This window comes from Kogia breviceps, chromosome X (genome assembly GCF_026419965.1).
Source record: "Kogia breviceps isolate mKogBre1 chromosome X, mKogBre1 haplotype 1, whole genome shotgun sequence".
Lineage (NCBI taxonomy): Eukaryota > Metazoa > Chordata > Mammalia > Artiodactyla > Physeteridae > Kogia > Kogia breviceps.
In genome coordinates, this window is record NC_081330.1 from 92,685,014 (window position 1) to 92,755,132 (window position 70,119).

General features: G+C 47.3%; 2 protein-coding genes and 1 long non-coding RNA gene across 6 annotated transcripts; 1 reads left to right on the forward strand and 2 right to left on the reverse strand.

Moving 5' to 3' along the window:
- Positions 1 to 4,451: 4,451 nt before the first annotated feature.
- Positions 4,452 to 42,121, forward strand: LOC136793429 (uncharacterized). 2 transcript variants are annotated; one of them, XR_010838682.1, is made up of 4 exons: positions 4,452 to 4,663; positions 6,804 to 7,732; positions 9,173 to 9,409; positions 40,767 to 41,622. It is a non-coding gene; the product is annotated as an uncharacterized lncRNA (long non-coding RNA). The 2 variants fall into 2 exon arrangements; XR_010838683.1 differs by lacking the exon at positions 6,804 to 7,732 and having other exon boundaries at positions 40,767 to 42,121.
- On the reverse strand, positions 31,036 to 43,252 carry SUV39H1 (SUV39H1 histone lysine methyltransferase). 2 transcript variants are annotated; one of them, XR_010838681.1, is made up of 6 exons: positions 43,011 to 43,071; positions 40,743 to 40,888; positions 38,804 to 39,453; positions 33,526 to 33,672; positions 33,313 to 33,442; positions 31,036 to 32,577 (listed from the first exon to the last, which is right to left on the reverse strand). XR_010838681.1 is itself a non-coding variant. In XM_059050624.2 (6 exons), exons 1-6 carry the CDS (start codon positions 43,027 to 43,029, stop codon positions 32,444 to 32,446), a joined length of 1,239 nt encoding a protein of 412 aa, XP_058906607.1. In that variant the 5' UTR covers positions 43,030 to 43,252; the 3' UTR covers positions 31,036 to 32,443. The 2 variants fall into 2 exon arrangements, 1 of the variants encoding a protein (XP_058906607.1); XM_059050624.2 differs by having other exon boundaries at positions 38,791 to 39,453; positions 43,011 to 43,252.
- Positions 43,253 to 48,112: 4,860 nt separating this feature from the next.
- On the reverse strand, positions 48,113 to 54,951 carry WAS (WASP actin nucleation promoting factor). 2 transcript variants are annotated; one of them, XM_059050126.2, is made up of 12 exons: positions 54,733 to 54,951; positions 54,232 to 54,372; positions 53,174 to 53,260; positions 52,970 to 53,072; positions 52,816 to 52,857; positions 52,669 to 52,722; positions 51,841 to 52,015; positions 50,791 to 50,833; positions 50,434 to 50,587; positions 49,818 to 50,224; positions 49,462 to 49,576; positions 48,113 to 48,416 (listed from the first exon to the last, which is right to left on the reverse strand). In XM_059050126.2, exons 1-12 carry the CDS (start codon positions 54,862 to 54,864, stop codon positions 48,361 to 48,363), a joined length of 1,509 nt encoding a protein of 502 aa, XP_058906109.1. In that variant the 5' UTR covers positions 54,865 to 54,951; the 3' UTR covers positions 48,113 to 48,360. The 2 variants fall into 2 exon arrangements, with proteins under 2 accessions (XP_058906109.1, XP_066880124.1); XM_067024023.1 differs by having other exon boundaries at positions 48,114 to 48,416; positions 52,684 to 52,722; positions 54,733 to 54,935.
- Positions 54,952 to 70,119: the final 15,168 nt, after the last annotated feature.

Here is a 70,119-nt window from a genome sequence, read left to right on the forward strand (position 1 = left end):
GTCTCAGCCTATGAAATCTCTGAGCTTCTTGGAAATCAGCGTACAAGGCCTTGGAATCGTTTTATGTTCTGTGTCCAAGTGTGTGAGGTCTTTGTGGTCTGGGAGTCTAGTACCACAGAATGATATTGCTGAGGTGTTTGTATTTCTTTTTGTCTCAGTGTAAGTTTTATGAGCTGTTGGGATGTATTTTTCCCCATGCATGTGAGGATTTGGGCTTTGGGGGGATGTGGGTTCAGAGTTTAAGGTTTCTGAACTTTGTGGAAGTCTCTGTCAAGGATATGAGACCTCATAACTCTTATGGATCTAAATCCCATCATGTGAAATCTTTGAGCCATTTGGCAGATGTTTCCACGTGTGAGGTCTTTGATGTTTGTGTGGGTCTCAATTACAAGAATGAGGTCTTGTATTTATTTCTGGTATATTTCCAGAGCCTGGGGTTTCTGAGGTATTTTTGTTGAGTGTGTCATGCCATGGTGTGATGGCTTTAAGGTGTTTCAGGGTCTGTGTCCTGATGTGTGAGGTTTCTGAGCTGTCTGGGGTCTGCGTCCAAGGTGTGAGTCCCCAGAGCTGTTTCAGCCTTTGTGTTGCAGGGTGTGAGGTGTCCAAGGTCTTTGGATTCTGAGCTCGTTTGGGAAGTGAAATTTCTTTTCCTTTCAGAGATGTCAGTCTCGGGGTGTGGTTTCTCTGTCCTATTAGGGATTACTTCCTTTTAAAAAATAATTTATTTTATTAAAGTATAGTTTATTCACAGTGTAAATTTCTGCTGTAAAGCAAAGTGATTCAGTTATATGTATGTATTATATATATATTCTTTTTCATATTCTTTTCCATTATGGTTTATTAAGGGTATTGAATATATTTCCCTGTGCTATACAGTAGGACCTTGTTTATCCATTCTCTATACAATAGTTTGCATCTACTAATCCCAAACTCCCAATCCACCCCTCCCCCACCCCCACCTTGGCAACCACAAATCTCTTATCTGTGTCTGTGAGTCTGTTTCTGTTTCGTAGATAAGTTTTAGATTCTACATATAAGTGGTATCATATGGTATTTGTCTTTCTCTTTCTGACTTACTTCACTTAGTATGATAATCTCTAGGTCCATCTATGTTGCTGCAAATGGCATTATTTCATTCTTTTTTATGGCTGAGTAATATTCCATTGTATATATATACCACATCTTTTTTTTAACATCTTTATTGGAGTATAATTGCTTTACAGTAGTGTATTAGTTTCTGCTTTATAACAAAGTGAATCAGCTATACATATACATATATCCTCATATCTCCTCCCTCTTGCATCTCCCTCCACATCTTCTTTATCCATTCACGTGTCAGTGGACATTTAGGTTGTTTCTATGTCTTGGATATTGTAAATAGTGCTGCTATGAACATAGGGTGTATGTATCTTTTCGAATTTGAGTTTTATCCAGATATATGCCCAGGAATGGGATTGCTGGATCATACGGCAACTCTACTTGTATTTTTTGGAGGAACCTCCATACTGTTTTCCATGGTGGCTGCACCAATTTACATTCCCACCAACAGTGTAGGAGGGTAGGGATTATTTTCTTGATTGTGATGTCCCTGCCCTATTTGGGGTCAGTTTCCAAAATTATTTATGGGGATGTGTCACGCGAGGTAGGGCATCTCTATTCTCTCGGCGGGTCTCTTTCCCAGAGTGTGTGAGCTTGGAAATGTTTTAGAGGCCTCTGTCTAGTGTATAAAGTCTATCAGGTTCTGGGCACCTGTGTCTGGAGATCTGTTAGTGGTTTGGGATTCTTGGTCTTCGTGTGCAAGTTGTCCAAGCTCATGTGCATCCTGAGTTCCATGATGTCGCATTTTTGAGTAATTTGGGTTTTGTTTCCAGGCATGAGGTTTCTGATCTTTTTGGTGGTCTCAGTTGCAGAGAGTGATATGTCTGATCTATTAGGGTCTGTGTCCAGGCAGAGAGGTCACTGAGCTGTATCAGTGTCCCTTTTCCCAGGTGTGAGGTGTCTGTGTTTTTTGAGTGTCTGAGTTCTTAAGTATAAAGTCTCATAGGCTATTTGGGGTTTGTTTCTAGGGTCTGAAATCTTTGATCTATTTATTTATCTAAGTTGTGTGCCAAGTTGTAAGATCTCTGAAATGTTTCCAGGTCTGCGTCCAAGGTATGAGGTCTTCACGTTGTTTGAACTTTGTGTCTCAGGGTTTTGGGGTATCTGAGATGTTTAGGGGCCTTTGTTAGAGGGTATTAAGTCTCTGCACTGTTTTGGAAACTTTCTTCCAGGGTGTGGGGTCTCTGAGTATTTGGATGTCTGTGTTCCTGAGTATAAAGTCTCATTAGCTGTTTAGAGATCTGTTTCCAGAGTCTCAGATCGCTGTACGATTTTTGGTTCTGTGTCTTGTCCCAGGGTGTGAGGTTCCTGAGTTGCTTAGGAACTTATGTGCAGGATGTCACCTTTCTGAGATGTTTGGGGTTAATATCACAGGGAGTGGGATCACTGAAGTGATTATGATTTGGGGCACAAAGTTTGTGTCACAGCTCTCTGAGCTATTTGGGTGTGAGGTCTCAGAACACTTTGCAGGGCCGGTGCACATCTTATGTCTTTGAGCATTTTTTTCCCACTTGCTCGCCCATTAACATTATGTCCTTTAGACAGTCCTTCCTGCAGGTACATGTGTGGCACCCTCATTCTGTTTGTGTCCAGGCCACTGGATTGTTTTGTGGTGTATGTCAAGAGTGTGAGGTCTTTGTCCAGATTTTTTAAAAAATTATTTATTTATTATTTATTTATTTTTGGCTGTGTTGGGTCTTTACTGCTGCACGTGGGCTTTCTCTAGTTGCAGCAAGTGGGGCTACTCTTTGTTGCAGTGCGCAGGCTTCTTATTGCAGTGGCTTCTATTGTTGTGGAGCACAGGCTCTAGGGACGCGGGCTTCAGTAGTTGTGGCACGCGGGCTTCAGTAGTTGTGGCTCGTGGGCTTAGGTGTTCTGTGACATGTGGGATCTTTGCAGACCAGGGGTTGAACCCGTGTCCCCTGCATTGGCAGACGGATTCTTAAACCACTGCGCCACCAGGGAAGTCCTGTCCAGATTTTTAATGTAAATCTCAGGTGGCAAGGTGTCTGAGCTGTTCTGGGGTCTGTGTCCGTGGTATGAGGTATGTGCACTATTTGGGGTTCATGTCCCAGTGTGGAGGGTCCCTGAGGTGTTTTGGTGTCCCAGAGAGTGAAGCCTCTGAGATGTTTGTAGGAATCTGGAGGATAAGATCTGTGAACTAACTGGTTATCTATGCCTCATCATGTGAGTTCTCCAAGCTCTTTTGTGCTCTGTGTTCAATGATGTGACAACCCTGAGTGATTTGGGGTATGTTTCCAGTGTTGGGGTCTTATTCTGTCTCACAGCCAGCCCGTACTCCATGGTATAAGATGAATCACCCTTCCCCGCCAGGTGTGTGCTCCTCCCATTCTTGTGCACACAGACCTGTGCATGTGTATTTCCTTAGAACACATATTTAGAAGTGGAACTTCCCGGTCAAAGGAGTCACTTATTCAACAACCCCGCTTTGAGCACCTACTGTGTACAGGGCACAGTTTTAGGTGCTGCGGAGACACAGGGGAACTAGAAATCCATATACACCCTACTGGTACTGCCATTCTAGTGAGAAGGGGGTGTCATTTTTTTATTTTGATAGATACTGGCCCACAAATTCACACTTCCATCAGTGGCATCAGGGGAACGAATGCCTTCTTACGGGCCACTGTTCTGCAGCAAGGGGTCAGATCCCTTGGCATGGCTCTCAGCAAGATCATCAGATTATGGGGCTGGAACGGTCTATCGAGGGATATGTAAGAGGGAGACAGGGATGGAACATGGGCCGGGGAAGGAAGATATGAAAGGGAGAGAGAGTCTAGTTGTTTTGGCGTGAACCGAAGTTTGAATGACCCTTAGGACGTTGACATGAAACAGCCCTTAGATCGCACACACGAAGAGCGTGAGGAGGGTTGGGAATGAAGAGTTAAGGATGAGACTTTGCAGCTCCAGGACACACTATTGCGTGATGCGAAGATGGAGCAGTCTGCTCTGGGAGGTACCACGGGGGTGAGGGTTCGTGTATTTTGGAAGAAACCACTGTATATTTGGGGACACGAAAGATCCCACGCGTGGATCGGCCCTTACCCCAGACGAGAGAATGGCGATGCCCTCACTGGCCTTGGCCCCGGGGGCCGGAGTGGGGAGAGCCCCACCCTCAGCATAGAGTCCCCACCTATCTGGAGGCCGCCGTCTGGTCCCGCCTGCGTTGGCTCTACCGATTCCAATCAACAGCCGGAGTGTGGAGTGGGTGTAAGGGCGCGGAGCGGTGATTGGCTCCTGGATGAGTAGGGCGGGATCAAATCCTGCTCTGAGGCTCTGACTGGCCGCCGCTAGATTGCTTACCCAAGCTCTTCCAGGGTACCGAGGTTTTCCGGAATCACGTATAGGCTGCGAGCTGGGTCCTCCGGCTCCGGGCTGCCATTGGCTGCTGGTTCGGCGCAGGCGCTATGGTTCCCGGGTTGGAGTTCGGGGTTGCTGAGGCAGGGCTTTGGCTACTGGAGACTATAGGTTCGAATCCTATCTAGGAACTTCAGTTTGCGCACCTGTAAAAGAAGCTGGCATTATTGGCTGGCACAGAATGTGTCGGGTAATCTTTTCTATTCTCTTCTACCTGTTCTTTCTCTTTTTAAAACAATGCTTATTACGTCCCATTATATTGATTAGAGGATCCATTCACCATTCACAGCAGCACTGAGAAAAATTCTTCTCCAGCGTTCCGGACATTGTTGTATCAGGCTGCCTCTGTAGGTCTGAGTCCTGCAGCGAAGGTTCAAGGCGATCTCATGATCCTCCTTCAAGCCATCCCCTCCTCCCCGCGGAGAGGATGACTTGGAGGTTTCCTGCCCCCTCTGGACCAGGCCTGACAGGGGGTGTGTGGTCGTGGTGTGTGTGTAGGAGTAGGGTGAGGGGTTGGGCCATAAATGACTAGAGAGCAATGTGTGACTTCATGCTCTAGGATAGAGGGGTGTGTGGCAATTAAAGGAGAATTTTGAAGGGAGGCAAGTCTTAAGTCAAAGGAGTAAACTTTTTAATGATGGGATTTTAAGCATCAGGCAGGGGAGGTGTTTGGCTGAGTGTGAGTAGGAGAGTGGTTCTCAATTCAGTCAACTCATAAGGTGGTTATTAAATGCTGTGTGCAGTTTGGAGGACCGTGTCCAGAATGTGAAATCTCATTTTTTTGAATCTCAGTTCAGGGCATGACATCTATGAGCAGACTGCGAAATTTCTCTCAGCTGTTTTGAGGGTCTGCGTCACAGGGGCTTAGGTCTTCCAGACGTTTGTGAATCTCTGTCCCAGGGTGTGAAGTCTCTAAGCTCTTTGAGGGTCTTTGTCCTTGAGTATGCCGGGGGTTATTTTTTCCTTAAAGTTGAATTTCATATTTGTTTTTTGGCATTTTTATGACTACTAAAGGGGCTTAATATTGTTTTCTGAGCTTGTGGAACGATGTATTTAAGTTTTATAAATTCCCTTTTATGTTCTTTGATCATTTTTTCCTTTAAAAATTTATTTTAAAATCATTTTAGACTTAGAGAAAAATTGCAAAAATAGTGCAGAGTTCTTGTATACCCTTTGCCCAGCTTCCCCTAATGTAAAGAACTTACATAACCATAATACAATTTTAAAAGCAGGAAATGAATGATACTATTGTTCATGAGGTGTTGTTCACCTATTTGGTGTGTGTCCAAGGTGTGAAATATCTGAGCTCTTTAGACCCAGAGCTCTCTTGGGGTCTGTGTCCCATGCTATGATATCTCTGAGCATTTGGTGTCTGTTTCTAGGTGCTAGGTTTTTCATCTTCTTGGTGATTTCTGCCCCAGAGAATGTGGTCTTTGACTTGTTAGGGGTCTCTTGAGGGCATGTCTTCTCTGAGCTGTTTAGGCTTCTGTATTCAGGGTGTGAGGTCTTTGAGCACTTTGGGGGTCTATGTCCAAAGCTGTGTGTACTCTCAGTTACTTTTTATTGGTCTTTATCAGAGATTCTGAGGTTAGTAAGTACTTTCGGGTTCTGTATCTAAGGCAGGGTTCCTCAACCTCACTATTGACAGTTTTGTTTTTTGTTTTTTTGGATACTGCTGAAATTTATTATGTAAGTGAAAACTCAGACCATGAATGTTTGGATTATGGTATTCTAGATGAATTTTCCCCAAATCAAGAATAAGTGGATATGTATAGCACAGGGAACTCTTCTCAGTATTCTGTAATAACCTATATGGGAAAAGAATCTGAAAAAGAATGGATATATGTATATGTATAACTGAATCACTTTGTTGTACACCTGAAACTAACACAACATTGTAAATCAACAGTACTCCAATATAAAATAAAAATTAAATTAAAAAACTAAATAAAATGTGTGAAAGAATAAGAAAAAAACCTGTGTTTTAAGCCAGTGTGAGTAGATTTCTGTTATTCATAGCAGAATTAAAACAACCGTTAAACTTAAAAAAAAAGACGAATACACTGAAAGAAAAAGAATAAGTGGATAAATAATACATTTTAAAATTGAAGTATAATTGACCTACAACACTATGTTAGTTCCAGGTGTACAGCATAATGATTTGATATTTCTGTACATTACAAAATGATCACCATGCACTACTGACATTTTGGATTGGAAAATTCTTTACAGAGAGCATTGTAGGATGTTGTATTCATTTGCTAGGGCTGCTGTAAAAAACAGTACCGCAAACTAGGTACCTCAAACAACAGAAATTTATTTTCTCACAGTTCTGAAGGCTGGAAGTCCGAGATCAAGGCGTCAGTTGCGTTGGATCCTTCTGAGGGCTGAGAATCTGTTCCATGCCTTTCTCCTAGCTTCTGGTGGTTTGCTGGCAGTCTGATGTTCCTTGGCTTTTGCTGCATCACCCTGATCTCTACCTTAATCTTCACATGGCGTTCTCCCTGTCTGTGTCTCTGTGCCCAAATTTCCCCTTTTATAAAGACACCAGTCATACTGCATTAAGGGCTCACCCCACTCCAGTATGACCTCGTCTTACATCTGCAATGACCCTATTTCCAAATAAGGTCACATTCTGAGGTCCTAGGGATTAGGACTTTGACATGTGAATTTTGAGGGGACACAATTTAACCCATAACAGATGTTTAGCATGAGAAAGAAAGGAAAGGAGGGAGAGAGGGAGGGAGCAGCCTCCAACATTCAGAAGCTATCCTGGCTCTCACAGCTAGGCTAGGTTATTCTCTTATTAGACATAAACAATCTCACAGCATACTAACCTCAGACAAGGTTATTCTGAGACCAGGCTAAAATGAGACAAAGCAAAGCCACTTTATAATGTTATCTAAGCACAGACAAAAACAAGTTCGCTGTGCCACCCACAAGATACCAAATATTCCCCTGTTTTGGTTAAAATGAGTGACTGCTACTCCTCTATCAATTTCAGCTTTATCCTTACTCTAGTCTGCCCTCCCCATAGATTTAAAGGTTTACTGAGATACCCAATCAAAATTTCCCTCACTTTCTGACAGCCTCCAATCTAGAGTGAGCCCCCACTTCCTTAGACCTTCCCTCAAACCACTCAACTGAAGCCCAGATTCTGTGATCTGTTCTTTCGAACACCCTCTTACCAAGATGTCCCATGGTTCCCCACGTTCTTCTTCACTGCGATGAGTAATAAGCCCAACTTGTTTAACTACAGGTATGTTCCTGGGTGTGGGGGTCTTTGGCTAAAGAGCACTGACAAGCATCACCCCTGATCTCCACTCATTAGATGCCAATAGCATCTCTGCCCTCCCAGCCTTGACAACCAAAACTGTCCCTAGATATTGCCACATATTCCCTGGGGGCTAGGGTGTGACGTGTTTGAGCAGGTAGGGGTCTTTTTCTGAGGTTTGTGTTCTCTGAGAGATGTTTGGATCTGTGTCTCAGGATGGGAAGTCTCTGGTCTGTCTCAGGGTCTCTGCCCCAATGTTCGAAAGCTCTGAGCTTTTTGGGGTGCTGTGTCAGGAATGAGTGACCTCATCATGTACCAAAATCCAGACATGAGGTGTTTGTGGTACCCCCACCATCCCTGGCCATTTCAGAAAGGCAGTGATAGGTGGGGGTCACGAGATTGGTTGTTAACTTCTTCACATGGATTCATAGCAAGCCCAGCTTTCTCATCTGGATCATGAAGTATAGGTGATCGGCTTCCTTCAGAACCTGTCTTGCCCTTTGTTCTGGAGGTCACAGGGTCTCCTTTGACACTCTTTGTGGAGATCGTATTATAGGGAGGTATTTGTTGTGTCTCCTGACACTAACCCCAGAGTGGAGACCCCTGTCTCTCAGGATGGACATTGCTCATATGGATGTTGGGGTCCATCTCCCCTCAGGCCTTGTTCACACCTAGTACTACCAGTTCACACCCAGTACACATGGGTTTTGGAGCCTGGTAGACCCTTTTTCAAAGTCTGGAACCCCCAAGTCCTGGTTGGATGGTAGGAGAGTCTAATTTTTTGGATCATCTTTCTAAACCTTAATTTGCTGAGGTTTTACAGGACTTCTCTGAGTCAATAGGACAATGTACAATCCATGCACCTACAATCCCCTGACTTCTGAAAGCAGAATTCAGGGGTCAGGGGAGGGATGCAATCCAGGTAAGTGCCATCTCTGGGCAGGGGGCAGTGTGGGTCTGAGATTGTCTCAGTTGGAATGTAGGAGTAACATGCACATATCATTTACTATAAATGTATGTTGGGTTCAAGAAAGAGTAGACACTCTCCAGAATTGTGTCTCCATCTCTACAAAATCCACAATTTTACTTCAGCTGTTCTCTTGAGAACAGACATAATAGGCTGTATACCATGAGGCAAGGGTACACGGTGAGGAAAAAACATTGTTCCTTTTGTGAAAACTGTAAGACTGGTTATAAGAGAGACAGGTTTGTGCATTTATGCAAGAGGCAGGGTCTGAGGGGGAGGGTACAGAGGCTCAGTGAGTCAAAGAAGCCTGAAGAGAAATTTTAAAAATAGTTTGAATGAAATGAAAATGATAATAAAACTTACCAATTTGTGGATGCAGCAAAGCAGTGTTTACTTAGAGGGAAGTTTAGAAGGCATTTTGGCTTCTGGCTTGCTCTTTCTTGGATCTCTTGCTCTAGTGGAAGCCAGCCACCATGTTGTGAGGACACTCAAGCAGCCCCTTGGGGAGACACCTGTACCACAGAACTGAGGCACCTCAGCCAAAAGCCAGCACTAACTCACCAGCCATGTGTGATCCAACATGGAAGTGGAGCTTCTGGCCCCACTCCAGCCTTCAGATGACTGCAGCCCAAGAGACCAAAGCCAGAGTGATGCAGCTAAGCTGCTCTGAGTTCCTGACTCCCCCAAACCGTGAGGTAATTAATGTTTACCATTGTTTTAAGCTGCTAAATTTGGGGGTAATTTGTGGTGTTTCTGAGCTCTTTGAGAGTCTCTGTTCAGGGTTCCAGTTTCCTGAGTTTTTGTAACCTGTATCCATATCTGCATGTTTTACGCATTCTGTGTTTCACATTTTTAGGTCTATGATCTCTTTGGGTTCTCTCTCTGTGTTTTAGATCTCTGAACTATTTGAGGATCTAGGTCCAAAATTAAGGGAGTTCTGGGCTGTTTTTCTGTTCATGTCTAGAATGTGATCATAACTATTTGGGATTCTTAATCCCAGGGTATGACGTCTCTAAAATACTTTGTACTTGGGTCCAGGATTTGAAGTCTCTGAGCCCTCTAGCAGTCTGTTCTGGATATGAGGGCATTCAGGTGTTTGGGAGTCTGTGTCTCAGGTTTCACAGCCTTGAACTCTTTGAAGGACTATGTACAGGTTTTGTTTCTTCTTTGAGGTATATGGATTTTTATATCCTAGAAAGAGATATCACTAAGGTGACTAGAGTCTGCATTCAGGGCACTGGGTGTCAGAGCTGTTTGGGCCACTGAGTTCCTGGATATGAAGTTTCTGTGGTGTTTGAGTGTCTGTGTCCAGATATTGATATTGCTGATTTTGAGGGCAGGGGGAATCTGTGTCCTAGGGCTTCAGCTCTCTAAATGGTTTATGGGTGTTATACGGTTCCTATGCTCTTTGTGGATGTATGTCCCAAATGTGTGGGATCCCGGACATGACTGTGACTGAATGTTGCAGTAAATGACGTCTCTGTTCATGGGTATATATACCAGGGTGTGAGGTATCTGAGCTCTTTGAGTGTGTGTCTCAGGTTATGATGACTCTCTGATATGTTTGGGTGTTTGTTTCCAAGGATGAGAGATTTCTGATTTGGTTGTGGTGTACATTCCAGGATGTGAGTTCTCTGATCTATTTGGGTGTATATGTCCAGGGCGTGAGGTTTTTGCTCTGTTGTGGGTATATGTCCAATGGTATAAGGTTTCTGATCTGCTTGTGGGTATATATCTCAGGGTATGAGGCCTCTGATCTGTTTGTCATTGTATGTCACAGGATGTGAGATCTCTCTTCTTGGGTGTATGTCAAATGTATAAAGTCTCTGATCTGTTTTGTGGGTTTATGCCCTTGGATGTTAGAGCTCTGATCTCTTTGTGGGTATGTGTGCTTGTGTGTGAGCTCTCTGATCTGTCTGCAGTATATGTCCCAAAATATGAGGTCTCTGAGCTCTTTGTGGATATATTTCCCTGGTTGTTATATTTCTGAGCTTTTTTGGTTGTGGTTTTCTGGGGGTATAAGTACTCTGATCTGTTTGTTAAGTGTGTGTTGCAGGATGTGAGGACTAGTCTATCTGAGGGTGTATGTCCCAGAGTGTGAGGTCTCTGCTGTGTTTGTGGGTGTGGGTGTGAGGTCTCTAAAATGTCTGTGGGTATAGTTTCCCATATGTAAGTTCCTTGAACACTTTATGGGTGTATGTCCCGAAATGTGAAATCTGTCATCTATTTCTGGGTATATGTCCCAGAATGAGGTCTCAGATCTCTCTGTCCCTGTATATGTCTCAGTATGTGAGGTCTCTCTTCATGGGTATATGTCAAGGATATGAGCTCTCTGATACATTTGTGTTCATATGTCCCAGGGAATGAGGTCCCTGACCTGTGTTTTTTGGGGGGTTTGCATAATGTGAGTTCTCAAGTATATTTGTGGCTGTATGACCTATGATGTCTGACCTCTTCGGGCATGTGTATCCCATGGTGAAAAGTCTCTGAGCTCTTTGTTGGTATATATCCCAAGGTGTGAGGTCTCTGGTCTGTTGGGTGGTATATTTCCTAGAATATAAGGTCTCTGATATGTTTTGTTGCTGTACACTAGTATGTAAGTCTGTCTTCCTTGGTGTATGTCAAGGTCTGTTGGTGGGTGTATTTCCCAGAGCATAAGGACTCTGGGTGTATGTCCCACAGTAAGAAGTCCCTGATCTGTTTGTCCATATAAGTCCCTGTATGTAAGGTCTCTGATCTTTTCATAGCCGTATCAAGAGTTTGAGGTCTTTCATCTCTTATGGTTATAATTCCCAGGTGTGATGTCTGTGTTGTGTTTGTGGCTTTATGTCTTGGAATTTTAGGTATCTGGATTGTTTCTGCAATATCCCAGGATGTGAGGTCTCCAATCTCTTTGTGTGTGTAGGTCTCAGTTGTGAGGTCCTGATCTATTTGTGGGTATATTAAGCAGAATGGGAGAGCTCTGATATGTTTGTGGGTGTCTGTCCCAGAATGAGAGGTCACTGATTTGTTTGTGCATATAGGTCCCGGGATCTGAGATCTGTGATCTTCTTGTCACTATAATTGCCAGTATGTGAGGTATCGTTCATGGGTATATGTCAAAAATGTAAGTCCTCTAATATGTTTGTGGGTTGAATGAACCTGGTTTTAAGGTTTCTTTTTGTTTGTGGGTTATGTCTCAGTGTGTGACGCTTATGAGGTCTTTTTGGGTATAGGTCCCATGGTGTGAGGTCTCTGATCAGTTTGGGGGATTATTTACTGGTTTATGACCTTTTGAGGGTTATGACCTTTTTTGTCATTGTATGTTCCAGGATGTGAGGTCTGTGACTGTTTGTCACTGTATGTTCCTATATGTGAGGTCTCTTACATGGGTGTGTGTAAAAAAATGTCATCTTTGACCTATTTGTGGTTGTGAGTCCTTAGGTGTAAGGTTGCTGATTTATGGATTTAATTCCTAGAGTTTGACATCGCCAACTTGTTCGCAAGTATATGTCCCATGATGTGATGTCTTTTATCTTTTCGGGGGTGTATATCCCTTGACGTGAGGTTCTCACCTATTCCTCAATGTATTTCCCCAATGAGAGAGGTAAGGTCTCTCACCTGTGTAAGGGTGTATGTCCTGTGATGTGAGGCCCATAATTTACTTGTAGGTGTATTCCCAGGATATGAGCTCTCTCCTCTCTTTTGAGTGATATATTCCAATTTGAGAGGACTCTTCTTTGTTTCTGAATGTTTTTCCCAGTATGTGGGGTCTCTGATCTGTTTTTGGTGCATACTGCAGGATTTGAGTTCTCTGGTATATTATGTATGTATGTCTCAGGTTGTGAGGTTCCTAATCTATTTGTGGGTGTACATCACGGAATGGGGGTCTCTGATCTGTTTGTGTGTATTTGTCAAGGGCATAAGGCCTGATCTGATTGTGCATTTATGTCCCAGGATGTAAGAACCCCAGCTGTTTGTAGGCATTTGTCCCAGGATGTGAGGTCTCTGATCTGTTTGGGTATGTTTATCCAGGGGTGAGATTTCTAATCTGTTTTAGGGTACATATCCCAGGATGTAAGGTCTCAGATCTCATTGTGGGCCTAATTCCCAGGATTTAAGGTGTCTGATCATTTGTGTGTTTCTCTACTTTTTAATGGGTGTACATCCCATGCTGCGAGTTCTCTGATCTGCTAGGAGGATTATTTCCCAAGATTTGAGATTTCTGATTTGTTTTTGGGTACATACCATAGAATATGAAGTCTTAGATCTCTTAAGGTGTGTATGTCCAGAGAGTGTAAGGTTTGTGACCTCTCTGTGGTTGTGTTCCATGGTATGAAGTCCCTTCTCCATTCATTCTTATGTTTCAGTATGTGATGTCTGCTCACAAATTTTGTTGGGGATGTAGGTGTTCTGATCTGTTTGTTTTATATTCCAGGACTTGAAGTCTCTCATCTGCTTGGTGGTGAATATCCCAGTGTGAGGTGTCTGAGCTCTTTGTGTGTGTATGTCCCAGGGAGGGAGGGTCGTGACGGGTTTGTGGGTATATATTGTGAGGTTTCTGATCTGTTTAGAAGTGAATTCCAGCAAGTGATATATCTGAACTCTTTATGAGTGTATGTACCAGGCTTTGAGGACTCTCACATGTTTGTCAGTATATGTGCTGGTGTGAGAACGCTAATCTATTTCTGGGTGTACTACCCCACACGTGAGGTCTCTGGACTGTTTGTAAGCTTATGTTGCAGGATTTGAGGTCTGTGATTTCTTATTTATTTATTTTTAAATTATTTTTGGCTGCATTGGGTCTTTGTTGCTGCACGTGGGCTTTCTCTAGTTGCGGCGAGCAGGGGCTACTCTTCGTTGTGTTGTGTGGGCTTCTCATTGTGGTGGCTTCTCTTGTTGCAGAGCACGGGCTCTAGCTCATGGGCTTCAGTAGTTGCAGCACGTGGGCTCAGTAGTTGTGGTGCATGGGCTCTAGAGCGCAGGCTCAGTAGTTGCAGCGCACGGGCTTAGTTGTTCCACGGCACGTGGGATCTTCCCAGACCAGGGCTCGAACCCGCGTCCCCTGCATTGGCAGGCGGATTCTTAACCACTGCGCCACCAGGGAAGTCCCTGTAATTTCTTTATGGCTATATTTTCCAGGTTTTTAGGTCCCTGATCTGTTTGTGGGTGTATATTTCAGGTGTGAGCTCCGTGATTAGTTTGTGGATATGTGTATCCCAGGATATGCATCTATGCACGTATGCCTCTGTTCAGCTGAAGACTGGCCCTCAGCGATATCCATGTCTCAACCCCTGGAGCCTGTGACTATGTTAACTTTCTGACAGAAGGGACTTTGCAGATGCAGTTACGTTAATCACCTTAATGCTGGGAGTTTATCCTGGATTATCTAGGTGGGCCCAGTGTAATCACTAAGGTCCTTACGTGTGGGAGGCAGGATGGTGAGAGTCAGAAATAACACTGTGACAATGCAAGCTGTCAAAGAAGGTGATGTCATGATGGAAGCAGAGTCAGAGAAGGAGATATGACACCTGAAGCAGAGAGCAAAGAGATCAGAGAGACATTTGAAGATGAAACACTGCTGGCTTTGAAGATGGAGGAAGGGGCCATGAGCCAAAGACTGCAGACAGCCTCTAAAGCTGGAAAATGCAAGGAAGTGCATTATCTCTTGGAGCCTCCTGGAGGAAGGTAGCTCTGCCAACAACTTGATTTTATCTCTGTAAGACTCAATTTGGGGTCTCTGACCTACGAAATGTAAGATAATAAATTAGTGTTGTTTTACAACACTAAGATTGTAGTAATTTGTTACAGCAGTGATAGGAAGTGAGCACAGTGTCCCAGGTTGTGATGTCTCTATCCGGTTGTAAGTGCACATCCCAGGATGATAACTCCATCATCTGTGAATGTGTGTCTGATGGTGTGAGGGTGTGTGTCCCCAAATTTGTGGTCTCTGAGCTGTTTGTTGGTTTATGTCTCAGAATGTGAGGTCTCCAATCTGTATGTGTCCTAGGATGCTAGGTCTCTGAGCTGATTCAGTGTGTATGTCCAGTATATGAGGTCTTTTTTTGGCCTTGTGGCTTGTGGGATCTTAGTTCCCCAGACCAGGGATTGAACCCAGGTCCATGGCAGTGAAAGCACTGAGACCTAACCACTGGACTGCTGGGGAACTCCCATAGTACATGAGGTCTTTAAGATATCTGTGGTTTGCATTCCAGGTTATTAGGTCTCTGGTGTGTTTTGGACGTATTTCTGCTGATAGTGAACTTTCTGCTTTCCTTGGTAGTACATCTACCAGAATATGAGGTCTCTAATCTGTTTAATTATGAATATCCAGGTTGTGAGGTTTCAAAGAGCTCGCTGTGAGTGTACGTCCCTTGGCCCGAATCCTCTGATCTCTTGTGAATACTTGTCCTTGTCTATGAGTTCTCTGATCTCTTTGCAAGTATATGTCACAAGATATTCGTTCCGTGATCTATTTCTGGCTCTTTTTCATAGCATGTCTGGTCTCTGATGTGCTTGTGTGAGTGTACGTTGCAGGATTTGAGATCTCTGATCTAGTTGTGGGTGTCTGGTTGTATACAGTCTCTGATGTGTTCTGGAGTATATCCCATGACGTCCCCTGTTCTGTTTGTTGGTATATTTCTCAGAGTGTGAGATCTCTGATCTTTTTGAAGGCATAGATTGCAGGGTTTGAGGTCTGTGGTCTCTTTGTGGTTACATGTCCAGGTTGTGAGGTCTCTAATCTGTTTGCTGAGGTGTATCCCAGGATGTGAACTCTCTGATCTTTGTATGTGTGTCAGGAGGTGGCGGGGTGGTATATGTCTAATGGTGTGAAGATTCAGATCTGTTTTCTGGTAAATGAACCAGGTTAGAAGGACTCTGATGTGTTTGAGGATGCTTTCCCAGGATGTGAGTTCTCTGATCTGTTTCTGAATACAGGTCCTAGGACGTGAGGTCTCAGATGCTTTTGGTGTTATTTGCAAGCGTATGAGATTTCTGATTTATATGCTCAAACATATAACAGGATGAGAGGTTTATTATGTGTTAAAGTGTGTATATCCAAGGAATGAGGTTTACAAGCTCTTTTTGGATGTATATCTCAGGGTTGAGGTCTCTGATCTGTTTGCAGATATGTGCCCTAGGATTTGAGCTCTCTCATCTCCTTGTCGGTATATGCCCCAAGATGTCAAGTATCTTTAATTACTTATATGAGCTCATTATTTTATATGAGCTCTCTAACGTGTTGTAGGTTCTTATTGCTGGGTTTGAGGTCTCTGAGCCATTTTTGGTTGTATTTCTCAGATGAGGTCTTTGATCCATTTGTGTGTGTATCACAGTATGCGAAGTTTTTTTTTTTCCTGGTCTCTTTTGCATGTTAGTCAAGGGTGTGAGGTCTGTCTGCTTGTGGGCATGTGTCCTACAATGTACATCTCTCTGCTCTCTTTAGATATATGTCTGAGGGTAGAAGGTCTCTGATTACTTTCTAGATGTGTGACTTTGGATGAGGGATGTGAGCTATTTCTGGTGCATGCCCCAGGATTTTAGCTTTTCGAGCTTTTTGGAGGTGTGTGTTTTGTGATGTGATGTCTCTAATTGTGTGTGTATGTCTCTGCTCTGCCGACTTAAGGCCTCCTAAAGATGTCGTAATCCTTGTCTCATGTTCTCATCCTTGGAAACTGTGAAGATGTGACCTTACACGTTAAAAGGTACTTTGCAGATGTGATTAAATTAAGCATATTGAGATGAGGAGATTTTCTTAGATTTTCTAGGTGGGTCCAATGTAATCCAATGAAATGAGGGGGACAGGATGGTTATGTCAGGAATGCAGAGTAATGACACGGGCCAGGTCAGATACAGTGATCTCATGATGGAGATGTTTGTGGGTATGTGTCCCAGCTTGTGAAGTCCTTGAGCTGTTGATGGGAGTAGATTCTAGGATGGGACATTTCTAATTGTTTGTGCATGTATGTCTGTAGTTGGGCAAATAATAGGTCCCAGCAAAGGGCATGTGACCAGGGAGCCCTAATCAGGGAGGAGATATGATGCTGGAAGCAGAGTCAGAGATCAGTGAGATTTGAAGATGAAGTGACTATGGCTGTAGGAAGGGGCCAGGGACCAAGAATGCAGGCAGCTCTGGAAACTGGAAAAGGCAAGGAGATGGATTCTCCCTAGAGTCTCCAGAAGGACGACAGCTGTGTTTGCACCTTACTTTAGGACTGTAAGACCCATTTTTGAGTTTCTGACCTACACAAATGTAATATAATAAGTAAATTTGTGTTTCTTCATGATACTAAGATTGTGGTGATTTGTTAGAACAGCAATAAGAAACGGATACGGTGTCCCGGGTTGCAGTGTCTCTATCTGGCTGTCCGAGGATGTGAACTCCACAGTGTTTGTGAGTGTGTGTCTGATGGTGGGGGTCTCTGATCTGTGTGTGGCTGTGTGAACCAGGGCGAGAGATCTCTGACCTGTTTGAGAGTGTGTGTCTCCCTAAAATTGTGGGCTCTGAGGTTTTTGTGGGTGTATGTCCCAGGACATGCGGGCTCTGGTCTGTTTGTGAGTGCATGTCCCAGGATATGAGGTCTCTGCACTGATTATTTTTTAACTTTTTCTTTTATATTGGAGTATAGTTGATGAACAGTGTTGTGTTAGTTTCAGATGTACAGCAGAGTGATTCAGTTATACATATATATGTACCTATTCTTTTCCAAATTCTTTTCCCATTTAGATTGTTCCATAATATTGAGCAGAGTTCCCTGTGTTATAGAGTAGGTCTTTGTTGGTTATCCATTTTAAATATAGTAGTGTGTACATGTCAATTCCACACTCACTAACTATCCCAGCCCCCCACCCTTCCCCCCTAGTAACCATAAGTTTGTTCTCTAAGTCTGTCTGCACTGATTTTGTGTGTACATATATGAGGTCTCTGAGATGTCTGTGAGTTATGTCTAGGTTGGTAGGTCTTGGAAGTTTCACAGGGATTTCTGAAATAGGAGATTTCTGATTCATTTGGTGATGTATGTATATACATATATAGATACACATATATACATATATATAAATACATATGTATATGCATATATACATACCAAGATGAGCGATCTCTAACCTCTTTCGGTGTGTATATCCAGGTGTGAGGTTTGAAGCTCATTATGGCTGTATTTCATAGGGCTTGAGGTCTCTGATCTTTCTGTGGGTCTGTGTCCCAAGACATGAACCCTCGGAACTCTTTGTGGGTGTTCTGTGAAGATGTCAGGTATACAGTCAGCCTCGAGGTGTTTTTCCTAGAATGTGAGGTCTCTTCTTTGATTGTGGGTGTGTGTTGCAGGACTTGAGGTCTCTGATCTGTTTGTGGGTGTATATCTTGGGATGCAAGGTCTCTCTTCTGTGTGTGGGTGCATTTCTCAGATGAGGTCTCTGTTCTGTTTTTGCCTTTCTATCTCAGTATTTGTTTCTGATCTCTTTGTGTGTGTTTGTCAAGAATGTGAGATGTCTTCTGTTTGTGGTTATATGTACCAGTTTGTGAGGTCCCTACCCTGTTTGTGGGTAGATGACACAGAACGTGTGCCTCACTCCATTTTTGGATGTATGGCCAAGGTTGGGAGGTGTCTGACCTCCTTGGAATTGTATGGCATGGAATGTGAAGTCTTTGAGCTATTTATGCACATACATCTCAGGACGGGGTGTTTTTAATTGCTTGTGGAAGTATATCTGGGGTTAGTGGAATAAAGGTCCCTGAAAGCTGTCCATGTCCTAATCTCTGGAACAAGTTAAAAAGTCCTTTGTAGATGTGATTAAGTAATCATCTTGAGATGGAGGAGATTATCTTGAATTTTCCAGGTGAGCACAGTGTCATCACAAGGGTGCTTATAGGAGAGAGACAGAGCGGTCAGTCAGAGAAGCAGATGTGATGACAGAAATAGAGATCAGAGAGAGCGATTTGAAGATGAAAATGCTGCTGGCTTTAAAGTTGGAGGAAGGGGCCACGAGCTAAAAAACGCAGGCAGCTTCAGGTACTGGAAAAGGCAAGGAAACAGATCCTCCCCGAGAGCCTCCAGGAGCAATGAAGCTGTGCCCACAACTTGAATTTAGCCCGTTGAAACCCATTTTTGGGCTTCTGACCTGTGGAAACGTAAGGTAATGAATTGGTGTTGTTTTATGACACTAAGATTGTGACTTGTTACAACCGCGATAGGAAAGGAACAGTGTGCTGGGTTGTGATGTCTCTATCTGGTTGTCGGTGCACATGCCAGGATGTGAACTCTATGATCTGTTTGTGAGTGTGTGTCTGATGGTGGGAGGTCTCTGATCTGTGTGTGGGTGTATGAACCATGTTGAATGTTTGAGGGTGTGTGTCCCAGAACTTGTGGTCTTGTAGCTGTTTGTGGGGATATGTCTCAGAATGTGAGGTCTCCACACATTTTTTGTGTGTGCGTGTCCTAGGATGTGAGGTGTCTGAGCTGATTTGGGGAGCACACTCCAGTATGTGAGGTCTCTGATCTGTTTCGGGTGTTTTCTTACCCTGAAAGATCTCTGACTTGATTGTGATTGTGGGTTGCAGGACTTGAGGTCTCTGATCCATTTGTGGGTCTCAGGTACCTATGACCTCAACATTGTAGAATATATCCCAGGATGTGAACTTTCTGATCTGTTTGTTATATATGACCCAGGGCTTGAGGTTTCTGATCTATTTGCGGGTATGCGTTGCAGAGTTTGAAGTCTGTGGTCTTTTTGTGACTTCATGTGCAGGTTGTGAGGTCTCTAACCTGTGTGTGGATGCATATCCCAGGATTTCAGCTCCCTGATCTGTTTGATGGTGTATATCACATGGTGTGAGGCCTCTGAACTATTTGTTTGAGGTCTCTGATCTGTTTGTGGCTACATGTCCGGGTGGTGAAGTCTGTAATCCCTTTGTTGGTCTGTGTCCCAGGATGTGAATGCCCTGATCTGTTTGTGGGTAGCATCTGATGGTGTGAAATGTCTGATGTGTTCACTGGCCAGTGAACCAGAGTGTGAAGTCTCCAACCTGTAGGAGGGTGTTCTCCCAGGATCTGAGTTCTCTAGTCCGTTTGCTTTTTGCTTGTCCTAGGAAGTGTTCGCTCTCTGAACTCTTTATGAATGTTCATCCCAAGGATGTGAGTTCTCTGAGCTCTTGAGGTGTGCACGTTCCAGGTCATCAGATCTCTGAAATTTGGGGAGGATACTTCCAAGCTTATGAGATTTCTGGTTTGTTTGCTGATATATGTGTGAGTCTGTGTCTATATATCTATATCTATGTCTATATCTATATACTTACCTGATCTGAAGGTGTGTATGTCCAGGCTGTGAGGTTACTGAGCTCTCGTTGGGTCATTTCCCTTGTTTTGAAATCTCTGACCTGTTTGGGAGGATGTCCCCAAATACAAGCTCTCTGACCTTTTAATGGGCATATGTTGTAAGATCTCAGGTCTATAATTGGTTTCTGGTTCTTTCTTTCCTAGCATATGAGGTCTCTGACTTGATGGTGGGTATATATTGCAGGATTTGAGATCTCTGATTTGTTTGTGGGTATCTATCTCAGGTTGTGAAGTCTCTGATCTGTTTGTGAGTGTTTATCACAGTATGTGAGTGCCTGATCTCTTTGTGTGGGTTTATCCAAGGTGTGAGGTCTGTTCAGTTTGCTGCTATTTGTGGGTTTATGTCTAAGAATGTGTTCCTCTCTGCAATTTGTGTATGTCCCAGATGGTGAGTTTAAGTCCAAGTGATGGAGGGCTCTGAGCACTTTTGGGGTATGTGTTCCAAAATGTGTGTCTCTCTGTTCTTTTTGGAGGAATATGACAGGGTGGGAGGTGTCTCATCTATTTGGAAGTGTATGACTCAGAGCATGAGGTCTGTGAGCTGTTTGTGCATGTATGTCTTTGGTATCTGAATAACAGGCCCCCGCCAAGAGGTCCACTTCCTAATCTCTGGAAACTATGATTATGTTAATTTACACGGAAAGGGGGACTTTGCAGGTATAATTAACTTAGGCATCCTGAGATGAGGTTATCCCAGGTTACCTGGGTAGGCCCAGTGTAATCACAAATGTCCTTATATGAGGGAAGCATGAAGGCAAGAGTCAGAGAACACAATGTAGTGACAGAAGTGGAGTCAGAAAATGTGACGTGATGACATAAGCAGAGATCAAAGAGAGATGGAGATAGAGATAGATGAATACAAAGAGAGAGGCATTTGAAGATGAAACACTGCTGACTTTGAAGACAGAGGAAGGGGCCATGAGCTCGGGAATGCAGGTGGTCTGTAGGAACTGGATTCTCCCTTAGGAACTCCAGAAGGAGGCCAGCTCTGCTGACACCTTGACTTTTTGTTTGTTTGTTTGTTTTTCAGTTTTAACATCTTTATTGGAGAATAACTGTTTTACAATAGTGTGTTAGTTTCTCCCTTACAACAAAGTGAATCAGTTATACATATACATATGTTCCCATATCTCTTCCCTCTTGTGTCACCCTCCCTCCCACCCTCCCTATCCCACCCCTCTAGGTGGTCACAAAGCACAGACGTGATCTCCCTGTGCTATGCGGCTGCTTCCCACTAGCTATCTAATTTACATTTGGTAGTGCGTATATGTCCCTGCCACTCTCTCACTTCGTCACAGCTTACCCTTCCCCCTCCCCATATCCTCAAGTCCATGCTCTAGTAGGTCTGTGTTTTATTCCCATCCTACCACTAATCTCTTCATGACTTTTTTTTTTTAGATTCCATATATATTTGTTAGCATACGGTATTTGTTTTTATCCTTCTGACTTACTTCACTCTGTATGACAGACTCCAGGTCCATCCACCTCATTACAGATAACTCAGTTTCATTTCTTTTTATGGCTGAGTAATATACCATTGTATATATGTGCCACATCTTCTTTATCCATTCATCTGTTGATGGACACGTAGGTTGCTTCCGTGTCCTGGCTATCGTAAATAGAGCTGCAATAAACATTTTGGTACATGACTCTTTTTGAATTATGGTTTGCTCAGGGTATATGCCCAGTAGTGGGATTGCTGGGTCATATGGTACTTCTATTTGTAGTTTTTTAAGGAACCTCCATACTGTTCTCCATAGTGGCTGTATCAATTTACATTCCCACCAGCAGTGCAAGAGGGTTCCCTTTTCTCCACACCCTCTCCAGCATTTATTGTTTCTAGAGTTTTTGATGATGGCCAATCTGACCGGTGTGAGATGATACCTCATTGTAGTTTTGATTTGCATTTCTCTAATGATTAGTGATGTTGAGCATTCTTTCATGTGTTTGTTGGCAAGTATGTCTTCTTTGGAGAAATGTCTGTTTAGGTCTTCTGCCCATTTTTGGATTGGGTTGTTTGTTTTTTGGATATTGAGCTGCATGAGTTGCTTGTATGTTTTGGAGATTACTCCTTTGTCAGTTGCTTCATTTGCAAATATTTTCTCCCATTCTGAGGGTTATCTTTTGGTCTTGTTTATGGTTTCCTTTGCTGTGCAAAAGCTTTTAAGATTCATTAGGTCCCATTTGTTTATTTTTGTTTTTATTTCCATTTCTCTAGGAGGTGGGTCACAAAGGATCTTGCTGTGATTTATGTCATAGAGTCTTCTGCCTATATTTTCCTCTAAGAGTTTGATAGTGTCTGGCCTTACATTTAGGTCTTTAACCCATTTTGAGTTTATTTTTGTGTGTGGTGTTAGGGAGTGTTCTAATTTCATACTTTTACATGTAGCTGTCCAGTTCTCCCAGCACCACTTACTGAAGAGGCTGTCTTTTCTCCACTGTATATCCTTCTCACCTTTATCAAAGATAAGGTGACACCTTGACTTTTACCTTGTAAGACTCCTTGCCAGATCTGCAGAAATGTAAGAGAACATATTTGTGTTGTTTTATGAGAATAAGATTGTGGTGATTTGTTACAGCACCAAGTCCTGAGGAGATAAAAGGCCTGCACCTTCAAGAAATGGAATAGGGAATTCTCTGGTGTTCCAGTGGTTAGGACTCTGCGCTTTCACTGTCGAGGGCCCGGGCTCAATCCCTGGTCGGGGAACTAAGATCCCACAAGCCTCATAGTGCAGCCAAAAAAAATTAAAGAAAAAGAAATGGGATAGATGTGCCCTTCTTTTCAGAAAGAAGAAAGGAAGGAAGGGAAGGAAGGGAGGGGAGAGAGAGAGAGAAAGGGAAAGAAAGAAAGAGGGAAGGGAGGAAGGGAGGGAGGAAGGGAGGAGACAAACACAATGGCCCAGGTGTGATGTCTCTACCTGGTTGTCAGTGCACATTCCAGGATGTGAACTCCACCATCTGTGGGTTTGTGTTTGCTGGTTGGGAGGTCTCTGATTTGTGTGTGGGTGTTTGAACCAGCGTGTGGGGTCTCTGATCTCTTTGATGTTGTGTGTCCCAGAATTTGTGGGCGCAGCTATTTTGGGGCATATGTCCTAGGAGGTAAGGTCTCTGATCTGAGTTTGTGTACAGGTCCCAGGATGTGAGTCCTCTGAACTGTTGAGGTGTGCATGCTCAGGGTGTAAGGATTCTGAGCTCTTTGTGGGTACATTTCCCTTTGCTTGAAACCCCAGATCTGTTTCTAGGTCTATGTCCCATGATATGAGGCTTCCTGATCTGTTTGTCTCAGTCTCATGGTGTGAGGCCTCTGGTATGTTTGCTGGTGAGTGAAGCCAGGTGTATATGCCATGATGGGAATTCCCTCATCTGTTTGTGGGTCCTTGTCTCTTGTCTGATAGTGTGAAGTATCTGATATATATATATTTTTTGGCTGCGCTGGGTCTTCGTTGCTGTGCACGGGCTTTCGCTCATTGTGGTGAGCGGGGGCTACTCTTTGTTGTGGTATGTGGGCTTCTCATTGTGGTGGTTTCTCTTGTTGCGGAGCATGGGCTCTAGGTGCGCAGGCTTCAGTAGTTGCGGCTCGCAGGCCCTAGAGCACAGGCTCAGTAGTTGTGGCTCAGGGGCTTAGTTGCTCCGTGGCATGTGGGATCTTCCTGGACCAGGGCTCGAACCTGTGTCCCCTGCACTGGCAGGCGGATTCTTAACCACTGAGCCACCAGGGAAGTCCCTGAAGTATCTGATCTTTTCACTGGGGAATGAACAAGGGTATGAGGTCTCTGATGTGTCTGAGGGTGTTTTCTTAGGAGGTGAGTTCTGTGATCTGTTTCTCAATGCATGTCAAAGGATGTGAGGTCTCTGATGTTTTGTGAATGTACATCCCAGAGTGTGAGGTCTCTGAGCTGTTTGTGGGTATTTATTCCAGGTTGTAAGATGTCTTCTGTCTTATGGGGATATTTTAAGCATTTTTTACTTGTTTGTTGGCATATATGCTGTGAAGTGAAATTCTTACCTATTAAAGTCTATGTATATCAGTATTGATATAGATATAGATAGATAGATCAATAGAGATAGAGATAGATATATTCCAGGATGTGAGATTTCTAAGCTTGTTCTGGGTGCGTATTTCAGGATGTGGGCCTCTGATCTGTTTGTGGGTGCATGTCCCATGTTGACAGCTCTCCGATGTGCTTCTGGGTTTATTTGCTTGCACTTGTTTCTGGGAGGATCTCTGTTTGTGGGTGTGTATCCCAGGATCTGGGTTCTCCGATCTCCTTGAGTCTGTGTGCCCCAAGATTTCTGGTGTCTGTATTTATCTGGGTGCATTTACCAGCATGTGAGGTCTGTAATCTGTTTGTCAGTTCATGTTGCAGGATTGGAGGTCTCTGGTGTGGTTTGGGTTGTATTTCTCAGATCGGGTCTTTGATCTGTTTGTGCATGTATGTCACTTGTGAGTGTATCATCTCCTTGGGTGTGTTTGTAAAAGGGTATATGAGGTCTGTTCTATTTGGGGTTATACGTCCCAGTTTGTGAGGTCCCTGATCTGTTTGTGTGTATATGTCAGAGAAGTGGGCTTTTTTTCTGCTCTTTGTGTGTGTATGTCCCAGAGTCAGAGGTCTAGTGTATTTGGGGGTCCTAGAATGTGGATCCTTGATCTCTTTGTGGGTGTATATCCCAGCATGTCGGGTCCCTCTTCTCTTTGGGGGTGTGTGTCCCAGAGAGTGCATTCTCTTATGCCTCTATGAGTTTAATTCTCAGGGTGTGAGGACTCTAAGCATTATTTGGTGAACGTTCCAGAATGTGCGGCTCTCTCATCTTTTGCATGTATGTCCCTGGGTGGAAGGTCTCTGATTTCTTTGGAGGTGAGTGGCTCCAGATGTGAATTTTTTGAGCACTTCATGGATGTATGTCGCAGGATGTGAGGTTTCTTTTTGTTTGTGCATGTATATTCTGTTTGCTCAAATAATGGATCATCAAATATGTCCTCACCCCATTCCTGGAACTTGTTAATGTGTTGTCTTACCTGGAAAAGGGGACTTGGCAGATATGTATTAGTAAGCATCCTGAGATTGGGGCAGTTATCCTGGATTACTTAGGAGGGTCCAGTATGGTCACAGTATAATCTTTATATGAGAGAGGCAGAACCTTCAGGATCAGAGAAGACCAAGTGACTGTGTATGTCGAGACAGGGAGGGCTATGTGGTGACATAAGTAAAGTCACAAAAGGTGATACGATGGCAGATGATGTGAGGTCAGAGAGAGAGGTTTGAAGTTACAATGCTTGGATCCTCTGACCTGTTTGTGGGCTATGCCACAAGATGTCCCATCTGCCATCCGGTGTATTTTCTGGGTGTATTTTTCAGCTCATGGAGTATCTAACTTGATTGTGGATGGATGTTGCAGGCTTTGAAGTCTTTGTCTGTTTGTTTGTTTGTTTTGTATCCAGGCTGTGAGGTCTCTAATCTTTTTGTCAATGTACATCCCAGAACTTGAGCCCTCTGATCTATTTGTGGGTGTATTCCCCTATATATGAGGACTGATTTCCATGTGCGATTTGTAGGTTTTGATGTGTCTGATCTGTTGGTGAATGTCCAAGGATGTGAAGTCTCTGGGGTGTTTGTGTGTGTATTTCCCAATATGTGATTTTTTGGGGAGCTGTTTGTGGATGAGTATTCCAGAATGTGTGTCTCTCTCCACTTTGCGTGTTTATTTTGCTGATGCGAGGTCTCTGATCTGTTTGCCACTGTCTTCCCAGAACCTCAGGTCACTGATGTGCTTCTGGATGTCTGTCTGAGGATGTGTTATCTGTATTCTCTTTGGGTGTAGTCGCTGGATGTGAGGTCTCTGATTTGTTGTATGTTCCAGGATGCAAGGTTTGTAAATAGTTTGTGGGTGTTTTGCAGGATTTCATGTCTGTGATCTATTTGAGGGTATGTGTCCTAGGACGCGAGGTTTCTGATCTGTTTCTTTCTTTCCTTCTTTGTTTTATTTTTATTTTTATTTTTTTGGCCACGCTTCGCAGCTGGTGGGATCTTAGTTCCCCAACCGGGGATCGAACCTGGGCCCCAGCAGTGAAGGTGCCGAGTCCTAACCACTGGCCCGCCAGGGGATTCCCTCTGATCTGTTTCTGTGTGTATTTCCCAGCATGTGAGGTCTGTGAACATTTTGTCGCTATATGTCCCAGTATGTGATAGCCCTGATATCTTCATGTGTATTGTCAAGCTTTTGAGGTCTCTGATTTGTTTCTTGCTGTTTGTTCCAGGATGTGAAATCCCACACTGTTTGTTGGTATGTTTCCCAAGTTGTGTGGCCTCTGATCTGCTTGTGGGCGAATGTCCCGGTGTTTGAGGTCTCTAATCTCTTTGTGGGTGAGTATTCCAGAATGTGTGTCTCTCTCCACTTTGCGTGTACATTTTGCTGTTTCCCAGGATTTTAAAGTATATTTCCTGGAATGTGCCTCTCTCTGGTCTTTTTTTTTTAACATCTTTATTGGTGTATAACTGTTTTACAATAGTGTGTCTCTGGTCTTTTCTGATGTATGTCCCAGGGTGGGCAGTATCTGATTCCTTTGTGGGTGTACATTCCGTGGTGTATGCTCTCTGTCTGATGTTTTGTGTCTTAGGGTCTGAGGTCTCTGTTGTGATTATGGGCATATGTCCCAAGATGTAAGTTCTCTGACCTCTTTTAGGGTCTATGTCCCAGGATGAGAGGTCTTTCATCTAGTTCTGTGTATATTTCCAGCTTGCAAGGTCTATTACCTGTCTGTGGGTGTATGTCCAAGGGTGTGATGTCTCTGATCCATGTGGGGGTCCCTGTCCCCAGCTGTCACATTTGTTTGTGGGTGTACTTCAAGATGTGAGATACCTGATCCCTAGTGGTGGTGTGTCTCAGGATGTGAGGGTCTGTTTTTGTATGTCCGTCAACAGTATGTGGTGTCTCATCTGTTTGGGACTCTTGTGTCCCAGGTCACACGGTTTTGACCTGTCTTTCTTTGTCCCAGCATGTGAGGTCTCAGAGGTGTTTTGGGTTTGTGTCCCAGGATTTGAGTCTCTGGTCTCTTTGTGGGTGAGAGTACCCGGTCCGTCCATTCTTTGGTGTATTTCCCAGGATATGAATGCTCTGATCTGTTTGTTGGCATGTATCCCAGCATGCGACATGTCTGTATTTTTATGTGCAAATGTTGCAGGGATTGAGATCTGTGATCTGTTTGTGGGTATATGTCCCTGGATGCTGTTTCTCTGAAATGTTTGTGGGTGTATATCTCAGCCTGTGTGGTTTTTGATCTTTTTGTGAGTATGTCACAGGATGTGAGGTCTGTTCTTTCGGGGTATGATTTCCTAGAATTTGAATTCTCTGAGCTGTTTGTGTGTATGTGTGTGTGCGTGTGTGTGTGTGTGTGTGTGTGTGTGTGTGTGTGTGTCCCCCAGGGCGTGAGTTTCCTGATCTGTTTGGGTGTGTATGTCTCATGATTTGAGGTCTCTTGAGTTATTCAGTGTTCTGCATCCAGCATATTTTCTTTGAATTATACTTTAGGGTCTATAACCTAAGTCTCAGAAGGATTTCTGAATCCTGGATTTGGGGGTTCTGAGCTTCTTCTGGTCTACATTCCAGGGGTGAGTTCACTGAGCTGTTTGGATGACTGTCCTAGAGTCTGTGGTCCCTGAGCTCTTTTGGTTGGAGAGTTCCTTGACCTGTTTGGGACATATTTTCAGGTGTGAAGTTTTCTTTTCAGGAGGCCTCAGTGCCAGGGTGTGAGCTATCCAACTCATTAGAGGTTTGTTCCAGGGTCAAGTTCTCTGAGCTTTTAATGGGGGGATGGGGGTGGGTGGGTGCCAGTTAGTGAGTTTTCTGAGCTATTTGGAGGTCTTTATTCGGTGTGTGAAATCTCTCAACTCTGTGGTGGTCTCTGTGCAGAGTAGGATGTCTCTGAACTACTTAGAAGTCTCTCTTTCCAGGGGTGAGGTGGCTGAGCTGTTTGGGTGTCACCCCTCGGATCCGTTTTGAGCCCATGTCCCAGGGAGTGAGCTCTCTCTGATGCTGGGGGTTTTGTCTTTGGGTGTGATTTTTCGGGGCAGTTTCAGGATCTGCTTCCAGAGTTTGAGGTCTTTCTGCTGAGGTCTTTCTACTGGTTCAGACCTCTGTGTCCCAGAGTGTGAGATCTCTGACTTTTATATCCCTTAATATTGAGGTCCCTAACCGTTGGGGTATGTTTCCAAGGGTGAGGTAGCTCCTGTTGGGGGAGTCTCTGTCCCAGGATGTTAGGCCTCTGACTTAACTAGGGGTTCTGTTTCCAGGGTTTGAGGTCTCTGAGCAGTTTGGGGTTCTGTCACCAGTTTATGATGTCTCTTGGGTGTTTGGGGGTCCGTGTCCAGGTTGTTATATTTCTGAGCTGTGTAGGGGTCTGTTTCCTAGGGTGTAAGGTTTTTAAACTCTAAGCATTTTGGTGTTGTACGTCTCGACATGTGAGGTCTCTGGCCTGTTTGTGGGTCTAGTTTCCAGGTTGTGAGGTTAATGAACTCTTTGGGGGTTTCTGTCCCGGAATGTGAGGTGCTTGTGTGTGGGCACAACTAGCCAGGATGTGCTGTGTCTGAGCCGTTTTTGTGCCTCCATGATGCGAGGTCCCCAAGCTGTTGTGGTTCTGTGTCCAAGTTATGAGGTCTCTCTGCCATTTGTGGCAGACTTTGCCCAGGTTTGTGAGGTTTCTGGGCTGTTTGGTGATCTGTGTCCATAAAGGTCAGGTATCTGAAATATTTCTGGATATGAGTACAAAGTGCAAGTTCCCTGAGTGATTTTGAGGTCTGAGTCCAAGGTGTGCTATTTCTCAGTCATTTGCAGGTCTGTGTTTTTTGCTGGGGATGTTAGCCTAGGATGTGAGGTTTCTAAGCTGCTTGGGGTCTGTGTCCAGGACGTGTGACCTCAGAGTTATCTGGGGTCTGTATCACAGGACCTGAAGTCTAGAAGCTGTGTAAAGGATCCATGTCCAGATCTTCAGATCTCTGAGCTCTTCTGTGAACTAGAATATGAGGCCTTTGAGCTGTTTGGGGGGTCTGTCTCAGTGTTTGAAGGCTCTGAACTATTTGGGGGACATCTGTCCTCAGTATGTGACATCTCTGAACAGGAATCTGTCGAGAGTGCGACGTTGCTGAGCTGGGTTAGGTCCCGTGTCCCAGTGGATGTGATTTTGGTGCTGCCTAGCATCATGTTCGTGCTGTGAGGTCTCTCAGCTGTCTGGTGGTCTGAGAAGAGGGTTTGAGATCTCTGAACCATTTCTCCACCTTGACCTAAGTTTGTAAGTTCTCCAAGAAGTTGGTGGGTCTTTATCCCCAGCTGTGAAGTCTCTGAGCTTTTTATTTTTATTTTTATTTTGCGGTACCTGGGCCTCTCACTGTTGTGGCCCCTCCCGCTGCTCAGCACAGGCTCTGGACGTGCAGGCTCAGCGGCCATGGCTCACGGGCCCAGCCACTCCGCAGTATGTGGGATCTTCCCGGACCGGGGCACGAACCCGCGTCCCCTGCATGCGGACTCCCAACCACTGCACCACCAAGGAAGCCCAGTCTCTGAGCTTTGTGGGGGCCTGTAGTCAGATTTTCAGGTCTCTGAACTCTTTGGGTATGTATGTGGGTTGCAAAGCGTGAGGTCTCTGAAATGCTTGGTAGTCTTTCCTAGGATGTCCTGACTCTGAACTGTTTAGGGGTCTGTGTCAGGTGTGAGGTCTCTGAACCATGTATACATCTGTTTCCCAGGGTCGGAATTCTCTGAACTGCGTCTGTTTCTGGGCTCTGAGATCTCTAAGCTATTTGGGGTCTGTGTCCAAGGCTTGAGTCTGAGTTTTTTGCAGCACTGTGTTCTAGGGAGCAAGGCCTCTGGGGTATTTAGTGTTCTGTGTTCCAGGGTGTCTCAGCAACTTGGGGGTCCATGTCTAAGGTATGAGGTTTTGGAATAACTTAGGGATCTGTCTTCAGAGTATGAAGTCTCTCGGGTGTTTGGGCGGTCCATGTCTGGGGTGTCACATCTCAGCTGTTTTGGGGGGGGGTTATCTGAGGCTGTGAGGCCTCGGGGCAGTTTGGAACTCGATGATCAGGGTGTGAAGGCTCCAAATAGCTTGGGGAGCAGTATTCCAGATTGTGAGGTATTTGAGATATTTGTGCATCTCTATCCCACGAATCCAATGCAGTGTATGAGGCAGCACCTGAGGTCTCAGAGTTCTTTGGAAGTCTGTGTCCCCTGGCTTCAGTGCAGCCTCAGTGATGTGGGGTTTGTGTCCAGGTATGAGATCGCTGAGCTCTAGGGAGATGTATGTCCCAGGGTGTGAGGTCCCTGAGGTTTGGGGTCAATATCCAGTGTATAAGGTATATGAGCTGTTTGGAGGACCATGCCCTAGGTGCCATAAGGTCTCTGAGCTGTTGAGGATTCTGTCACCTGTGTATGAGGTCTTTGAAATATTTGGGTATCTGCGTCACAGCATGTGCGGCCTCTGAGCAAAACCAAAGGGCACTGGCTCACATTCAGGTTGAGGGGTGATAAAAACAGGTACATATACTTGAAACACCATCTTGTTATCTACTTTATACCCTGGCACATATAGGTGCTCAATAAATATTTGCAGAAAAACCTTCCCCCAGCACACACAAACTTTTCTCTTTGAACGTAGTAGACAGACTTTGGGCTCAAAACTTTGAAGAGCAGGGAGGATCCAGCTAGAATTGTGTCATATTTCTGTATCTATCTCCACTGTATTTATTTCTCTGGTTTTTGTTTACGGCCAGTGATAATGGTTTGTCCATTTAAACAGCAATGGATTTAGTTTGCTTTTTCAGTGCATTATAAAATTTATATAAAGCAAGCTTATTTTAGGTCAGATGTTATGTAGACGACGGTGCAAGTGGTGCACTGTGGGGAGTGTTAGTCAAACGGCTGAGGTTGGAGGACTGCGTTCCTGGGCGCCCCTGGCTCCCAGCCTCTCATCTCCCCAACCCCCACCTACACAAGGTCCTCAATTCCCCACACCTTGGTTTGTTCAGTCAATAATTTGTTTTATTGATGCCCATCCCAGGCTGGGTAGGGCTGAGGGATATACAAGAGGAGAATCAGATTCAGTCCATGCCTGAAGGTCAGTCTGGGGTGGGGAGCACGGACACACAGACGGACATACAAACGGACACACAGATGTGGCATCTGGTGGCAGGGCACACAGTCTCACGTTGGGACACTATGCACAGGTAGTCAGGTAAGGCTTCCTAGAGAAGACCTCACAGGGGAAGCAAGGGGCGAGGCAGCCATCAGAGCCTTCGCCTTTTGTACATTTGTGGGCAGGTAACTTTTGAGACCAGTGGACCCAAGGTGAGCGCAAAGGGCCAGGGCTGGGAGGCGGCAGAGACTCCCCTCGCCTCACCACACCCTCGTGGGTAAGCCATCCCCACCCCCGTTCTTGGCCTGTGCTTTGCCTTCTGCCACATGGGCCCATTCCTGGGATCCACCTCCATAGTTTCCAAGGCTTCCCTGAGACAATCCACGTGGACCAGGTGCTCTTGCCCAGTGCCTGGCACCTCATCAATGCACATCTTGTCCTAAGTGCTATCTACAGCCTAGCCAGGTCTCAGTTCCAGCTCTGGGTACTCCCAGCAGTCATCGCACCCCAGGTTTAGAGCTCCCAGGACCCTTTGAGCTCCTGAGAGCCCTGGGCACCTTCTATGTACTCCCAAAGGCAGAGCTCAGTCCCAGCCCACCTTAAGGGCTGGGAAAGTCTGGACTGCCTTTCACTGGTCAATGGGCCATGGGCATCCACTGTCCTTCCAGTGGCATGTGGGTGTCCACGTCTCAGATGCACAGCCCTGAAAAGAGACCCTATGGCTCTTAGGCCGACACTAGGAGCATGCAAGCATGAACAGGAACCAGCCTCAGACCCCAGCCTTGGAGACCCCTTTTCTTTCACTAGCACGTTTCTGTGGTAGGGGACATGAGTGGGCTGGGAACCCTGAGCTCTGGTATCAGCCTGTCCTGGGGCTGCTTCCCCACACCCTTGGGGCAGTGGGGAGAGGGCCTGAAACAGACCCCTCAAGCTCCAGGCAGAAGCAGGTGCAAAAACAAACGTCTTTCTATTTTGGGTCTGGGCTGGAGCTCAGCCCTTGGACCTCCTTGCTAGGCGATGAATCCCAACTGCAGAAAGTCCTGGTGCTGAAAAATCACTTCCGAAGGTGGGCAGGGGTAAGTGCAACCCACAGATGGGGCTGGGACAGGGAGAGGGGACTCCTGGAGTCTGTCCTCCCTATGGCCCCGCAGTGCCGAGCATGGGGCAGGTGGGGGCAGGCGGAGGCAGGCAGGAGGCCCTGGCAGTCGTTCCTCGACAGGAGGGCAGCAGTGGGTGGGTGGGGTAGGCATATTTAGGCCCCCATGGTCAGTCTGGCCTCAGACTTCAAAGGGCTAGAAGAGGTATTTGCGGCAGGATTCAGTCCCACACTTGCATTCAATACGGACCCGCTTCTTGGGGGAGCCGGGGAGCCCGGCCAGGCCAAAGTTGGAGTCCATGCGGGTGCTCTCCATGTCCACGGGGTCCACTGTGGAGTCACAGCCGGGGGTGGGGGACTTGTTAGATAGAGGCCTAGCTGAAGCTGTCCCACTGCCCTTTTACCATGGGACCCAGGGATCTTAGGGGCTGGGGGCAGTTCTGAAATCTGGGTCAGGAAGGGGTCATGGGGTTGGTGGGCTTCAGGCAAGGGCCAGGGCTTAGCACTAAAGAGGTGTTCAGGTATTAGGAAGATGGCCAGGGATTGGAGGTTCTTGGGGGGTGGGGTCAGGGAGCTGTCAGGGGCAACCAAGAGGGTTGTGTCAGGCAGGGGTCAGGAATGGAGGGTCACCTGGGCATCCAGAGGGGCATCTGAACTCTCCTGCCAAAGATCCCCCCTCGAGTGTCTCAGAGGTGGCTAGTTGGTCAAGAAGGGGACTGGTTGGAGGCCACAAGGGTGTCCAGAGGCTTAGAATGAGGAAGGCCAAAGGGGGTTAAGAGCAGGGAGGGTTGGGGGACTGGGGAAATTCAGACAAGATTGGAATCAGGAGGAGTGTCATAACTCTTGAGCCAAACATCCTCCCCCGGGAGCCCTGGGAGAAGGTGGTATGAGTGTCTCAGAATTGGGGTCCAGTGGCTAGGAATAAAGGGACCCCCAAAGGGTAGGCAGGAGTCCAGGAGTCCAGATATGAGACTGGGAGTAAGAGCATCTTAAAGCTCCTTGGGAAGGAGTCCTTGTGCCCCAGGTCATCGTGTGTCCCTGCCCGCGGTTCCCTGCCACCCCCACCTTGCATGTTGTAATCGAAGGTAAGCTCCTCGCCTGCCCGGATGGTTCTTGTAGCAAAGAAAGCGATGCGGGGCAGCCGCTCATCAAGGTTGTCTATGAAGACGTTGTACACCTGGAGGTTGGGGTCACACTGGGCAAGAAAGAATAGTGGGAGGGTGAGGAGGGGCCCCAGCCTGCTCCTCCCGACCCCCCGCCCGCCTGCGGGGTACCCACACTGTGGTTGACAAAATGGGAGATGTTGCCATAATAGGCGGCGTCCACGGTGTACACATCCTCCACGTAGTCCAGGTCGAAGAGGTAGGTGGCACCCTGGCGGTCGTAGATCTGGCCCCGCCGTTCTGCCTCCTCTGAGGTAATGATCTGAGGAGAAGGCCACGGAGGAGGGGAGGTTGGCCAAGAAGGTTTAGGAAAGCCAGCACAGCTCCCGATCCCCTAGCGTGGCCCCCCTGGAGGAGAACAAGGGAGCAAGGAGGCACCCGCACCCTGTGGCTGGCTCAGCGGGGCTGGGCGGCGTGCACACATGCGAGGCAGTGACACACAGGGTGTTTCAGCCCTTCTCAGGCCTCTGGAGGGCGCAGGGAGTCTCAACGGTAGGCGGAGGGTGGCCACAAGGTCCAGGAGTGACAGACAGAGTTCCCCATAGTGAGAGACCCACAGTAGGACACAGTGAGGGGACCAAGATCAAGGGCAAGGAAGAAAAAGACCCAGTGCTCAACAGAGAGGGGTGGGGAGAGTGGGGGTGAGAGAGGCTGACTGATCCAGGGCGAGAGAGCCTGAGGCACTGCAGGACCCAGCACTAGAGAACCGAGCCAGTGCAGGGCCGTGCAGACAGCAAAAAGAACACGGAGAGTAAGCTGAAGAGAGAGGCCTTGGAAAAGGGAGACTGAATGAATGAGAAAGGGACTCAGAAGAGAGAGCTAGAGGCAGAGAGTTAGAAACACAGACAGAATCTTAATGCAAAAGATCCAGGTCCAGATAAAAGGCCCAAGACCCCAAGGAGTCTGAGATCACAAAAAAGAGACCAAGGCCAAAAACTCAGAGACAGAAGAGGGAAGAAAAGGGACCAGAGCACAGAGCAGAACACCTCACTCAGCCCTGACCACCGCACACTGCTAACAACTGGTATTTAAGACAGCAGTAGGCATTTCCTCCTCCCCAGATGGGTCCCCATCTGTCCTAGTAACTGGACCATTATCCTAGTCCAGCCTGTCCTTGCCTCCCAAGTGCTGGTGACGGATTCCTCACCCCAGCCCCTGCCACACCCCATCCCTCCTCTCCATCCCTCATGTCCCCTCTTCTGGGCCCATGCCTCTGGGTGAGGTCCCACGGTAGCCAAGATTGCCCCCTCCTCAGCCTGGGTGCCCCTAGACCAGGACCAGCCTCGTTCTCCACTCTCGGGTTTCTGCCCGACCCTCAGACACAAGTGCCAGCACAGTACACAGCAGACAGGCAGCAGATGCCTGTTATTTGTATCCTGCTTTCTAGCTTGGAGACCTGACCTCTGTCCAGCAGTGGTCCTATAGGCAACTCAGGCACTCTCTTCTCGCCACACCCCTTATTCCTTCCTTCTCCCTTCATCAGAGACCCACTGCCCAACACCACCCTCCTGCCACACTGGCCGTAAGCCCGAGACCCACCCGGGCCTCCTTCCTTGCTCATCCTCACGCCAGCCAGTGACCTTGCTCTTCCTACTTCTGGTCTTGACCAGCCTCCATTTTCTCTAGCCTCCTCCCTGCCTCCTCTACCAACACCTCCAGCCTCTGGTCCGTGCTGAATGCCGGTCAACAACCCCCTTAGAAGACCGAGGCCTATCCCTCAGGCCGCACTGCTCACTGCCCCATACTCCAGCTCCGTTCCTTGAGGAACCTGGCTCCCCCATACCCCCAATTTTTGTTTGTTTGTTCACTCATTCATTCAGTGGATTTTCATGAGGTCTACCCTGTGCCTGGTCCCAGTACTCAGGGGTTACAGTTGGGTCGGGGAGACACAGGAACCAGGCTTGGTCCTGGCCCTCAGGGGTCAATTCGGTGGGGAAGTCACAGGGACCAGGCCCAGTCTGGCCCTCGTGGGTCACAATCTGGTAACACAGATGGACTCAGACACCCACAGTGCTTAGAGTTTGAGGGGCAGTGGAAAAGAGATACACCATCTAAAGCAAACTGCAGATCACACAAGGGCTTTGACCAGATTGAAAAGTGGAGACTCTCCTGAGGGACAAAACAGGAGCCACAGAAGCATTTTGAGGAAGAGTACATCAAGGTCAGTCTCTCTCCACCTCCCAAAGGACACATACTCTTCCTTGTGACATCAGCTCCCAAAGATGTCACTTCTCTGTGCAGCCTTCCTGAAGCTCCCAATCCCCACCCACTGCTGCCTTCAGAAGCCTGGGATCAAAGGACAGCCTCTCCTGGGCTCATGAGCATACTGGGTGGTGTCTGGGCCAGCTTTTCCCTTTGGGCCCCTCCCCAACCAGAGGGAATGCCCACCTCCTCCCCAGTCTCCACCTTCCTGCCTGTTCTGCCCCTACCTGCTCCCCCAGTCTCCCCAGGAGTGAGTCACACTGCAAACCCTGCAGGGCACAAACGGTTCCTTCTCTCTGTCTTCTTTTCAATCCCACTCTGTAAGGGGTGGTCCACCCTGAAAACTTGAGAACAAATCAGTCCATTTCCCTGCTCCCCAGCAATTCTCCGGAGTGACTGGGGAAGACAGATGGGCTAGAAGCTGGCAGCTGGGAAAGGGTTTTGATGGGAGTGGGAACCAGAAGACTCGGAGTCCAGTTGCTGCTCTGCCCCGTCCCGGATATGGGATCCTGAATGTTCTCTCCTTGCCCCTGTTTCCTCAGCCAAACCCCCTCCCAAATCCAAAAAACAACACTCCACCAGGTTTGGAAGCACACCAATTTTAGACATTTGGGCCTTTTTTTACCCACTTTACTAGCCTGGTGACTCTGAGCACTTTACTATACCTCTCTGGGCCTCAGTTTTCTCATCTGTCGAATGGAGATGACAATGACAATCATCCCAACCTGATAGGGGCTGTTGTCAAAATCCAACAAGATCAGAGATGTGAGAGGGGTTTCTGTTTGTTTTTGTGTTAGGAGTGGTTATGAGTACCGTAGCTTGTCAAAATCTAACAGGCTGCCTGATTTTGTGCGCCCTTTCCCAAGAAAGGAAAAACTGCTGCTAACTAAATAATGATATGCCATCATTTAATTAAACTAAAGTGAGACTCACTTTCATTTCAGAGTTGTTAAAATATGAAGAAAGTGCATGTTTCAGAATTGATAAAACAGGCTATGTTCTCTGCTGGGTGAGGGTGGGGATGTTCTGACAGAATGTGGAAGGGCAGCTCACATGGAGGGACTGTCAGTGCAGAGGTGGAGAGTGAATGGGGGTCCAGATTGGAGGAGGGCAGTCTGGTGAACGGGTCGGGGATATGCCCTTGATTACATAATACCCGGTAGGACAGCACCGCAGGGTCCCCAGAAACCGCCATGCTTACAGTGTGGAGGAGTAAGGACACTAAGGAAGAATGGTGGGAAAAGTGTTGGGCCCAGGGGACCTTGGGGTGCCAGTGAGCTGAAGACTCTTCCTCCTCCTCGCCTGTCAGGATTCTCCTGTGCTGTTGACAGCTCCTCCAAAGACTGTCAGTACAGTGAAGCTAGGGATACCCCCTGCTCTGGACTTCCTCTAGGACTGTTGACTCCTGTGGGTGTGGACACCTCATCCCCTGCACTGCTAGCATAGCTCTGGGGCGTGACATCTCTTCCACACTGTCACTGTCCCTCTGAGGTCTGGACATCTCCACCAGAGTGTCAGGGCGCTGAGGGTGTGGACACTTCCTCCAGGCTGTCAAGAGTCTCTTAGGTGTAGACCTGAGCTCCTTCAGACTGTCACTATCCTTCTGGAGTGAGGACACTTCATTTTCCTGAGTGTCAGGGCAGTGTGGGTGTGGACACTTCCTAAGTCAGACCGCCAGGGTCCTCTGGAGAGCCTGCTGTCTTCCTCAGGTCGCTCTGGGATGTGGACACCTCTTCCTACAGATTGTCAGGATCCCCCTTCTCTAGACTGTCAGGAACCCTCTGGGCTGTGGTCACCTCCTCCTTCCTCTAGACTGTCAGGTCCTTCAACATGTGGACATTTCCTCCACCCGACCACCGGGATTATCTGGGTTGTGGACATCCCCTGGTCCAGACTGTCAGGGTCCTCTGCAGTGTGGACTGCTCTGCTTCTAGATGGTCTCTGCCCCACCCCCAGCCCCGGGGGCTATGACCCTCTCTACTTTATAGTTCCTCAGAGCAGGAGCCTCTCCTCTTCATCAGTGTTATCACTACAGTGTAGACATCCTCAGGTGTGCGTCCCTTAGGCCAATTCTGTCACTTCCCAGCCATGTCATACCCCTAAGAGGCCCACAGAAATACGGAGGTGTTTGGGGTTGTCATCATGACAAGGCACACTCATGGATTTAAATGGTCAAGGTCCAGGGATGTTAAATGTTCCCCAATGCATGAGATGGTCCTATGTAACAAAGAACTGCCCCACTCCAAATGCCCACCACGTCCCACCTTAGAAGATGACACTTGCTGTTGCAGATACTTGCTAGTTATTCACCCAAATTCCTTTTTGTTTTCCACTTGGGCATATGGCTGAATCACACTTCACATCTGCTTTGCACTGAGGTAAGGCCAGTGACTCGGTTCCAGCCAGCAGGTTGTGGGCAGACATGATGTGCACCACATCCAGGCCTGGCCCCTTAGAAATCTCCCCTTCTGCACCCCCCAGCCCACTTGCCAGGCAATGCTGAGGATCAGAGGCGACTCTAAGGCATGGCAAAGGCACAAGAGGGAAAGAACCTAGGTGGCTATGCCATCGTGTGGAAGGATACGACCCAAATGCCCACACTGGAAGAGCAAACAGACTTACAGCATGCAAAGCCATTAAGATGTGGGGCTTGTCTGGTCCAGCGGCTAGCCTGCTGGACACAGCCCGCCTTTCCCCAGCGTCCTGCGCGGCTAAAGGAGGAGGTAGCCAAGTTCCCCAAGGCATGTCTACGTCCTACTCCAGACTGTGTTCCTTTTATGCAGATTAGTAAAAGGTGCTCCTTCCAGGTAGACACTGCTTTGTGATAGGCTGGACCCTCGTGAAATGAGAAGAGGAAGTGCCTTTTCAGGTGATGCAATCCTGTGCAGACCACACGGCCTGTTAAAAGGAACGCTGCCTGGATTTCAGTTCCCACTTTCCTCTTTGCTAGGTACCCTTATGAAGTCAACCTAGTCTGGAGGTATTTCAGCGTGCCTTTACCAGCTTGGAATACTCGCCCCTGCCAAGATGTCCCTCTCACATTCAGGTTAACTCCCTCAACACCTTTCCCACAGGGAAAGCAGGGAAGCTGCAGGCACACAGTGGGAAGAGCTGGGCGTGCACGGTGGGAACACACGTGGGGAGAGTTGCGCACACCCGCCCAGCCCCGTCTCCCTACCTCTCCCACGTACTCCATGACGAAGCTGTTCTTGCGGATCTTCTCCAGCGTGCGGACACCCCAGCCGCGTCCATCATCCGTGCGGAAGATGCAGAGGTCATAGCGGATGCCCTTCTGTACCACGCGGTTGGGGCAGTCATAGCCACAGCGGCAGCGGGAGTTGCACTCGTAGATGGGCAGCCCGGCTCGCAGGCGCACCTGGCCCTGGTCATTGTAGGCAAACTTGTGCAGTGACGCCCCAGGGCAACAGCCTCCAGCAGGTGCCCACAAACAGTCTTGGCACTCGCAGCCCACAGCCACCTGGTTGAGAGTGATGCCCTCACCAACACGGTACTCGTTGATGTACACGAAGGCCCGCGGGGGGCCATCCAGGTCCACCTCGTTCTCCACGGTGATGCGTCCCAGGTGGCTGCGCTTGGCATTGAGCTCCTGCTCCCAGCGCCGGAGCGCCCGCCTCTGCTTGGCCTTCTGCACCAGGTAGTTGGCCAGGCTTGGGTCCAGGTGCCGGGGTGGCTTTGACCGGTGGTGCCGCCGGAGCAGCTCCCTTTCCAAGTCCTTGTGAAACTGCTTGAGAATGCGCACACACTTGAGATTCTGCCGTGGCTCCCAGGTGCTCTCTGAGTCTGGGTACCCACGCCACTTTACCAGGTAATACTCCTGTTCCTGGGGGGTGGGGTGGGGAGGGTTGGGGTCACTGTAAGTGACAGACGAGACCCTTGGGCCAGCCCTCGTGGGACTTCCATCCCAACGCCTGTGGACAACACCCAAACTGTTCCCCCCGTTTCCTGGAATGACTCTGTGCAGTGGTTAAAGGGCATGGGCTCTAGAGTGTGGCTCACTGGGTTCAAATCCCTCGCTCCCACTTACTATCTGTCTAAATCCCAACTTTTAATTTAATCTCCCAAACATATTCCCTCCTGCTAGCTGTTCATCCCAGCTCTCGAAGTCATCCTTGACTCCTTTTTCTCACACTCCCCACATCACTCTTAGGAAATCCTGTCAGCCCCGCCTTCAAGCTACATCCAGAATCCTACACTTCAAACCTCTGTCACCGTCACCACCGTCATTGCTCGCCTGGAGTGCAGCAGCAGCCTCCTCACCTGTCCCCCTGCTTCCACCCTTGCCCCTACAGTCTGTTCTCCACACAGCAGCCAGAGGGATCTTTTCTTGCTGAGCGGCAGCTATAGGATAGAGTTTAACTACACAGATTCTACAACTAGACAAATCCTGAATCTGCTGCTCCCTAGCAGTGTAAACTTAGGCAGTTATTTAACCTCGCTGGGCCTGTTTCTTCATCTGTAAATAAGAAAAAAAAGCTGACATTGTTCTAGCATTCATTATGTAGCAGGTACTGTTCTAAGCAACTTACATGTCTTATTAACTAATCTAACCCTCACAACTCTATATGAGGTAGATACTACTAATTATACCCATTTTATAGATGAGGAGAATTAAGTACAGAGAATATGGGTAAGTATCCCGGGGTTACAGAGCCAGGATATGAACCCAAGCATGCTGGCTCCAGGCTTCTCTTAACTATCCTGCCATTATTTCCTCTGGCAACAATAACAGTTCCCATTTTACAATGTTGTTGGCGGGATTAAATGAGTTTCTGAAAGGAAGTGCCTGGCACACAAAATGCTCAAAACCATTAGCTGTCATTATCTCCACTCCTGGGCTCAACATCTCAATCTTTGCAATTGGTTTGTATTCCTAGGGAGGTGGGAGGAGAGATTTATTTGGGGATTCGTCTGGCTCCTGCCCCTCTCAGAAAGCCACTTAGTTTTCCCACCTGTAAAATGGAGATGATAAGAGGGCCTCCTAATCCTATTTTTTTAAGATCAGAGGAGAAAATTACTTTTGGAAACAGATGTGGGTAATTGGGGGTAAGGGGGCAGGAAGCCAGCTTCCTTGAGTCACCCCTGCCCCGGCCATGGTCACCCCAGACTCACGCGGATCTTTTTGTAATCGCACAGGTACTCGACTTCAAAGTCATAGAGATTCCTCTTGGAGATGCCAAGGGCAGGGCAGGAGAGTTTGGCCAGGCGGCACAGGTCCTGTAGCTGATTCCAAGAAGACTTGCAACACACACTGCAGCCTAGAACAAAGGGGGGCAGAAGGAACTATTTCTGGGCATCCTGGCAAGGCCAGGGGTCAAAGAGGACCCCCAATCCTCCCTGGGACTTCCAAAGGACTACCTCAGAGTCAGTGAAATTTAATCCACAGGCCTTCCCAATGCTAAGACCCTTCTACAACAAAAATGTGCCACTCCCATCTACCCCAATGCTCACTGTCCAAGCCTTTCCCTGGAGCAGCAGACTTCCAAGTGGGATCTGCTGCATGGATTGTCCTAAAGGAATCTATTCCCAGAGCTTCCAGATCCCTCTATACCATTCCTTAAACTGCCTGCAAACCTGCCTGGAGTTCAGGACCTAATCATCCTTCTCCCCACTTTGCAAAAGAAAGAGAACAACCCCCTCCATCTCAGTAGGGTGCATTTCCCCAAGGGGTGTGGGTAGGGATGGGATTAAAATCTCCAGGGCACCAAACAAAGGCGTAACTAGAAAGACTGGTCCACAATCCTTTATCTGAAGCTCCTGGGGCCAGATGTTTTGGAATCCAAATTTCTTCTTTGGATTTTACAAGTGCAGTTCTAGGTATATCCTATACATTCCCTAACACACCCCTAGTGTGGTCAGGGGCATCAAGCCATAATCAAATACATTAATAGTTCTGTAGCAAAAGTCTGAATTTTCACAAAAATAGGAGAAATAAAGCTACAAGATAGTGGCACTGAACAGTCCCTCCATATAGCCTAGTTTTACCACTGAATGATACCAAATTTAAGTTTTCAGGGCTTTTTGGATTTCAGAATTATGAATAAGAGATTGTGGAGTGGTATTAGATTACAGGAAGCTTCCCCAAATGATTAGTGTAGGTGTCTCAAACCCACAAGGTATATTTTTTCACGCTGCATTTTGATTTTCTCTGTCTCATCCACATTTCTGTGAAGGGTAAAGCTGGCCCAAAGGGGTGTGCTCTGAATTCAAGAACAGACAGAACAATATAGGTTAGTGACAGCAATTATTTTAAATATACCTGGAATGTTTTGGGGCGATACCAAAAGTTTTCAGGACACTCAGATTTTTTTTTATTTAAAAAGGCTTCTTTCAGTTCAAGGCATATTCTTAATTACTGTGCTTCAGAAGCCATTTTACCAAATCATTTCACAAAACCCTTATTCCAAATACAGTCAGTCCTCATCCTATTTCATCTTTTAAAAATGTTTAACATTTTCTACCTTCCATTACAAAAACCAAACATTTAAACTCATGATGAAATACTCTAGAGGTCAACCTACAAATGTACAAGAGCTTTGCAAAATTATTACGTGCGCATTTCCCCCCCTCCACTTAGGCAGGCCTAGTGGAGACTCGGCCTGTACTCACGCCTTCCTTTCCCTGTGATGCCTCTCCCTTTCAAACCCTTAACTTGTTTTTGAAGCCCCGCTAACGTGGTCCCAACTCACATCAGCTGCTGTCTCCGCACTGATCACAGATGGACTCTTCCTACCATCAGAGCTTCCCCTCACACCTGTAGAACCCATCCTCCCTGCAGCTTCCCTCACCCAGAGGGGCCCACCTCCCCCAACACACTGAGTCACCCCTCCTTCCCCGCACATGGGGGAGTCCAGCTCTCCCATTAGGGAAGCCCCCTTCCCCTCTTCCTGGGCGAGCCCTCTCTGCCGCAAACCCCTCCCCCACCACGCTGCGAGGAAATACCCTCCCCCAAAAGAGTCCCCTGTCCCTGAACTCTGAAAAGGAGGTCCGTCCCCTTCCCTCCCCTCCCCTTCCGGCGTCTCGCGTGGACACCAAGAGGGTAACGGTCACCGGCGGCCAATTTTCCCGCGCGCGGGCGCGGCCTCGCAGAGAAACCCCGCGCGTGCGCGCGCCGTCTGATCGCGACCTGCGGCGCGCTCGCCCCTCCCTTGTCCCCACTTAGCCCCGTACCCGCCGCGTTCCGAGGCACGCGCCCCCTCCCCTCAGCCCCGCCCAGCCCCGCGCGCCAGGCCCGCGCGCCCCAAGCTCCAGCCTTTCGGCGCCGAGCTTCCGGCTCCCGACCCCGTGGCCTCGGACGCCGGGGCCCCGAGCCAGCGACGCCACCCCTCCAGCCCACCCGGCCCGGCTAGCGGGCCCGCCTCGCTGCCGCCACTGCTTCACCTTTTAAATTTTCCGCCATCTTTCCCCACGGCTAACGACATTCGGGCCTAACCGGCCTCGCGAGAAGAGAGCTCGCGCGGGCGTGGCCGAGAATGCGCAGCCTATTGGCCGCGCCGCGCCGCGAGCAGCGCCCGCGCGGACCAACCGGCGAGCCGTGACTGGACCCCTCCCCGCCGCCCGGCTCGGTCCAGAAGGCGGGTGCTCGCCGGCGCTTTCCCAGAGTGCGTCTGGGCGGCGGCGGCAGCAGCGGCCGCTGAGGTTGCCGGAGGCCCTGCCCGTAAGCCGGTCTGTCTGTCATGCTGTCAGCCAATCACGTTGTCAGCCAGCTGCACTGGGGGATTCTCCGTCCTGTCAGACCCCCAATTACCGCCGTCAGTCCGTCACCACATTTTAACCCCAAGCAGGCCGTGACTCCCCAAGTGGATTACCTCCACATACAGCTTGCTCAGGCAGTCACCCGACTCAAATCAGACAATCACCACGACCACTGTCTCATCAGACCTCCGCCCCCCATTCACGCTGTCAGTCTGTCAGTAGCAGCATCCATTCGTGCTGTCGGGCCAGCTGCGAGGCCCTCAAGGCAGACACACAGCGTTGACAACAGCTATGCTGCTCGCTGCTGTCAGCCAGCCTGTCATTCCCTTAGACTGTCCCTTCATCGCACTGACAGTCGGTCCAGCAGCCGGGCTCTCTATCTACCCTGACTCTGGGAGTAGCTCGGAATACCCTGGGGAGAATCATCTCACCACCGCCCAGGAAGCCACAGCAACCAGCCGGGCCCTCGGGTTGGCTGTGATTATGTCAGGACAGGCTGTCATTGTCAGCATCTAATGTAGCCCTGGCAGTCACGCTCTCCACTGTCAGTTGGTCACTCTGTAATTCCCTCAGGTTCCTCCTCATTCACACCATGATCAGGCACTTTATTCCCTCAGAGCACGTAGTCACAGCAGCTAAAGCCTCCAGGCCACCTGTCAGTCGTCAGCAATCTGTCATTTCTCAGGCAAGGCATGCCCCCCCATTGGTCGGTCAGTCAGCAGCCTTTGACCCCGGGGCCCTCTTGGGACGGCTGTGATTCTATCCATGGACAGCCATGGGGTCAGGCAGCTATACTGATCTTTCAGTGGGTCAGCTTGTCTGTGACTCGTTCAGTCTGCCTCTCATATCAGTCAGCCAGGTGACCATTCTCAGCATCCGACTGACCACACGGTCTGTCAAGCATGCTGTGATTTGGTCAGGATAGACAGTCAGTCACCAGATACAGTTGCCTATCAGGCGGCCACAGATCTGTCCATCAGTCAGCCTGAAATTCCCTCAGGGTAGATCTCCTTTACATATCGCCAGACAGTGTAACATCCAGACAGCCCCTTGGGCTGGGTGTGATTCCTAGCAAGTCAGCCATTTGCAACATCCCGCCACCGAGGCAGGCAGCAACAGCGTGGATCATCAGTCAGCCAGCCTGTAAGTCCCTCAGGAGGCTGCCCGTCTTTTGCACCATCAGGTCACCAGCCCCAGCCTGTCCCAGGCGGGCTGTAATTCAGTTCGATTTTCAGTAGCTCACAGTGTCAGGAAACTGCACTGTCATTTCCTCAAATTGCCCCTCTCCCTGTCAGTCCATGAGTTATGTCGTCAACAAAACGGTTATACAGTTAACCAAACGGTTATTCTGTGCCTGCCAATCCAGCTGTGCGCCCGTTGGAGAGATGGCTGGTCAGGCTGAGGTTCCATTAGTTCCTGCTTGCCATGAGTGGAACAGTTAACAGTGAAGTCCCACCATAGTTTCCCCTTCCCTCCCTTATTCCTTCTAGAACAGAGTCCAATGCTGGTCCTCACATGCTCCCAGTCTGTCCCGGCAGGCAGGACCCTCCCAATCCCAGGAGTCCAGGAGGCTTGTCCAACCCACGAAAGTGGTTTAAGTCATGACCTCTTTCTGCCTGAATCTGGGGGAAAATGTAGAGGTTTATGGGTGTTGGGAAGCCACCCTTGCTCTTCCCCAAACAGTACAGTGTAGTGGGTAAAGGCTTGGATTCTATAGCCCAAGTACCTGGGTTCAATCCCAGCTCCACCATTTACTAAAGTGTGTGACCTTAGGCAGTTTCTGCGTCTGTAAAACCTCGGATGAATGACCTTGGGTGGGCATCTCCTGCTCATCTAGAAAATGAGTCTTTCTGGGGCTTCCCTGGTGGCGCAGTGGTTAAGAATCCGCCTGCCAATGCAGAGAACACAGGTTCGAGCCCTGGTCCAGGAAGATCGCACATGCCGCGGAGCAACTAAGCCCGTGCTCCACAACTACTGAGCCTGCACTCTGGAGCCCACGAGCCACAACTACGGAGCCACATGCCACAACTACTGAAGCCCGCGTGCCTAGAGCCTGTGCTCCGCAACAAGAGAAGCCACTGCAATGAGAAGCCTGCGCACCGCAACGAAGAGTAGCCCCTGCTCGCCGCAACTAGAGAAAGCCCGCACACAGCAACGAAGACCCAACGCAGCCAAAAATAAAATAAATACAATAAACAAATTTATATAAAAAAAGAAAATGAATCTTTCTGGACTAGCACCTTTTCAAGAGACCTCAAAGTAAGAGGCTACCCTGTTATTACTGTGTCCTACTCCCAGCCACTCGTCTGTTCATTCAGAATTAATTTAGTGCCTAACTGTGTATACTGCATCTCCCAGTGTGAGACCAATACAATGTTTTATCCATTCCAAGCTGCACAAATTTGACCTGCTTTTAATGTAAACCTCATATGGACTGTACCACACATACAGAAAAGCACATAGACCATGGGTGACCCATGTCATAAGTTTCACTAGCGAACATACATGTGGAGCCAGGATGCAGGTTAAGGAACAACATCGCCAGCCAGGGCTCCAGAAGCATTTAATTTTTTAACATCTCTGAAATCAGGCTGTGTCTCACAAGTGCTGATGGGTCATAATTTAATTGGCAGTACTTTTCTGTCTTTCTAAGCGATACATAGAATAACGATGCATTTTGTAATCAATGGTGACTCAGGACCAGGGACACCCAGTAATAGCAATAGTAACAACAGCAGTTGCAGTATCTGATGCTTATAGATGCCTACAAGGAGCCAGGAACTTTGCAGACACCATCTACTTTAATTTTTTATCTTCATTTTTATCTTCAAAGACTGAGGAAACTGAGGCTCAGGGAGGTCAAGCAACTCACCCACAGTCAACTCTTTTACCACAGGTCTGTGCTTGCTCTAGCCTGTGCTCCTGGGGATTCAGAGGTTGTGTGATGTACGGTCTTTTCCAGGACAAAGCCTGCCCAAGGGGTTACAGGACTCTGGGTTTGGCGGGGAAAGGTGGGGGAGAAGTGGTATGATAGGCCCTTCCTAGACTCAGTACTCGCCACGGGAACCGACCAGGGTTGGGTGGGGAGTGGAGTAGGGGATGAAGAATAATGAAAGAATTAAAGGGAACCTGAGACTCCCCCCTTCTCCAGCTTCCACGGCTGCGGGAGAATTCTTAAGGGGCAAAGCCAGCTCCCACTCCCCACACCTCCGCCCTCCCCTAACCTCTCAAGCTGCCCTTGGAAGGTTCAGAAATTCTTCCACTGGTCTTGCAGATGGAAGAAGTCTGCCCTCTTTGAATTCCCCCTCACCTTTATCTTCCTCCCCCCTTTCTTCTTCCTCTAAAGGTAGGAAACCTGAGATCTTGAATCCACCAGGTTTCAGAAATGGTAAGGAGTAGGCACCTCTATTCTAGGCTTTGATGTACAAGAATTTCTAATTACTCCTTTGGAAACAGCTTTAAACACCACACACAGTTTTGAGTTGTGCCTTTTTTTTTTCCTGGAGAGAAAGTTCTAGAGGAGGAGGGTGACCCAGTGGGATCCCAGTTGGAAAAGGTTACATATTGTTGCCCCCATTGTATAGATGAGGAAACTGAGGCTCAGAGGTGAGGCATCTTGCCCGGGTTCTAGAGCAGATCTATCGGATTATTAAGTCTTTGCTTCTTCCATTGCCATTGGCTGGGACTTGGTTTGCACTGGGAACTGGGCAGAACCAAATTTTAAAATTGAGAGAGAGATCCTGCCCATCAGGATCGTAGTGTGTGAGTTGTGTGCATGGAGAGTGGGGAAGTCTGACCATCGAGTACTCTCTTGATCTAATATTGTGTTGATTGAACTTTTTAAAAAAAAATAAATAAGTGAATGAGCAAATAACTCTCTCATTCATTCACCACACTCAGCCTCACACCAAGCTTTTGCCCACCTCAGGGCCTTTGCACTGGCTGTTCCCTCTGCCTGGAATGCCCTTCTCCCCAAATATTCACATGGTTGATTCCTCTCTCTTTAGATCCAGAATAACGGTCACCTCCTCCAAGTGGCTTTCCCTGAACATTCCATCTTAATGTCATTTCCCCTCAGCACATTATAGCACTTATCATGATCTAGAACTATCTTTTTAAAATAATTTATTTATTTTACTTTTTGGCTATGTTGGGTCTTTGTTGCTGCACGCAGGCTTTTCCCTTGTTGCGGCGAGTGGGGGCTACTCTTCATTGCCGTGCGCAGACTTCTCATTGCGGTGGCTTCTCTTGTTGAGGAGCATGGGCTCTAGGTGCGCGGGCTTCAGTAGTTGTGGCACGCGGACTCAGTAGTTGTGGCTCACAGGCTCTAGAGTGCAGGCCCAGTAGTTGTGGTGCACGGGCTAAGTTGCTCCGCGGCATGTGGGATCTTCCCGGACCAGGGCTCGAACCCATGTCCCCTGCATTGGCAGGCGGATTCTTAACCACTGTGCCACCAGGGAAGTCCTATAACTATCTTTTGTTTCGATTTAATTCCTTGTTTCTTGTGTGTCTTCTGCCCTAGAATGTTGACCTCACAAGACCAAGAATTTTTGTTGTTTGTTTCCCACTGCCTTATCCCTAGCCCCTAAAATAGTGCCTGGCAATAAATATCTGTGGAAAGAAACAAGGGCAGAAGGAAATAAAGAAGTGCAGGCTAAATGACCGAGGGAACAAATGAATGAATGAATGTAGACCTATAAGGTTAAATAAATGAAATGGGAATAAAAGGGACTTTGGGGAAAAAGGACCCCAAATTCCCACATTTGGAATATAGAGGAACTACGATTTAAAGAAACAAAAAGACAGTTATTTTATTTTTGTTTTAAAATCCTTGAGTGAGGAGAACTGAGAAATTTTATATAAAAAGGTCCCCTGCTATTGCTAGGGTGAGTGTCGGTGGGGGGCAGTCAGAGATAACAGCATGGAAGGGGGTCGGTGGGGAAGAAACGGGGCTTAGGGGCTGGAAGCTGAGAGTGGAGGGTGGCGAGCAGGGCTGCCAGGGGAGTGAGCACAGAACAGTGGGGGTGGGGGTGACTCAGTCATCCCATTCATCATCCTCATCGTCATCACCAGCCTGGTCCTCCCCTTCGTCTAGAGGGAGAGAGAAAGAGTGGAACTCAGGATGGGCAGGAGGGTTCAAAAGCCATGGAGAGGGGGGTTACTAGGGCCTGGGAGGTTGGGACTCAGGGCCCTGGGGGACTGAGATCTCATGCTTGGAAATTAGATCTGGGGCCTGTGTGTTGGATGAAGAAGGGGCCCCCTCAGAGGAGGGAGATTTAGGGCCAAGGTAGGGACTATAGCTGGGGTCTGGGTTCTAGTTGGAGTCGAGGTTAATATTACTGTCAAAAATGTGTGGTTAGTTGGGATATTATTGTCACACAAGGGGTTAATTTTAACAGACTTATCACTTAATGGGGTGGATTTAAATATTAGCAAAGGTGGAGGAAATTACAATAACATTGTTTCATAATGGGTTAAGGTTAACATTGTTGACACGGAATGGGGTTAATGATGATGTCATGGTCAAAAGATGAGGTTCATTATGATATTGTCATGTAATGGATTCATGTTAATCTTGTGAACAGACTCTGGGGTTGATGTTAATATTATTGTCAAAGTTGTAGTTAATTATATTATTGTCACATAATAGGTTGAGGTTAATATTATCATCATATAATTGTCATATGATGACAATATTGTTGACACATTAAGGGATTAATGTCAACGTTATTGTAAAAGATTGGGTTAGTTATAATATTATCACATAATGTGTTAAGGTTAATCTGTTGACACATGGCGTTAGAGTCAATATGATGGTCAAAGATGGGGTTCCTTGTAATATTATCATCACAAAGCGGGCTAGTGTTAATACTATTGAACATATGGGATTAATGTTATTATTGTCAAAGATAGATAGAGTTAATCATATTACTGTTACATAATGACAGTTAACGTTGTAGAAAAAGAGACTGATAAAAGATTCATGTTCATGCTTTCATCAACAGATGGGGCTAATGTTACTATTGATGGTGGCTGTTAGGGGTGTTTTTAGGCTGACACTAGCTGGGAACCAGGGTCGGGGTCCCAACAGGATGGGCTCCGAATGTCAGGCTCGCAGGGGACGGGGGGCTCTCACCCGATGAATGGATGGCTCTGCTTCTCTTCTGCATCACGTGCATCAGGGCCCCCACCAGCCCCTCGGAGCTCTGAGGTGGCGGTTGCAGCGCTGAGCTCTCTGGGGCCCCAGGGGTCTGCAGCAAGCAGGGTCCAGCACACAGGGCTCAGGGCCTGTGAGAGGAGCGCTTCTCCCCACCCCTCATCAACCTTTCTCCTCCTACACACTCCAGTCTCCCCATCAACCTCCCAACCCTATCACTCAACCCCCAAATCCTGGGACCCCCATCAGTCTCAGCCCTGGCCCCCTAATATCCTGACTTGTGCAGCACACCCCAGAGTCCCAGTCCCCCAATCCTCCATCACGCCGGCCCTCACCTTGTTCAGCTGAATTCCCTGCCGGATTTGATCCAAAAGTGCCCCCCGACCCCCACCAGGGGCCAGGCCCCCCACAAGCCCCAGAGAAGGAGGGGGTGGGGGAGCGATTGGTCCGTCCCCAGAGCTGGGTGGTGGCGGTGGTGGTGGTGGTGGCGGAGGCATGGGCGGCCCCCCAGCTCCAGCGGGGGGAGGGGGCGGTGGTACAGAGCGTCCAGTGGCTGGAGGGGGTGGTGGCGGAGGGCCCCCTCGGCCCGGGGGTGGGGGTGCCCGGGGAGTTGGCGGGGGAGGAGCACCTCCCGAAGGTACAGGGGGTAGTGGGCCAGAGCGACCCTTGTTACTCCCCACAGCTGGGGGCCGGGGGGGCTGGTTCCCTCCTCGGGATGGCGGTGGGGGCGGTGGAAGCGGCTCTGAGGGGGAAAGATAACACAGAACTATTATTATAGTTTTCTTCAGAGCCTCATTTTTGCTCATTTGTAAAATGGGTACCCTAACTGACCAACTCCCAATTCGAGCGGTATAGGGGTTTCCATGAGGACTGAGTGCCTGCAGTGTATCTCTTAGAGATCAGCTACCAGGGTTGGAGAAGAAGGAGGTGTCCAGAAAGAGGGGGGCTCACCCTGGCGCCTCATCTCCTTCCGCACAGCCTCCAGCCCGCCCTGGTTCTCAATGAAGTCATAGATAAATTTGGAGGTCTCCGCATCAGTGAGCTGGGCCTCACTGATTCCCGCCCTGGAGAACAGGCTCCGCAGATCTGGGTCCAGGTTGTTCACCTGCCCAGGAGGAAAAAGGCCGGGGCAGGGGTGTGGGAATAATGTGGGGAGGGAAGGGGCACAAATTTTCATGGGGTCCACCCCAGAGAGGGATCTAAGAGGGGTGTGGGAAGGGTGGGGTCTGGGGGGTAGGTCTGGAGCAGTGGACTATGGAAAGGTAGGTGGGAGTTGAGTGGGGTCCAGGGGACTTTGGAGTTACTCACGTCAAATCCATTCTGGGGGTCCCACCCCACGTGGCTGACATGTCTGAGGGAGGTGAGGAGACCCCAGTGAAGCCCCACGGCTCCTCCTTCCCTCTCTTCCTAGTGAAGCCCTCTTGCCCTCTCCTGCCCAGAGGGACTCTGAGGGGCCAGAATTAATGAATGAGTCTTAAGTGAATGAAGGAATGAGAGCAGTAGTTATGGAACTAGAAGGGGTCCATAGTTTGTGGTACCCATCTGTCCGCCCAGCCCTCTTTCCACCATCCATCCACCCACCTATTTGCCCACATAGCCATTCACATTCACTTGTCAGACCATTGATCTATATACATTTGTCTCCCCAGTCATCTGTCCACACACATCTATTTACCCATTTGTCCACCAATCTGTCCTAACCCACACTTGTCCATCCACCCATCCATCTACCCATGTGCCCATCTTTCCATCCATTCACTCACTTGACTACCCATTCAACCACACACTTCTGTCCATTTACCCATTGAACTGTCCATTCATCCACATATCTGGCCACCTATCCATCCCCATCCACCTTGTCTGTGAACAAATCAGCTTATATACCCATCAGACCACATACTCATCCACTCACCCATCCATCTACCTACCCACTTCCCATTTACCCATCCATTCCTTCTCCAACCCACCCATTCACTCATTCATCCAACTATCCATCTACCCACCCATCCACTCACCCACCAGCCCACCCAGGGTGGGATTAGGGTGGGACTAGCTTGAGGTGAGTGAGGTGCCTAGGGAGTAAAATTTCAGGAGGCACTCAGTCTCTGAGTCATGAATTGTGGTTACATGACCCGGAGAGTGACTGCCTCTGTAAAAGTTGGCAACCTTGGTGCCTTTGGTGCCTCTCCCTAGTCTCCGGCTTTGAACCCACCCACCTACCCATCCACTCATCTACCTACTCCCCCACCCACCCATCCATTTTCCCATCCTTCCATCCACTCAACTCTCCTCCTATCCACCTGCTCATCTGCTCCCCCACCCCCAGGATCCGTGGGCCCACTGGGGAGAGGTTCTCACTTGAATCCACTGGGTGCACCAATATCAGCCTTGCTGATCTTTTTCTTCCCTGAGCGTTTCTTATCACCTGGACCAGGTCCAGGTACAGGGAGCCCACGGTATCGTGAATTCGTGATGTCTGGGTTCTGGATGTCCACTGTCACCAGCCCCAGGGACAGTGAGCCAGCTGCTGGGCCTGTGGGGTAAAATGGGTGACTGGGCCACTGACCCACTTACCTACCAACCAGAGCATAGAAGCAAGAGACAGGAAGATGGTTGAGGGAATCTGTGTGTTTGATGGTCATGGAGGGAGCGGGTGAGGGGTCCAGATAGGGTTTATGGAGAAGTGGGTGGGTGGGTGTCATAAACCATCCATACATTCACTAATTCATTTATTTATTTATTTACTCATGCTTAAGTACTGACTCATTTATTCACTGGCTCATCGACTAATTTGTTAAATTATTCGTTCACTCATTCAATAGTTACTTTCTTCACCGACTGAAATGTTATGTCACTTATTCATTTATTCACTGCCGAATTCATTCAATCACTCATTCATTGATTAATTTACTCAATCATCCATCCATCTATTCATCCATTTATCCACATACCCACTCACCTATACATCTCTACACCCACTTATACATCTATCTATATTTTCATCCTTCCATCAATTCATGCCCCTGTTCAACCATCTTTCCACCACCAATCCATCCACCCACACATTCACCCACTTGTCGCTGCACCCACCCACCTACTCATCCATCCACCCACTCCCCACCTGTGTATCCATTCACCCCCCCACCCACCTGCCCATATAGAGACACAGGGAAGAACAGCACTCACCCCCTTGGTCTCCACCTGGGTGTGGGGGCAGGGGTGGGAGCCCTCCTCTTCTCTCTGGGAAGATGGAATGGGTAGAGAGCTATCGCAACCCTGCCACAGGTGCCGGGGCTGGCCCCTTCTTACTCCTCCTTGCAGTAGAGGGCTCACCTTCATTGGCTGGCACTGGTGGAGGCGGAAGCTGGCGCCTGTCTGTGGAGAGACAGGTGGACTTGGAACCAGAACCATGAGAGGGGCTTTTCCAGCTCCCCACTCTTGCACTCACTTCTCCTCAACCTCTTTTTCTCCCCCAAGGCCTCCTCACCTCCACTTTGCCTCTGATTTCGTTTTTGTATCTTCTCCTGCACCAGGGTCTGAAAGGCCTGGGCCTCACCCTCGTCTGCGAAGTTCAGCCCCGCTTGGCAGTCCTGCACGTGCGTGGGGGGGTCAGTGGCCTTCCAGGCCCCCCCACCTTTCCCATCTCCTCCCTTCACCCCAACTGAGGCCCAGGGGTTAGGTGGTCACTTACATCTCCAGCGAAGGTGTGGAAAAAGGGGGTGGGAGTGGAGTAGACCAGCTGTGAGTACAGTTCCTGTTCCCAGAGCAGCCGGCCAGCCTGGAGAAGTGGGGAACACACTGGCACTGAGGCGTGCCCTGGGTGGCAAGCCTCTGTTTTCTGGACAGGGAACATGGTATACAAACTCGGGGCCCTGGGATCTGATTTGGAGATTTCCAGCTCTGCATCAGAGATTTGGGGGTCTAGGTGTCAGATGTGGAGGGTTGGGGTACAGTATGGGAATCAGACACTTCAGTGAGAGATTTGGATTTGGGGTCCAGGGCCCTAGATGTGGAACTTGGGGACTTGAATTTGAGGATTTTGGACTCTAGTCCTAGAAAACTGAGCCCATTCGTAGAATCATCCCAAATCCCCCCTTTTATGGGGGCCTTCATTTGGGCAGGTAGGGCTCCAGTATTAGGAGTTGGGGTTGAGATTTGAGGTTCAGACATATAGACTTGGGAGGATTTTTTGGAGGCGGGTTCAGCCAACGTATGTGCAATTTGAGGTTTGTAGAGCAGAGTTATGGCTTAGGGGTTTGGTCAATATTTTATGGTCCTGGGATCTTGATGTGGTCCTACTGGATCTACCTTTATGGTTTAGAAGGTTGAATTTGGGGTTTATGCTTAGAGAGTTTAGTTGAGGATTTGTGGAACAGATTTATGACTTAGGAGCTAGGCAAAATTCTGGAGTTCAGGAGTTTTGATGGGCGATTTCTGAGACCCAAAATGTTGAGTTTCGAACAGATTGGAGGTTCAGGTAAAAATACAGTACCCATTTTTTTTGGAGTTTGTGGAACAGATTAGACTTAGGAGGTATACTAATATTGGGGGGTATAGATCTTGACATGAAGACTCTGGGGTCAGTCATCGAGGACTTAGAAAGACAAACCAGAGGTTGACATTTGGATGAAGTCTTTGGTTCTGGGGCTCAGGGGTTCATTGATCTGCCTGAGGGCTCAGGGCTATGGACACAGCTCTGGGTCTGTGGGTTGAAAAATGGGTTGTCTGTCCAGTGGGGGGACACTTCACCTGAAGGCCGTAAAGGCGGATGAAGTAAGACTTCTGGGGGTTATCCTTCACGAAGCACACAGCCCCACAATGTTCCTTGGTCCAGTGCTCAGCTCCACGGGGCAGCGCCAGGTACAGCTGAACAACCGCGGTGGCCAGCGTCTGGGAGGGGAGAACAGGACTCAGTGGAATCTGGTCAGGGGCAGCCAGAGGGTCTGGGAACCAGACCTGGTCCTTCCTTTTCCATGACTGTCATGGCTCTGAAGGAAGAGCCGCAGCCAGAGGGAAACTGAATGGACATCGACATCTTCCTGGGATTGGTGAATGGGGGTAAGTGGATTCTAGGAGAGATGATGGAGAGGAAGAGGAGGAGGGCAAGAAAGAGAAAGAGAGGAGGATGGGGAAGATGAGGAGAGAGGAAGGAGGAGAGGGGGAGGATGGGGAAGATGAAGAGATGGAAGAGGAGGAGGAGACGAAGAAGAGGAAAGGGACACAGGGAGGGCCAGGAGATCCCCAGCTCACCCAGCATTTCCGTCCAAGCATCTCAAAGAGTCGCTGGTTCTCATGGTTCTGGAGGAGGGCGGAGGGTATGTTCTGCTGAACCCCTGGTCCTCCACGGCCCCCAGGCCTGCCTCCCGAAGGTCCTCCACTCATGGTGCCTCCTGCCCTTGTCCTCTCCAGCTAGCTCTGAGTGCAGGGTAAGAAGAGGAACTTTCGCAGTGAGCAGGGGAACAGGAAGTGCAAAAAACCACAAGGGAAACAAGTCCTCCAGGGGCCCCTCGGTGGGCCTGGCCTCCTCCTCCTCCTCCCTTAGACTGGGGCCCTCCTCCATTTGACTGGTGAGACCCATGTTTTGGACCAGCTCATGTCCTCCTCCTTTTTTCTTACTCTCTGGGGCCCATCTCCCTCTAACTAGCTCGGGCCCTCCTCCCCCTGGTTGGCTGGCAGCAAGAGCAGGGCACTGCAGCATTTCTGCAGTGTGGCAGGGAGCAGTCATGGGCTGGGCGGCCTCCTTCCTCCCCAAAGCATCTATAGTTAGTCTGGGCCCGAGGTCCAAGGCCCCTAGCGCTGAAGGGTTGCTGCGCTAAAGCTTTTCCTTCAATTCCACAGCGAGCGCCTGGGATCCCACCCCTCTCCTGAGACCCCAACAACTTGCTCGCACCCAGCTCAACTTCCCCATCCCTACCCCTGCCTCCCTGCAGCTCCCAAATTCCTTGCTGCTTATCATCCCATTTTGGTAAGAAACGGATTTTATAGCATATATAACTGCCTAAGCAACATTTTGTTTAGTTGCTGTTGCCTTTGAACTTTTGAAAGTATGTGATATTTGGAGACTTGTCTTTCCCCCCACTCAACATTCTATTTTTATCTAACAAACATTCATGTAGCACTGAACGTGTGCGCCAGGCACTGTTCTGAAATATTGACTCATTTAAATATTGACTCATTGAAATCCTCACATCAGCCCGGGGGACACACACAATTTTTACTGTGCCCATTTGATGGAGGGAAACTGAGGCACAGAGTGGTTAAATGATTTCCCCAGTAGCTCCTAGCTAGCAAGTGGTAGAGCCCAGATTGCATGCCAGGCAGGCTGGGTACAGAGTGTGCACTTTTCATCAGGATGCTCTACACCTGCTCTGTTACTAAGATTCGTATTTGCCTGTTACTGCTATATAGTATTCTATTGTGTTACTGTACAATTTGTTCATATTCTCCTGTTAACAGACATCTGAGCTGTTTCTGGCTTTTGTGGTTGGCAACAAGGCTGCTGTGTTCCCTCCTGTACGCATCTCCTGGTCCACGTAGTCATGCACACTCTCAGGAGGGGAATTGGGGCGTTGTAGGGTTTGCATAGCTCTAACTTTGACAGACTGTTTCCCCAAGTGAATGCCAGCTCGGTCCCCACTCCTTCCTGGGCCTGTTGCCTGTTTGGAGACGTGAAGTTCTTAGGTACACATACAGCAGCTTGGGGGAGCTGAGCACGTCTGGGGTGTGCCTGGCATTCCCAGGTACCTGAAGGGAAACAGCACATCTCAAGGCAGGACCCACAGTCCTACCTGGAAACCTGTATGACTCCCACACGTGCAGGTGCCAAGCTTCTCTCCTAAGCCTAGGCTCAAGGCCCCTTCTGGTGTGGCAATTCCAACCTCCCTCCCTCCTTTCTCTGCTCACAACCCAGCGAATGGTGCTCCCAACTTACCGGGTGATTTCATACCTCCCGGCCTGGAGCCCCTTCCAGCCTGTTCATTAGGGCAAGGTCTTGCTTTTTTCTTAGGAAACCACTGCATTCATTCATATTGACACTGTTCATTGAGCTCTCACTGTGTGCCAGGCATCTCTCCAGTATCTGGCACAAACTAGACATTCAATAAATGTTTCTTGAAGGAATGAATGAGGGATTAATGTCTAATTTGATTTAGTATTTTCTGATCCTTTTCTAAGTGCCTCACACTTATGTACTCATTTCATGGGCACAGATGACCCCCTGAGGTAAGCACTCCAGCTATCTACATTTTACTGATAGGGAAGCTGAGGCCCAGAGAAGCTTAGCTAACTTGCCCGAGGTCACACAGCTTATGACTGGTGGAGCTGAGGCCAATTATGTGAGAAATGGTTCCTAAACTGTTAAATGCCACATGGGGCCCGAAATAAAATTCTTCTACTCCTTCTCTGTCTTTTGTTCTCCTTCTTTCTCCGCTCCTAGATCTGTCCCCTTTAAGTCTACATCAGGGGGCTTTAAACCTCTGTTACATTTGCTGGTTATTTTGTAAATTAACATTTAAAAGTTGTATATTTCCTGTTCTTTTTTTAAAATAAATTTATTTATCCTTTGTGTTGGGTCTTCGTTTCTGTGCAAGGGCTTTCTCCAGCTGCGGTGAGCAGGGCCCACCCTTCATCGCGGTGCGCAGGCCTCTCACTGTCGTGGCCTCTCCCGTTGCGGAGCACAGGCTCCCGATGCGCAGGCTCAGCAGTTGTGGCCCATGGGCTTAGTTGCTCCGCGGCACGTGGGATCTTCCCAGACCAGGGCTCCAACCCGTGTCCCCTACATTGGCAGGCAGATTCTTAACCACTTCGCCACCAGGGAAGCCCTATATTTCCTGTTCTTACTTCTAAGGAGCAGACAGGTTTAAAACTTACATTTTTCTCCAAATGAAAAACCGAAAGTAGATTTTTATTATTTTAGTGCCTAATAGAATGAGTTTCCCCACCCTGGAAAACAGTGATTTATTCATCATTTTACAATCAGTTTTCATTTTATTCAGATTATTGAATTGCTCTGGTGACCTGCACTAATAATTTGGAGCTGGTTTATTTTACTTTTATTTGTTCCCATCAACTCTTGCTTTTCTGTATTGGATTACAGTATTTGGTGAGGTGATGACCTCAAAGGTAATTTGCTCTCCTGGGCCTTCAAATAGATTAAAAAAGAACAAAAACCCTAATCTAGCTTTTCCGGTTGTTCTCAGCAGGAGAGTGGATTGAATACTTACAAGTCAGCCCACCACAGAGGGGAGCAGTTTTAACGTACTTCTTAGTAATCCAGTGAATACCCAGGAACCCCCAAGAACCGGGATATGCCTAATAACTTACACCCACCTGATGCTCCCCCATCACCTCTCTCTGCCAACCCCCAGGGATCACCAGACACAGAGTCATTTCCTGTTTATATCTTGTGCTTATTTTGCTTTATTTTGAGGGGATATTGCTTGCAAGATTCTGACTGCCATGCCTCAAGTCCTGAGTAGGTAATAAGACATTGTCGGTTATAAGACATGGGAGTGTCAAGCACACCCCAGTCACTGCCACGCGATTGAACCCACGGAGGTGATATAGGAATGGGCAGGGTCCTGCTGAAATCACGCACAACTGAGATTGGGACTTGAACCCACAGGCTGGGACTTGAACCCAGCCAAAACCCAGATTGGGACTTGAACCCACTGTCTTTTAATTGAGATCACACACCTGGTCTCAGAACTTAATGAAGCTCAGGTTCTTGATGTCTCCTTACAGAAAGAATTCAGTGAGAGACAAAGTGATAGGTAAGAAGTGGATTTATTTAGAGAGAAACACACTCCACAGACAGAATGTGGTCCATCTCAAAAGGCAGGAATGGCCTTAGGAGAAGCATTCCACAGAGTGTGGGCCATCTCAGAAGGCGAGAGGCCCTGAAATACAGCGTGGTTAGTTTTTATGGGCTGGGTAATTTCATAGGCTAATGAGTAGGAGGATTATTCCAACTGTTTGGGGGAAGGGGCGGGGATTTCCAGGAATTGGGCCACCACCCATTTTTGACCTTTTATGGTCCGCTTTGGAACTGTCATGGCACTGATGGGTGTGTCATTTAGTGTATGCTAATGTATTACAATGAGCGTATAATGAGGCTCAAGGTCTACTGGAAGTTGAATCTTCCACCATCTTGGACCTAGTCGGTTCTAGTCAGTTTTTGTCATGTCCTATGGCTATGCCATTCTTTTAAAAGTTGTGTCCTGCCCCTTTCCCTCCCGTTTCACTACTGCTGTCCTCAAAGGCCAAACTGAGGCCAAGGTGGCAAAATTTCCTTTGCCATGCCATCCTTCTCCTCCCCTTTCCTTCCTGCCCCTCGTGGTCCTCCCTACCCCTGACTGAGGGGTGCTTCCTGGGGACAGGCCTAAGGAAACAGCAGTTCCCAGCCCTTGGACCCAATGCTCCCTTTTCATAAGAAACATTTTGGGAGGCCTCTTTTTACCATTCAGGAATGACAATCATGGATGTTATGAGTCTTGGTGGTGTGGAGCTGTCCCCCAGCATCTCAGGCCCCTGCCTATTCAATGCCAAAGCACCTCCATCATTGTGATAACAAAAGTCTGCCTACCAGGAATTCCCCAAACACACTCCCAGGGTAGGCAGGAACTGGACCCTCATCTGCCTTGTTCATTGCCATATCCCCACCACCTAGCATAAGACCCTGAATGCAAAAGCTCAATCAATATTTATTGAATAATCATTGTATGGTCTAGATATCTATGCTGTGATTTACTGCCCTCTTCCCACTGAGCTCCCTTGTCCTCTCTTCACCTCCCTGCATGGGGAAAGAGGGAAGAAAAACAGCTCGGAGTGTGCAGGGGCCAGCCCCTCCCACAGAGATGTCTATACTGTTCACTGATGCTACGGGCAAATGGGTGCTTTAGGGGCCCTCAGGAGCGGGGGTGATTTCTAGTCCTGTTCAGGATAGAGTGAGGACAGGGTGTGCACAGAAAAGCAGAGACGACTGTAGAGATAAGAATTGCTCAGTGGATAGAACCAGATTCGGAGCCCTACAGCCTGGCTCTGGCTCTGGCACTTACCAGTTGTTTAAAGTCTGGTAACCCCTCAGTGCCTCAGTTCTCTCACCCATAAAGTGGAGATAATAATAGTATTGACTACTGGGAAGATTAAATGAGATAATTCATGTGATGAGGGCAGAGCTTAACATGTTTTAATTTTGCATTGTTGTTTGTTTTCATGGAATAGCTGAGTAACTTGGATGAATTAACTTTTTCCTTGCTGCAAAGTCCATCTCAGAGATCCATTGTGTGGGCCCAGCTAGACTCTTCCAGGGCCGTGACATGTTCCTGGAGACCTCCCGGCCAACCTCGGAGGTCCCACCCACCACGTTTCCTGCCCTACTCCTCCCACCTGCACGGAAAAACACTGTGCCAGCCAGCTCTCCCCTTCTAGGTTTGTGCTGCTAACCTCGGACCAGCCGGGGAGCTAAAGGTCCCCTCCTGGTCCCTACACTGCCCACAACCTCAAAGTCACCACCAACTTTCCCTAAATGGGTACTCCCTACCCCCTACCCCGATCTGTGACACCAGAAGGACACACACCCGAGTGTGCGTGACGCTAAGAGTTTCAACTTTCCGGTCAGTGGGTCCCAAGGGCCGCCCACTGTGAGCCCAAGAGTGTTAACGGGGCAGTCTGGAATGGACCACTGTGGGCGTGGGGAGGAACGCAAAATGGAGCTGTCGCCCAGGATCATACCACTGTGGAGGGGGTAGCCATCTTGCAACATACCATTTTGTTTGTGGGGGAGGGATACGACGGCTGCCTCATTCCCTAATGGAGAGAGGAGTGTCACAATTCTGCTTGTCCCAAGATCCCCCTCCTGTCCTCCTGATTCCCACCCGCTTAGGATGAGCCTCACTCTCTGGTCTCACCCTCAACCTTCTCACATCTGCCATCTTAACCACTTTCACCACCTCCTCGATTCCTTAATTTCGAAGCAGCTCGCGACGTACCGGAGCCGGCAATTGGCTCACAGGTGAGGAGAGCAGGAGACCGCCATGGCCTCTGATTGGTCGATGACCGAGTTCTCGTCCTTGTTGTTCTTTGAAGCTACGCGAGTTCGGAGAATAAGATAGTCCCGCCTCTGCTCCTTTGCTCCGGGCTCCCATTGGTCATGGGCTCGAGGCATGCGCAGTAGATGCCAGACCAGTGTGCCGGGCCACTTAAGCCGGGCTTTGGGGATTTGGGTTGGTGGCTTTGAATACCGCCTCAGAAGTTCAGATTGTTCAAGTGTAGGAGGGGCAGAAGGTGGAGTTTACTGCTGGGGTTTACTTAGATCATACATCAGGGCGTGGCGCCTGGTGCACTGGGCATTACAATCGTAAACAATGTAATTCACCCACTAGGGTTTTCATGCCTGTGCCCAGTGGTTCTTCGTTCATTTATAATATAGTTTACTCAAAATAAAAAGCGTTCTTTGAGTTAGGATTTTAGGAAAACTCTCAAAAGTTACTTTATTTTTTTAATTAAAAATATTATTTTTTTAATTTTTAATAAGTTTATTTTATTTATTTGTTTTTGGCTGCATTGGGTCTTTGTTGCCGCGTGCAGCCTTTCTCTAGTTGCAGTGAGCTACTCTTCGTTGCAGTGCACGGACTTCTCATTGCGGTGGCTTCTCTTATTGCGGTGCACAGGCTCAGTAGTTGTGGCGCACGGACTTAGTTGCTCCGTCGTCGTATGTGGGGGAATCTTCCCGGACCAGGGCTCAAACCCGTATCCCCTGCATTGGCAGGCGGATTCTTAACGACTGTGCCACCAGGGAAGCCCCTCAGAAGTTACTTTAATAAAATTAGATCCTGCCACAGTAGGACGGGCACGGTGGGGTGTCTGGCTGTCCCAAGACCGTAAATCGCAGAGTGAACATCTTGTGGTCTTCGAATACGATGTACTAAAATTATTAATTTTACTGACAAAACAGATACAAAGCTTACAGCAGTTAAAAGCCCTAACTGGCGAGGCCTTTGACAAAACGTGTTTAAGAGAATAAACACTTTACCCAGTATTCAATGTGCAAAGTGATGGTTTTGGAGCATTAGGCCTGCTCAGATGGGAAAGGATTGCTATTATTGACGTGTGTTATTTAATATACATCATAGGCAATATAGCCAGTTACCCATTTTAAAGTCTGCAACTTTTACATTATATATGTAAATTAAAATACAAATATAGATTACATGCATTATAAAAAATATAAATATGAATAAATACATGATTCATAGGGATATAGATGGAGCAGTGGGGCCCCTGTTCACTGCCCTGAGTCGGTCACATGCTGAAAGGCAGGGGACTGTTTTTTTGGGTTTTAAAATTTTTTTTGTTTTGCCGTGCCGCAGCACTTGTGGGATCTTAGTGCCCGACCAGGGATTGAACCCGGGCCATCAGCAGTGAAAGTGTGGAGTCCTAACCATTGGACTGCCGGGGAATTCCCTGGAGGAGACTGCTGATAATTTAACACAGTGCCCCCAATTTTAGGAAGGCTGATCCCTGAGTCCCCTGCTTTCACCAGATAGGACAAGTTTCCCTTAATTCTCTTGGAAATTCCAAGTCTATGCCCAGCACTGCTTCCACTGCTGAAAACACAAGCTGGCCTTTGTATCAGCTCTGATCCTGGGAAGATTGTTATTTTAAGTGTGTATATGGGCACTTGGGGTGCTGGGTAGGAAAAAATCAAAGGGTTGGTTAAAGTGTGGGCCCTTGGTCATTACTGAATGTTTCCTTCTGATGGTGGCTGGATTTGTAACATACATACTTCAATTTAGTATCTCCACTCAGGGGCCATAGATAGAGAGGGGTGAATTGTTTTTGTTTGGGATCTTGCCCTAATGGTTGTAGTATGGTATAACCCAAAATGCAATAAGCTATATAATCTCTATTACAGAAATATACCCTGAAGTGATATAATTAAAGAAGACAGAGGGAAACAGATCTTTAGCTTATGAATAAAAGGATGAGTCTATTTGAATAAAATAAAATGTTTTTTTTTAAAAAAAAAACCTCCAAAAATATAGCTTGCACTGTATGTCTGGAGCCCTTTAAATTATACAGATTTCATCATCATCAACTTATTTATAACTTGATTGCAGGCAACTTGAAGAGAAAATGAGTTTTTTTTAATCTGCTAAGTTTAGCAACTATGGGAGAATCCACTGTGTGTGTTTATAATCTTATAATCACTAGAGCTTTCAGAAAATTGGGTGATAAAGATGTACATATGCATAGTGTTAGCATAGCTTGTGTGAGTGCTACAAGTTGGACAGGAAGCTTCAAAAACTTCTTTGAGGGACTTCCCTGGTGGTCCAGTGGTAAAGCATCGACCTTACAACGCAGGAGACGCGGGTTCCATCCCTGGTCAGGGAACTAAGATCCCACATGCCGCGGGGCAACTAAGCCCGTGCACCACAACTACTGAGCTCGAGTGCCTGGACTACAGCCCGCGTGCTGCAAACTACAGAGCCCACGTGCCCTAGAGCCTGTGCGCCACAACTAGAGAAGAGAAAATCCTCGTGCCACAACTAGAAAGAAGCCCATGCACCACCATGAAGAGCCCGCATGCCACAACTAAGACCTGATGCAGCCAAAAATAAATCTTAAGAAAAAAATATATATATATAAATTAAAAACTTCTTTGTTGCCAACAATGGTCTTTTGAAATCAAAGTAAAATCTTTTTTTTTTTTTTTGGCTGCTGTGCACGTCATTCGGGATGTTAGTTCCCCGACCAGGGATCGAACCTGTACCACCCTGCAGTGGAAGCACAGTCTTAACTACTGGACTGCCAGGGAAGTTCCCACAAAATCTTTTAAAGAAATGAAACTTTTTGATTTTCTTTGATTTATGACTGAAAGGTATTTTGTCATTGTTTAAGAGTATTTAGGCAGCTGGGTGGGGAGGGGCAAGCTACACAATGGAATGGGGCAGCAAGATGCAGGCCCAGGACATTCTGGGGAGCAGGGATTTAAAAAAGAGAAAAATATTCATCCTGTCAAAGCTTTTTTTCCGATAATTAGTAACAGTCTTATCAAAGACAGATGGGGGCTTCCCTGGTGGCGCAGTGGTTGGGAGTCCGCCTGCCGATGCAGGGGACACGGGTTCGTGCCCTGGTCCGGGAAGATCCCACGTGCCGCGGAGCAGCTGGGCCCATGAGCCATGGCCGCTGAGCCTGCGCGTCCGGAGCCTGTGCTCCGCAACGGGAGAGGCCACAGCAGTGAGAGGCCTGCGTACCGCAAAAAAAAAAAAGAAAGACAGATGGACTCCTTATGTAAAATTTTGATTATAAAATAATTATAGCAGTGCCAGGTATTCAGCAATGAGTGAGGCCAGTTACCAAACAGAATCTCTTCTCCCTCCCCAAAGCTCTGAATACCTGCTTGTGATACTCCTGAAGGTCCTAGTGGTTTGGATTTCACAAAGGGTAAAAGTAGATGCCAGGCTACAGTGCAGTTAGTGGCTAGACAGCTTCTGAGCCTCATCCCAAAGATTTATTCTCCCAAAAGAAATAAACCTTGTACTGAAATCAAAACAAGTAAATGGAGTAAAATATCTTGTAATTGGTTTATAACTAAATGCATTGTGGAGATTGTTTGCAGAGATGATGTTATGGACCCAATTGTGTCCCTCCAAAATTCATATATTGAAGTCCTAACCCCTAGTGTGACTGTATTTGGAGATGGGGGGCTTTAAAGAGGTAATTAAGGTTAAATGAGGTCATAAGGATGGACCCTAATCCAATATAACAGGTGTTTTTATAAGAAGAAGAAGAGACACATGTGCACAGAGAAAAGTCCACATGAGGACACAGTGAGGAGGCAGCCATCTTTCAACCAAGGAGAGAGGCCTCAGGAACCAAACCTGCCAACATCTTAATCTTGGACTTCCAACCTCAACTGAAAAAATACATTTCCGTTGTTTAAGCCCAATAGTCCGTGGTACTCCATTAGGATAGCCCGAGCAGATTAATACAAATGGCCGCAAACATTCCTCCCCTGTCTGTAGCCGAGTCCCCTGGCAATGTGACTTTGCAGCTCCCCATCCAGAGGTGGAGTCTATTTCCTCACCCCTTGAACCTGGGCTGGCCTTGTGACTTGCTTTGGCCAACAGAATGCAACAGAACTCCCATTATGTGAAATCTAGAGCCTAGGCCTCAAGAGACCTTGCAGCTTCTGCCTGGGCCCTAGTACAGTGCTGCCCTGAGCCCTCCATGCAAGGAAGCTGGTCTGGAGGATGAGAGGGAGTGTGAAAGAGAACCAAAGCACCCCTGCTGACAGTGGTACCAACTGCCAGACATGTGAGCAAGGCCATTGGAACTTCCAGCCCAGACCATCCTTCAGTTGACTGTAGCCACATGATTGAGCAGAGAGAAATCCAAGAGTGGAACCACCAGCTGATCCCAGCTCAAATTGCCTACCTACAGGACTGTGAGCATATACACTGTTGTAATTCAAAGTCCCTAAGTTTTGCAGTCCTTTGCTTTGCAACAGTAACTAAGCTGACACAGCATTCTTCTCTCCCTGCCTAGCGCTGAGTGAACGTGAACATATTCCTAAAGGGAAAACATTTTGGGGGCAGCCAAAGGGCCAATTCTTTTTTTTAAAAATATCTTTATTGGAGTATAATTGCTTTACAATGGTGTGTTAGTTTCTGCTGTATTACAAAGTGAATCAGTTATACATATACATATGTTCCATATCTCTTCCCTCTTGCATCTCCCTCCCTCCCACCCTCCCTATCCCACCTCTCTAGGTGGTCACAAACCACCGAGCTGATCTCCCTGTGCCATGCGGCTGCTTCCCACTAGCCACCCATTTTACATTTGGCAGTGTATATATGTCAATGCTACTCTCTTCGTCCCAGCTTCCCCTTCCCGCCCTGTGTCCTCAAGTTCATTCTCTATGTCTGCGCGAAGGACCAATTCTTGTCCATAAGCCAGGAAACTCCCACACGGAGGCAGAGAAGACACTCCAGCTCTATGGCTGGGAGCCCTATTATGACACTCAACACTTGTCCACTTCAATTCTATTTCCCCAGATTCAGAGTCCGTAGCCTTTGCTGTCTTTGAAATTGTGGTAATAACTACTGGAAATTCAAAAAAGAAAAAGTTTTTTTAAAGCAATTATGAACCTTCAACCAAAGAAGTGTCACTGCAAGGTTTATATATATATATATATATATATATATATATATATATATATATATATATATATATATGTCACTTTTTATTTTATTTTATTTATTTTTAAATTTTTTGGGTCTTCGTTGCTACGCGCGGGCTTTCTTGAGCGGGGGCTACTCTTCGTTGCGGTGTGCGGGCTTCTCATTGCTGTGGCTTCTCTTGTTGTGGATCAGGGGCTCTAGGGCGCAGGCTCAGTAGTTGTGGTGCATGGGTTAGTTGCTCTGCGGCATGTAGAATCTTCCCAAACCAGGGATCGAACTCATGTCCTCTGCATTGGCAGGTGGATTCTTAACCACTGTGCCACCAGGGAAGTCCCCTCTATTTCACATTTTGATTAAGCTTTCAATAGGTTTGTTTTTATCAACATAAAGGCTTACATGCTAACAATACTGCCTTGAGATATTAGCTCTCAACTTCCAGCCTTTAGTTTCCTCAAAGTTATTCCCTGTGGTCAAGTGACATTTTTCATTCAGGAAAGTGGTATCACAGCAATCCTTCTAAACCTTTATTGAAATAGGAAACTGAAACACATTCCCACTTGGCAGAGGGAAAGCTGAACCACAAGGCTAAGAAACCTCCAGAAACTCAGCTAATGAGCTGAAAAGGCTTCTGACAGCTATGTGACCTTTATATGGCCCTTCTTCAGACAAACACGTGTGTATATACTTTACATGAACACTCACACAGAAAAGTGCATGCGTGCTTGTGTGGATTGTTTAAACCATAAATTGGTCAGGGGCCTCAAGGTGAAAAGCCTAATTACTTGGACTGATCAAAGTAATTTGGTAGGCAACACCCCACACTCGAGAGCCAGTTATTCTCTTAAAATAATTCGGTGAGGTTATCACACAAAAGTTTGGGATTCGATCTTAGGCAGGAGAGGAACACCTGTAAAATTTATAGAATGTATTAGATATGCCTAATCAAAATTCATTTACTCAACAAACATTTTTATTGAGGTATAATTGACATATAACATTATATTATTTTCAGGTGTACAACATAATGATTGGTTATTTGTATACATAGTGAAATGATCACCACAATAAGTCTAGTTGCCATCTGTCACCACATAAAATTACAAAATGTTTTTTCTTGTGATGAGAACTTTTAAGATTTAAGATTTTACTTCTAGCAACTTTCAAATATGCAATACAATATTATTGATTTTAGTCACCATTCTGTACATTACATCCCCATGACTTATTTATTTTATAACTGGAAGTTTATAACTCTTGACCTCCTTCATCCACCTTCCCAACCCCCAGTCCCTCTGGCAACCACCAATCTGTTCTCTGTATCTGTGAATTTAGTTTAGTTTGATATGGTTGTTCATTTTGTTTTTCAGATTCCACATATAAGGGAAATCATACAATACTTGTCTTTCTCTGTCTGACTTTTTTCACTTAACATAATACCCTTAAGGTCCATCCATGTTGTTGCAAATGGCAAAATTTCATTCTTTTTTATGGCTGAGTAATATTCCATTGTGTATATATACCATGTCTTCTTTATTCATTCATCCATAGATGGACACCTAGATTGTTTCCATGTCTTGGCTATTGCAAACAATGCTGCAGTGAACATAGGGGTGTATATATCTTTTCAAATCAATGTTTTTGATTTTTTGGATAAATACCCAAAAGTGGAATTGCTGGATCACATGGTAGTTCTATTTTTAATTTTTGAGAAACCTCCATACTATTTTCCATAGTGGCTGCACCAATTTACATTCCCAATAACAGTGCACAAGGGTTCCCTTTTCTCCACATCCTCACCAACACGTGTTCTTTCTTCTCGTTTTCTTTTTTTCTTTAATTTTTTATTTATTTATTTATGGCTGGTCATGCAGCATGCAGGATCTTAGTTCCCTGACCAGGGATCAAACACCCGCCCCCTGCAGTGGAAGCACAGAGTTTTAACCACTGGACTGCCAGGGAAGTCCCTCTTTCTTGTCTTCTTGATGATAGCCATTCTGACAGATGTGAGTGAGGTGGTATGTCATTGTGGTTTTGATTTGCATTTCCCTGATGATTAGTGATGTTGAGCATACTTTCATGTACCTGTTGGCCATCTGTATGTCTTCTTTAGAAAAACCTCTGTTGGGCTTCCCTGGTGACACAGTGGTTAAGAATCCGCTGGCCAATGCAGGGGACACGGGTTTGAACCCTGGTCCGAGAAGATCCCACATGCCGCGGAGCAGCTAAGCCCATGCACCACAACTGAGCCTGCTCTCTGGAGCCTGCGAGCCACAACTACTGAGCCCGTGTGCCACAACTACTGAGGCCTGCATGCCTGGAGCTGATGCTCTGCAACAAGAGAAGCCACCGCAATGAGAAGCCCATGCACTACAACGAGGAGTAGCCCCCGCTCGCTGCAACTAAAGAAAGCCTGTGCACAGCAACAAAGACCCAATGCAGCCAAAAATAAATAAAAATAAAATCAATTTAAAAAATGTCTAGGGGCTTCCCCGCTGGCGCAGTGTTTGAGAGTCCGCCTGCCGATGCAGGGGACACGAGTTCGTGCCCTGGTCCGGGAAGATCCCACATGCCGCAAAGCGGCTGGGCCCTTAAGCCATGGCCGCTGAGCCTGCGCATCCGGAGCCTGTGCTCCGCAACGGGAGAGGCCACAGCAGTGAGAGGCCAGCATACTGCAAAAAGAAAAAAAAGTCTATTCAGATCCTCTGCCCATTTTTTTTTTCAGCTTTGTTCTTTTACAAAATTGTTTTGGCTATTCCAGGTCTTTTGCACTTCCATATAAATTTTAGGTTTAGCTTGTCAATTTCTACAACAAAGCCTCCTAGGATTTTCTTAGAGAGTTAATTGAATCTATAGATCAATTTTGGGAAAATTGCCACCTTACAATATTGAGTGTTTCCCATGAACGTGAATGATTTCTCCATTTATTTAGACCTTCTTTAATTTCTCTCAGCAATGTCTTAAGTTTTTAGAGCACAAATATTGAGTTTATTTTGTTAAATTTATTCCTAAGTATTTTATTCTTTTGGATGCAATTGTCAGTGCAGTTGTCTTCTTTTAAAAAAAATTCTTATAGAGAGACTTCCCTGGTGGTCCAGTGGTAAGACTCCGTGCTCCCAATGCAGGGGCCCGGGTTCGATCCCTGGTCAGGGAACTAGATCCCACATGCTGCAACTAAAGATCCCGCATGCCACAACTAAAAATCCCGCATGCCACAACGAAGATCCTGTGTGCCGCAACTAAGATGTGACACAGCCAAATAAATAAATAAATATTTTTAAAAATCTTATAGAAATATAGTTGATTTACAATGTTGTGTTAGTTTCAGGTGTACAGTAAAGTGATTCAGTTATATATATGTATATATTAATATACTGTTTTTTACATTCTCTTGCATTATAGGTTATTACAAGATATTGAGTATAGTTCCCTGTGATATACAGGTCCTTGCTGGTAATACAGTTGTTTTAATTTTACTTTTGGATTGTTCATTGCTAGTATGTAGAACTACAATTGATTTTGTATGTTGATCTTGTATACTGAAACCTTGCTAAACTCATTTATTAGTTCTAGTAGTTATTTTTATTTTTTAAAATATTTATTTCTTTATTTGGCTGTGCCAGGTCTTAGTTGTGGCATGCGGGATCTTCATTGTGGCACGTGGGATCTAGTTCCCTGACCAGGGATCGAACCTGGGCCCCTGCATTGGGAGTGCAGTGTCTTACCCACTGGACCACCAGGAAAGTCCCTCTAGTAGTTATTTTTAAAAGGATTTCTTAGGATAGGATTTTCTGCATATAGGATCATATCGTTTATGAATGAAGATAGTTTTACTTCTTCCTTTCCAATGTGCATGTCTTTATTCCCCCTTCCTTTTTTTGTTGTTGTTGTTTGTACTGGCTAGAATCTCCACTACAGTGTTAAATGGAAATGTCAAGAGCAGACTTCTTCACCTTGCTCCTGACACTAATGAAACAAACATTTCCTTCATTTCAAATAAGACGCTCTATGCAAAGATATTTTTGATGGTGCTTGAACAATAACAAGGGCTTAGTTAAAAATATCTTTTTCGGGCTTCCCTGGTGGCTCCGTGGTTGAGAATCCGCCTGCCAATGCAGGGGACACGGGTTCGTGCCCCGGTCCGGGAAGATCCCACGTGCCGCGGAGCGGCTGGGCCCATGAGCCATGGCCGCTGAGGCTGCATGTATGGAGCCTGTGCCTCGCAACGGGAGAGGCCCGCATACTGCAAAAAAAAAAAAAAAAAATCTTTTTCCATCCTTATGTTGGTATTATATAAATCACTTTAAGAATTGAGTATTGGGACTTCCCTGGTGGCGCAGTGGTTAAGAATCCGCCTGCCAATTCAGGGGACATGGGTTTGATCCCTGGTCTGGGAAGATTCCACATTCCGTGGAGCAACTAAGCCTGTGCACCACAACTACTGAGCCTGCACCCT

Bases quoted from the DNA above. Each gene is read 5' to 3' on its own strand.
- SUV39H1 (XM_059050624.2), bottom strand. The intron at 39,454-40,742 runs GTGAGTCTGGGG...CCCACCCCCCAG, and splicing joins GCGATTACAAAAAGATCCGC to GAACAGGAGTATTACCTGGT. The intron at 32,578-33,312 runs GTGGGGGTGGCA...GTGACTCCACAG, and splicing joins CTTCGATTACAACATGCAAG to TGGACCCCGTGGACATGGAG.
- WAS (XM_059050126.2), bottom strand. From the start codon at position 54,864: ATGAGTGGAGGACCTTCGGGAGGCAGGCCTGGGGGCCGTGGAGGACCA. The intron at 50,588-50,790 runs GTGAGTAACTCC...CCTCCTGGGCAG, and splicing joins ACCCCCAGAATGGATTTGAC to GTGAACAACCTGGACCCAGA. The intron at 48,417-49,461 runs GTGAGAGCCCCC...CTCTCCCTCTAG, and splicing joins CAGAGCCATCCATTCATCGG to ACGAAGGGGAGGACCAGGCT.